Source organism: Cajanus cajan, chromosome 1, assembly GCF_000230855.2.
Source record: "Cajanus cajan strain Asha chromosome 1, NIPB_CcT2T_4, whole genome shotgun sequence".
Classification (NCBI taxonomy): domain Eukaryota; kingdom Viridiplantae; phylum Streptophyta; class Magnoliopsida; order Fabales; family Fabaceae; genus Cajanus; species Cajanus cajan.
The window spans coordinates 23,725,344-23,797,432 of record NC_138517.1 but is presented as its reverse complement, the minus strand read 5'-3'; the positions used below and the strand labels follow the sequence as shown (position 1 = coordinate 23,797,432).

Below are 72,089 nucleotides of genomic sequence, written 5' to 3'. Positions count from 1 at the left end.
GGGTTACTATGGATATGTCTTTACATTTTATGCACTAGGAATTTAGTTTATTTCCTTTAAACACGTTTCAACAATTCTTTTAATAATTTGGTTTAGTCTTTTGAATTTCAAGTTTAGAATGTGAGACCTTTTACCTCTATTTGGAATTATTTAATACAATATTCCTTTTAGAAATTTTATTTTCATAATATTGTGTATAAGAGGTAGAGGGTGTCATAGTATACGTTTCCTTTATGCATTCTACACAAGTACTAAAATCAGTAAAATTAATATTTTTAAGAATTTATTCCTTTACTAATTTCTTAATCCTTTCAAGAGAAATATGCCCCAAACTCTAATGTCAAAGTATAGACAAATTTTTATCCACAATACTTCGCGTAACATTAATGATGGTATGTAAGGTTATGCAGGGACAAATGTATGTGTTACACTAAGGGGGCCATGGCCCCCTTGAATTTTTTTTAATTTCTAAAATTTTTAAGTTTAATTATTTATTTAGGGTTTTTAATAAGTAAAATATTACTTTGCTTAATTTTCTTCCACTCAAATTTCTCTCTATCTTGTACTGCTTGTAAGTAACTTATTCTTAATTATGGATCACATACCTTTTAATAAAATAAAAGATGGAACATAAAAAGTGTTTTCTAATAAAGTAAAACCAGAATTCAAACACAAGTTTATAGGTCCCTAACCTCCACATGTGAACTCGTTTGATTTTCTGCATAGATGCTTTGTTCACTTCCCACCAGACTCCATAGGTTTAATTAGAAAGCCCTACACAATATTAGCAATGTGAATTGTGGAACTTGAATTAATTCGTCAAGTATTGTTAAGAGTTTTAATAAAATTTGATTCAAAACAAGTAAAGGTAAAATTTATGTTTCTTTTTAAGTCACTTTTTGTATTTGAGACAATTTTTCTTCACATGTCCCAACTTTTTTAAAAAAAAATAATAATTCAACTTTTTTTCATTTTGATTCATTTGAACAATTTTGCATATTCCAAGAACACCTTTGACTTTTTTTTTTTTTTTTTTTTTACATTCCCTTAATAATGAGTTATCATTATTAATAGTTTGTATCTAGTTAGGCAAGAAGAAATCATTTCAAATGGAAGAAAATTTCGAGATTTAAATTAATTTTACCCTTAGTTTTATAAATTATATTAATATTAATTTATTCTCGTAGCTAGGCCACCAATGGTCATTGATAGCTTCTGTCCCTGTTAGACTAAGGTTTACAATCTAATGGTAGTATATATGTTTGAATGTCTGTTGATAGAGACGAAATTGGCGTTAAACTCAATCAATCTAGTGCAAAACAGAATTTACTTATTAATTGTATTGGAAAATGCGACATCTTCTATCCACATGTTATATTCTCATAAATGAAAAAATTTGAAAATAAATTTTAATAAAATTTAAATCATTCACAAAATTTTACGAATAAAGATAAACATAGCTAAAACCAAGAAAATATCAAACAACGGCAAAACAAATCATACAACTAGGAAACTAATTAACATTTGACCTTATTCTTTTAACAAAAGAATTTATAAAGATTCTTTCAACTTCTTTTCTAATTTCTTTTATTTTAATTATTTTGAATTAAATTTAATTTTTAAAATAAAACTATTCATAAATAAAATAATCTTATACTATAATATAAATTATTTATCATATTTTATATTTTAAAAATATTTATTTATACAAAACTTAAATATAATCTATATATTCAAAAAAAAATATTTTTGTTTTTATATATTATTTATTATAAATTTTAGTTATATATAATAAATATCTAAATTTAAAATTTTAGTTATATACACATACTAAAATATTATTATTTAACTAATCATTTAATTTCTTTGAGATTAACTCCTGCTGTTTTAATTAGTTGTTATTATTGAGAGATAACATTTGACTATGTAAAAGATAAAAAAAAAATAAGAACAAAGTCAAAATATATTTTTAATTTCTATCTATAAATTGGTTGTAAATTTATATATATTTCATATTTATTGATGAATTTTACGATTTTAAAAATGATATTCATAAATTAAATAGACTGTTTGATATATTTAATAATTATAGTTTAATGTTTATTTAAATTTATTATTAAAAGAAAATTTCAGACCCCCTCTCATGGGCTTTTGCATCTATCCCTGTTTATATAAAAACTAATTTCAGTTTATAAAAATTTTTTTTTTTTTTCTCTTGAAATTTAAAAGTATTTCTAAAAAAATCTACTTAAGTGAACTTATTTGGTTTAAGTTAAATGTGGTATGTGTTTTTTCTCTATTTTTTTTTTGGAAAATATATAAAATAGTATAGCCAATAGTTAAATAAGAAAAAAGATATATTGTTTAGATAAATTTCGTATTATATTTTTTGGAACACATTTCTTTGTCTATATATATCTCACTATCTATTCATTTTATTATATACTTTTCTTTCTATTCTCTGCCTCTATGTTATCATTTTTGTATAAAATATTTTACAAAATTTATGTTCAAACGAACATTTCTCAACAAGAAATAAAATGGTAGATTTTCAACGCTCATGCTAAATTGATAACCTAAATCCTCGATAGAATTAATAAATTTCCCATCTGTTTCACGAGGATGCATAAAAAATTATCATTGTTTGTTGAATGTGGACTAAAAGGTGTATTTACACGTGCAGGAAAGCATAATATTGAAAAAAAGTTAAGTACATATTATATTTTACATTGTTGGTGCGTGTGCCATTGTTGATAAAACCATTTCAAAAAGCCTTTTCCCTGCCTAAATATATAGAGAGTTAACTTTTTAATATTTAAAAAATATTTGTTATGTTTTAACTTTATTAAAATTCAGTTATTTGTATTTATTTTTGCGTTATCTTATTAATATTATTAATAAAAACTAAAACAAACGTCGTTTTACGAGTTAAGATTAGGGAGAAAAAAAAAAAAAAGACTAAAACTCAAAGTGTACTTACTATATAATATCTTACTGACACCATCTCATATTATTGCAAATCTGAGGGAGGTGTGTCCGCCACATGCCATTTCCCATTTTATTTATCGCAAAAAATCGTAACAGACAAATACGCGATGTCCAAAGGAGAGAACCAAACCACTTCTGAATATATATATATATAAAAGTTAGGATAACATCAATATAATTTTTATTAAGTATTATATTATTTAATCATTTTATATTAAATATAAATTTTATAAATTTAATTGTTAAATTAAAAATTTATATCACTTAATGTTTATAGTAAATTTTGTTAAAATTAAACAATAACTTAAAATTAAGTAATTAAAATGTTTATATTTTAATATATATATATATTATGTCAATTTTATTTTATAATAATAAAATATCAAATTATCTTGAATTATATATATATATATATATAATTTAAGAATAAAAAACTAACGGGTTTGAGTATTCTTTGTACTCCTTTTTAATTTAAATCTCTTTTACTTATAAAAAAAAAATTTAGAATAAAAAACTTTCAATTTAATAGTTAAATTTATAAAATTCACATTTAATATAAAATTATTGAGTGGTGTAATACTTAGTAAAAGTTACATGAATGTTATTTTAACCCTCGTCTCTCTTCTCTCTCCCAATTAGGCATGGCAATCTAACTCGCCCTCGTGGGTACCCGCCCGAACCCGCCCCGATTTGGATGGAGAAAACCCGTGTTTATCGGGTTCGGGTTTTCCCCGATTGATAAAATCGGGGACAGGGGCGGGATGGGGATGTTAATACCCACCCCGCCCCCGCCCCCATACCTACCCCGCCCCCATCCCGCTTAATAATATAATTAAAAAGTTATTTATATATATATATATATAAACCACAATTAAAAATATTTATATGTAAAAATTTATATTATTTTACTTTTCTTTTATCTTTTCTAAATTGTTCATATTTATTTTAAAAAAAAAAAGAAAGAAAAAATAGGAGCGGGGAAGGACGTGCAAACCTGAACTCTACCGGAGACAGAGATGGGGATCCAAATTTTACCTCCGACAGATATCAAGGACGGGAGCGAGGAACGTAAAACCTCCGCCCGCCCCGTTACCATGCCTACTCCCAATATATAACTAAAGATGTATTTTAGTTCTTGAAAAGAAAGAAAAAAGAAGTGTATTTTAGAGCAAATCAGTTTTGAAAGCATATGACTTAATATATTATTTTTCATGGACTAAGATTATAAGCCGAAATCTTTATAAATCAAGATGATCTGTTCATATTTTTCACACACACATATATATATATATATATATATATATATATATATATATATATATATATATATATATATATATTTCATGGACTGAGATTGTAGACCGAAATCTTTATAGATCAAGATGACCTATATATATTTTTAAGCCATAGGCATTATAATTGCTTTCAAACCGATCTGATCTAAAATACATAAATTAAAGATTCAATTATCATAGGAGCAATTTCAATGAAAATAATTTTAAGAATTACTATTTTTATAGCATATAAATGTTTAGATAGTCAACCCTTATTAGATATGAAAAAATATATTTTTTATAATTAAAAGTACAATTATTAAAAAATTAAAATATACATAAATTTCATATAAGATTTTTTTTGTCACGTTTAATAGATATTTTCAATGGATAATATTACGACATACTTATAATCGAAAATGTTAGTTTAATAATTTTCAGCTTTTAACTATCAATTATATATTTGGTAAAAAAAAACAACTATCAATTATATATCGTTTTTAACTTTCAACCAGTTTTTCAGTCGCCTTTACTAAATATAGCCTCGACGTACTGAACCACATATTTAATTTTTTAAATGCTTACCTTTTAATAAAAATTTAGAATTTACTAACTAATATTCACCTCTAAAATATCTGTTAAGAAACTCATATTTGTTTTTCAAATTAAAATGAAAATTACAAAAATGCACATTGATATAATTGTTGTTTATGGTTTTTATCTTAATTAGAGGTACTTATTAGCATTATTCTTCTAAAAAGTTATTATACACGAGACAACTAATATTAGGTATAACCAAAACTGTCTCTTTATTGGTGTCTTACATTTCGTATGCCTTCTGTTTGGTCTCTTAAAAAGTCTATTTTATTTTGCTTTCCACATGCATGCATGTACCTGTGAAACAAATTTTTATTATTATTATTTTCTTCTCTTATAGTTTTTTTAAGCCTTATCCCATTTCCCAATCTGAAAACACTATTGCGCCACACTTAAATTATTCCATAAATGACGTGGGAAAGAACTAGAAGTCCCCCAATCAATCTATAAATAACCCTAAGTTTTGCTTATCTCAAGTCACTCATAGCTAGAAAGCCAAACATGGCTAGGGTTAGTGCACCTTTGTTTTACTCTTTGCTCTTGATTTCTTCTCTTATATTGGCTTCTCAAACCCTTGTCTCCTCTAGGGAATTATCTAAGCCTTCCATTGTTAAGGGACTATCATGGGATTACTATTTTCTCAAATGTCCCAAGCTTGAAAGGATTGTAAGGAAGCATTTGGAGGATGTCTTTGAGAAGGACAATGGACAAGCTCCTGGTCTACTTCGACTCTTCTTCCATGACTGCTTTGCTGATGTAAGTAGATCTTGAGAGAAATCTGAAGCCCTAATTTCCATCTTTATTTTTTTTAAATGTTTCAGAAAAAAATTGATAAAATAATGAAAATAATTAGCTAATTAAGCTATTATCTTTATGTTGTTAGTGTCATGTGGATTTTAAAGAAGTGTTTGGTAGAAGAAAGATTTTTTATTTTATTTTCAGGAATCACAGTTCATTGGAACATGGATAGTAAAAATAATTAGCTAATTAAGTTATTATCTTTATGTTGTTTGTGTCACGTGGATATTAAAGAAGTGTTTGGTAGAAGAAGATTTTTTTTATATTTTTTTTATTTTCAGGAATCACAGTTCATTGGAACATGGATAGTAAAAATAATTAGCTAATTAAGCTATTATCTTTATGTTGTTAGTGTCACGTGGACATTAAAGAAGTGTTTGGTAGAAGAATTTTTTTTTTTTAGGAATCACGGTTCATTGGAACATGGATAGTATAATAAGAATTATGATTCCTTTAGTTGGTTATAAATATATTTTGAAAATATTTATAAATGTTTCTCCTTCAAATCCTTATTATGACACTCTTAACTAAGTCACATAATCAATATAAGTGATTATGTTAGTTGATTTTATTGGATTTATAAAACAAAATTATGATATACCAATTTTATTCTTCTTACTTATTAAATTTTCAAGAAAGAGGTGAATATATTACTTCATATCAAAGCTTATACACCAATACTATAATAAAATTGATAAATGACAACCAAAATGTTTAAGTGGTAAGAGAGAATATTTATTAATCATTTTTTTTCATTATCTAACATGAAGCACATATTTTCATAGTCTTTAATAATGATTAAAGATGAAAAACAAAATTAATAATTTATAAAAACTGTAAAGTGCTTTATAAAAAAAAAAATTAGCCTTTCCTTCTAAATTATGGTTATAATAAAAATCAGAGTGACATGATATTTTTACATTAGTAAAACTTTTCTCTTTAAGTTATGAATGTTAATTTCTCATCTCTCTTCACGAGAACAATTTTTTGAAAAACCAATATGAAAAATATTCCCAAAAAATTATATTATCTATGAATGTTTTCTTTTAAATAATAAATTAAATATGAAAAACTCACATTTTTAACTTTAAATTCATTGAAAAAAAAGTTAAATAAAACTTGTATCATATATTTCTTTAAGTTCTTTTAGAAATTATTATATATATAATTAAGAATTATCAAACTTCAATCAAAACAATCAAAATTTTTGATTTATGACTCATCGAACTTACTGACATGTGATGAATATATATATATATATATATATATATATATATATATATATATATATATATATTCTTCTTCTTTTTATATATTTGAATTTATGAAATAAAGTACTAAATAATTTTTAATTTTTTTTAAAAATTTGTAGATTTGATCTATACATTAAGAATTTTAAATTCAATAATTGGATAATTGAAATTTAATGTACAACATGAGTTATTGAACGGAATAAGTTTAGATAAACTTATTAATCCTAGATTAAATGGATCTCTCCTCACACACACATATATAATAAATCATTTGATACTTCATTTCATTAATTCAAATTGACGGATAATCATAAAATCATTTTATCCATTGATTTGATTTAATGAAAGGAAGTATCAAATGGTTTTAAAATTTTTAAAAATTTGCAAATTTAATTTATGCATTAAAAACTTTAAATTCAACGATTGTATCGTTAAAATTTGATCTATAACATGAGTTATTGAACGGAGTAAGTTTAGGTAGACTTACTACTGAAGTAAACGGATATCTCCTTATATATATATATATATATATATATATATATAACAAAATCTCGAAGCTTTTTAAACTCTAAAAGTGTCATTTCTTTTAGTGAAAATATAGATAAAATTGCACAAGTGATATTGGAATCAAGAATGAAAGAATTTATTTTTATGATATATAGAACGAAGCAATCTCCTAAAAGATCTATAGTTGGTGCCATGTAATGAAATTGTTTTGGACTGAAACAGGGATGTGATGCATCTATATTGCTGGGGGATGGAGACAACGATGAAAAGAAACACGATGCTAACATTGGTTTAAGGGAAGAGGCCATTCAGACCATTGAAAACCTTCGGATTCTTATTTACAAACAGTGCCTACCAGTTGTCTCCTGCTCAGACATCATCATTCTCGCAGCACGCGAAGCTGTTCGCCAAGTAATTTTCATTCACTATATATTCTTAATTCTTATTTATTTGATAACCATTTATTTTCGAATATGACATTTGCACGTATCACATAGTGAGACATATTATTTTTCACGTAGTTTTCGCATCATCTTTCCATTTTTTTCTTTCTATTTTTCATCATATTAACTTTTTTTTTTTATTTCATCTTTTTAAGCATAACTATAAGAAATATTACATTAAGAAATATTACATTCAGTATATATAAAATGTATTATTATATATAAGATATAAATATAATTACATATAATTTTAGTATTGATTTTGAATAAAATTCAACAATATATATTATATATTATTTTAAAAGTATCTATAATATAGGTAAAAATAATTTTTTGTAAAAAACAAGTTATGTCATATAGAATACATTTTATTATATGATAATTTATTTTTTTTATATGAGAGAGAGAGGTAGAGAGAGAGAGGCGGAGAAAATAAGACATAGAGAACTTTCTAAGAAGATAGCCTAGCATAATATGTACAGAACGGAAGGGAAAGAAAAATTTGAAATGTAAACGTGTTATATATAATTAAAACATCTATATTAGCATGACATATATGTTAAAGATCAGATCTTAGATATCGATCTTTGTGTCTCTTTATTATATTGTTTCCTAATAGAAATAAAATTTCATTTCAATAATTTATGTGAATCTCTTTAAATATAACTTTTATCATGTGAACTACAAGATGAAACTCTAGATCTAATAAAACAATAGTACTAAAATCTCGTACATCTAAGTTTTATCCTATGCTAAGTTGAGTATTTAAATACTTATAATAGAGCGTGCATATTTAAGAAGTTATTAATCACAGAAGTTCAGCATATGGACACAGGTCATGGAAGAAGGTTCAGCTTGGACAAACCAATAAAAAAAAAAGTTGTTTTTAATGTACCAAGTTGTTAAAGAGCACACTAAAATAATTATCAGTCTTGAAATTGTCAGACCTAGCTAGCTCACATAAATATTAATTTCATCTGATCAAAGAGTTAACTGACCAAAAAAGTTGATCAATTTATTTTTCTTTTTTAGTGATGATTCCATATCCTAATTTCTGAAACATGAGAAGAGTCTTTGATTTTTTTCTCTTTTGTTTCACTTGACTATACATGAGCAGCTAGGAGGTCCCGATTTCGACGTACCACTGGGAAGAAAAGACAGCTTAACCTGGGACGCCGACGCACCCGATAATCTCCCAGCCCCATTCTTTCTCACCGACGACCTCCTGGAAGTGTTCGGAGAGAAAAACTTCGACGCCTCCGAGGTTGTGGCTCTTTCGGGCGCACACACGTACGGTCGCGCCCACTGTCCCTCCCTGGTGAACAGAACCAAGGACCCCCCACCCATCGACCCAGACTTCAAGAACAAGATCTTCGGCACGTGTCCCAACGAGGCGTCCCCGAACACCGTCGATTTGGATGTTCGAACCCCCATGAAGTTCGACAACATGTACTACATCAACCTCTTGAACCGCCAGGGCGTGATGGTCTCCGACCAGGACCTCGCCACCCACCCCCAGACCAAGGAGATCGTCAACCAGTTCGCTTCCGACCAGAAAGCGTTCTTCAACAAGTTTGCTGATGCGTTTGTGAAGGTCAGCCAGATCAATGTCATCACCGACCGTCAGGGCAAGGGGGAGATTCGCGACAAGTGCTTTTTCCCCAACAAGAGGAGAAAGTCTTCTGTGGTGGAAGAAGTCGTCGAGTTGGCTGCGGAGATGTGAGTTTAGTGTTTTCTCCATGTCGTTGGGGTTCATTTTGTGTTTGTAGTTGTCTATCTTAATGTCCGGTGCTTGTAAGGTTTGTCCGGTGTACTTGGTACTTTAAGGTTTAATTTTCATCTGTCTTGAAATAATGATAAGTCGATAGAAATCACATTTCATGTGTGTAAACATAAATTAATCATTAGTTATCGACTTTGAAGTGGTTCAGCAGTAGGAGTTGATCTACGCTTAAGCAAGGTCAAGAGTTCGAATCTTGACTTGTGTATGTAGCCGCGTTAAGTCTTGGGACTAGCTATCCCACCTTTTGAAATGTCTCCAACGTAGCGAGGAGATTAGTCACCACTATCGACAGTGGATACTCCAGGAACAAAAAAAAAAGTTAACAACTTTGAAATATTAGATGGACTCATTTATTGATAAAAAAAAATCTTTTATCCATGCACAACCAATAAATCATGTAATAAATTTGATGTTTTGTTTTCTTGTTATTTTTTTCCTTGTTGAATTTTTAGTTGTGGGTTATATCCAAGACAATAAAAATTATAACTATTTGATTCTTTTAGGAAAGAAAATTATTAACATCATGTTTGATTGAACTTTGATGCGAAAACCTAATAATACGATTGCTACAAGGAGAATCCCAATATGAAATATGAACCATAAAAGAAAATATTAATTAAACAATCACATAAATATCGGTTAAAATACCCATTAACTAAAGAGGATTCATTTCTATAATATCAGTCATTTATCCCACTTTTCTCCATATTTGATTAAGTAGTTATGTTAAATCGTTGATAGTTATGAAATAATATCCTTTTGAATAAAATAAAAGAGTTTATCTATAAATAGATAAATATTATTTATTTATTATTCCCATTTCTCCTATTAATTGAAAATATAATTTGAAAATAAAATAGCAAGAACAAAAATGAGTAATATACCCTCAATAGAAACTGGAATGACTCAATTCAACATTTTTTTCATTTGGGTTTGAAAAGTATTAACACTTTGTTTTTCTTGAATAGAGTTGAGATCACACGCTATTGTGATCCCAAATGTTGAGACATCCTCGCGAATTCAAGAGTTTTTTGCTTGGCATCCTCCTAGTTGTAAGACACTCATTTAGTGTCCTTGGACACCAATACACTTTAAAAGAAGTTCAAATGAGTTTGCTCGACATCCTCCCAAATGTGGGGCACTCATTCAACGTCTTTGGATGTCAATACACCTTTCAAAGAAGTCCAAATGAGTTTGTTCAACATCCTTGGATGCCGAGACATCCTTGCGATTCCAAGTGGTCTCATGCATTGTCCCACAAGGCACGCCTCTTCAAACACCAAAACACTTTTGAAGGTGTTCTTGGATACCAACCATTTTGTGTTTCCGAATGGATTGAATGAATCTCCATTTTATACAAAGATAATTAAGATTATTAAAGTCTGATTACAATACGGAACAGATTGCAAATGTATTACACAATTGATAATCCTAGATTGAGGCACATGAAAATTTTGACCTATCATGATTAATATAAATAGTATCGTATATCGAGGTAAAGTTATTGTTAACAAGATATTCACATTTAATACACGAGTTATTTATTTGAGTGTTAGAGCACTTTAGCTTATACAACCCTCTCAACTTAGAAAGAGAATATAAGATATCTTGATATAAATACATGTAGAAATGAAAAACATAACATATTAAAACATATATAACATATACACTTAGTTATATCTCTAAGATTAACACATAGCACATTCTCATACCACATGTAAATGAAATTTTTACCTTAATTATTAAGTTTAAGTTTTTCTTATTTGTTACTTGTTGCATGTGGTTGGAATGTTTTAATAGCTTATTTTGTTCTCTTATAAATAAATTAATAAGTGCCTCAATTATTGTGATAAAAAATAATGGCTGAGGTAAGGAAACTATTTGCTACATTAGAAGATGATGAATTTTACAAAAATTATGTACTCAATGTTAGATTCAGTGCCCGCTGCTCGTCTGAAAATAAAAATAAAAAGGGAGCAAAGTGATGGAACTAATTTGTTTGCTAAAAGAAGTTACACACCAATTTAAGAAAAAAGTGAAGAACAAAGTCAAACAATGGTTAAGGCTAGAAAATGTCTCACAAGATAAAGATTTAATGAATTAAATAGAAAATAGTCTACGAAAACTAAATTTTTGAGTTCGGGAGTCGATTACGTGTGAGGAAGGTATTAGCACCTCACAACGTTCGTCGTAAGACGATTACCTTTAATTAATTAAACTAATTATTTATAATTTATAAAAATATTTATCTCACTAAATAATCAAATATATTTTATTTAACTAAACTATTATTGTATATATATAAAAAAGGTTAAAATTATTATTGTTATATAAAAAGGAAAATAATATTTTTTTTATTTCTTTGGCTCGACAAGATTTATTTCTTGCTCCTACGTATCTTCATGTGTAATGAAGAATCAGAGTCACGTAGTTTTTTGATAGAAAATATTTGTGTGTTGATATTTTTAAATTAAATTTTATTTTTGTTAAATATAGGATTCTTGAACTGTCTCAGCTCATTCACCCTAAAAATGTAAAATTGACTAAGGTGTACACCAAAGTCAATTCAATAAAATTTTAATTATAATTATTACTAGAGATGTTATGATGTTAAAAAATTTATTGATTGAACATTTTTGTTTTTTTGAAGAAAAAATTTAAAGATAAGCTGTTACAACTTGTACTTTAAATTCAAAGGTTAAAAAGATATCACATCTAATTAACCATTCTTCCAAATAAAATTTTTAATACAATAATTTCAAACATTTACATTAAATATTATAACACTATATTTGATCACATTTTGAATTTAAATAAGGACTAATGACAGATATAAAAATAAAAAAAAATAAAAAGAAGTGAGTTTAATATACTCATAATTCTTCGCTATAGTAGCGGTAACTTGCTGGTCTCTTCCTCTAGGTTCCCCCAGGTCCAAGGTAGAGATGTGTGTGTGGGTCCTTTGGGGTACCATAGTGGAAAAATGAGACAATTGTGATTTACCAACTTCTAAGGGGACTATTGTGCAGGATAGCTTACATATGAATCCAATAAAGAGGGGATACATGTATCTGGAAGGAAATCACAAAGTGGGACCCATCATGAAGTCTCAACTCGAGAAAAGAGATTACAAGGGTTTAAAAGTGGAAAAAAAACACATATTCGAGCAAAAAGAATCACACGTTAGAGGTGCCTCATGGCCTGAGCAAGACGTGGAAAATGAGAGTGTCATTATTGGAAGTCTTAGATTTATACAAAAAGGGTTGAACGATAATGAGGATGAGCTTTCGACAATAAGCCCAATCCCAATCCTAAGGGTCATGGAGGGAGCAAAACCCAATCTTTCTTCGAAGTTGATCGAAACACAAGGGGTAAAATTGCAGGGTGAAGGGTCCCAAATTGAACCAATATCATTGCGTGAAAGTGGAATGCAAGAGATTCGGGGAAAAGATGACAGGCGCCATAAAAAAATAGCTCTTTGGGAAATCTCTGTTCACAGATGCACATAGTCTTGAACCCGACATAGTGATAAGGCTCCAAGACAACCACTACACTCCTTTTGCAATTCTTTATCTGATAGTAATATTAGGAATTGCAACAGAATCTTCTAGTTGACAAAAAATGTGGCAGAGGCAATCAAAATCTGGCTATTCCTGTCTCGGTCGTCACGGGACGATAAAATAATTTTTTTTTTTTATTTATAAATACGGAGTTCTTATCAATATTTATTTTTTCAAAGAACATTGAAAAAATTACAAAATAAAAAATCATCTACAAAAATCAGATATCAAGTTTGAGAGTTAGTTACGTATAAAAAACTATTAGCATTTTACAACATTCGTCTTAAGGTAATTATGTTTAATTAACTAAAAAATTTATTTAAAATTTATAAAATATTTATCTTATCTTAAATTAATTAAAATTAATTATAATAATTAAATATATTTTATTTAACTAGTGTGTTTATTTTATAAAAATTAAAATTAAAATTATTATTATTATTGTAAAAAAGAAAAGATAATATTACGTATACATGTGTGTGTATATATCTATATATATTTCTTTTTTTTTAGCTCGACAGGAGAGATGTCCTGCTCCTACATATCTCTATGTAAAATAGAGAATCAGAGTCACGTAATTCTTTAAAAAAATTATTTCTTAATTGAATTTAAGATTTCTGAGTTGTCTCAACTCATGCATCTTGAAATATAAAATTGGCAAAGGTGTACATCAAAGTCAACATTTAATTTTGATTGTAATTATTGTTATCATATTTACTCGTGGCGTCAATCAATTCTTAATAATTTTGTTACAATACCTTTTAGTATTTAGCATAATGTTTTGACAATATTTTTAACACTTATAAATTATATTTTTGGTTAATTTGGGGAAGATAATAAGTTGTCACAACTTATATCTTTAAACTCTAGGATTACAAGAATGTCACATTCAAGTAATTTTTATTCGATGTTATAATTTTGAATTATTTTCTTAATAGATTATAAAATTTGACTTAAAATAGGAAACATAATTTATATCATATATTATTTTCAAGAATCTTAAGACTATCACAGTCACAATGTATGTCTCAATAATTTTAGAGTTCAAAAGACATCATGTCTAATTAATCTCCTCTTTTTTATCGAAAATAATTAACCTAATAAAGGTGAAAACTAGATATTTTTAATATGCTGATAAATTCAATCTTGTTAAGACAACTAAATACTAATTATTTGTATATTGGATTAATAAATACATAAAATAAATATATTTTATTCATTACCATTTACTTAATTATCTTAATATGCACATGAAGAATGACAAAATGAAAAGCTGGCTGATTGACCAATTTGAGGTACTTTTTAAAATTATTTACATAAATGGGGTTGTTTTGAAACTATTTAAACCTTTGAAACATTTTACTATGGTGTCGCTATGTGACATATGAACTTTTTTTAATTTTACGAAGCCATGAACGTCATATTATTAATGTCGCTACAGCTCATAACGACACAAAACACCTTCAATGAAGTAGCTATAGCCTATAGCGCTACTACTTAAATAATTTTTTATAATATATTTTTTAACAAAAATAACATAAAAAAATAAAACTAAAATTATTTATAATATACATGTAATAAAAATGAAATTTTATTAAAATTAAAATTTCATAGAAGTATATAACAAATTAAGAAAATAAGTAAATAATTAAAAAAAAAGAAAAAATGGAAGTCGCTATAGCCTATAGCGACATTGTGTCGCTATAGGCCATAGTGCCTCCTTTGTTAAATATTTAATATATATAAAATAAAAATTAAAAAATAAACTAAAGGAAAAATTGTTTAAAAAAATATTTAAAAGATATAAATTAAAATTAACAAATTAAATGAAGGAATAAAATTAAAACAAAATGGATAAAATAGAATTATAAATTTAAATTTATATTAAATTGATAATATAAAATAAAATAACAAATTAAGAAAATAAGTAAATAATTTTTTAAAAAAAGAAAAAGAAAAATAGAAGTCGCTATAGCTTATAGTGACATTGTGTCACTATAGGCCATAACGCCTCCTTTGTTAAATATTTAAAATATATAAAATAAAAATTAAAAAATAAACAGAAGGAAAATACTTCTTTTTTTGTCACTTTTTTTAATTAACATATAAATAAAATCTAAATAAACTTAAAAAAATTTAATTAAAAGTGCACAAATAAAAATTTTTAAATACAATTTTCCATATTTAATTTATCAATTTTTTTTCCATTTTTTTAATTGTATACTTTTTTTTATTATTAAATTTTGTCTATATTTTTTTCCTTGACTTAATTTAAATAAAAAACAACTACACAAATAATTATTTTCAATTAAATTTATAAACAAAAAACTTAAAATATAAATTTAATTAAATTAAACAAAAAAACTAAAAATATAAATTTAATTAAATTAAAAAATTTTGAAAATATAAATTTAATTAAATTTATTTATTTGTGTAGTTTTAATTAAAAATATAAAAAAGAAGTATTTAAAATAAAATAAAAATATTAAAAAAAAAGTGGTGTCGCTAAATATCACAGCCCATAGTGCCTTTAGATAAAATATTATTTTAATAATAAAAAAAAATATATTAATTATATTTTTTAAATAGAGATGTAGCCTATAACGACTTTTCAAAAATCGTTACAGCCTATAGCAAATTTTACTGGCTAAATTTTAACCGTTCGTAATTAGAAAAAAAAAAAAATACACGTGTCACTGGTATCGTTATGGGCCATAACGACACTATAATAAAATATCCCAAAAGTGTAAATAATTTCAAAATAGCCTCATTTCCATAAATAATTTTGAAAAGTACCTCAAATTGGTCAATCTACCTGAAAAGCTATAATGTAATAGAGACTCACCCTCTCTCATAGTTAATATTTAAATGTATGGCAAAAGGTGATTTTCACTTACTATATCTAATAAAAATGAAAAGGAAAGATGAAGAACTAGTGCAGGTATAATAATACTTTGAAGCAAGATTGGGTGTAGAAACATATAATAAGAAACAGTTTTAAAATAACTTACTGCAACCACATATGATTCAAGCGTTAAATTATTATGTTAAAGAAAAATAAGGAAAATCGTTTATGAAAGGAAGGTTACATTCAGGAACAATGTTTTATCAAACATAAACTTATAAAAGAAGAAGATAAATATTGAATAGTTTTACTAATTAGCATGAAAGAAGTAAAAAAAAAAAAAATAGGGAAAAATCATATATACCTGCATTGCGTGAACTTAGTATCTGTGAGAAGATATTGAGTGAGTGTGAGGAATCCTAATCCGTGAAGTGAATAAATAAGAAGGTGAGCCTAGGCGTGCCTGTCCTCCTCTACAAAATGAATTCAGCTCCCTTATATAGTGCTTATATGTAATAATGATATTTTGTCTTTTTACTCTTTCTGCAGTTGTTGTTGTTGTTCCAACAATTGAAAACTTAATTGGAAGGAATGTGAGGTTGCCACTAGATGATATTTTTCTTCCCTTTTGTCATTCCCATGTAGAACCTACATTCCATATTCGCCTCACATGTAAAGAGGTTGATAGCATGTGGAAGCAGTGGTTCAATTAGGTATGAACTTCAACAACTCTAAGTATTAGATTTTCTCTTTGTTGTCATACTGTAGGATGTAATTAAATGAGTTGATTATCATTTATTTATAAATAGCTGGTTCATAAATAAAATATAACCATATACATTAGTTAATGCTTCTTGTAGTTTGGGTGATTTGGTGATATGTATATGGGTTTTTGGTATCCTTGTATCACTCTTATATATAAATTTCTTTCTTTGTTGATATAAAATAATTATATTAAAGATTTGATTTTTTTAAATAATGACAAATAAAAAATAAAAGATATTCACACTTCACTATATAAAAAAAATAACATTCTTTTTTAAACACATACATTACTTCTAAAATAATATTTATAATATTTGTACCTTTTGTTATTTTTGAAAGTATTTTAAATTAAATTTACTCAAATATTATTGAATGTTAACTATATTAACGAATAAATTGAATGCATACGTAGTTTTATGTATTGAAAGTGAATTATTATAAATTTTTTATTAAATAAGGAATAAAATGGTGATTTATAAATTATATTTAATTAAATTTTATTTAAAAATTTCACATTATGTCTCATAATTTTTAGATATGGTTCTATGTATATAATAGAGTAAATAATAGACATCAAAAAATAGCAATTAATAAAAGAACAAGGTAAAGGATCATGTTGGTACACATAAAAGGATATCTAAATTAAGGATATCTAAAATTGTTGGAGGTTGGAGGTTATCAAAATGTTGCGTACACACAAAAGGGTCTTTAAGATTGTTTGAGAGGTTTGAAGATTTTAATTATGTTGTTTATTTTGTGATATTTTAAAAGATTAATTTATTTATGATTTATTTTGAATATAATTTTCAATTTAAAGTTTATCTTAAAAACGTTATTTTATTAGTTATTGATTTTAAAGTCTAATTAATTTTTATTTTAATGAGATGTTATGATTTAATTAGCTTAAATATCTTAATCCTTGTAAAAATGAATATGTTTTGGTCAATTTGAATTAATGAGATGTAGTATTCAATAATTTTTTTTTTATTAATTTTTTAAACATGATTTATGCATTTAGAATTTTTAATTTAATGGTTGAATTATTAAAATTGAACATATACTATGATTTATTGAGTGGAAAACTTTACTCATAATTACTCTTAGAATAATTTGATCATTCCTTGCACCTCCCCCTTTCTCTATATATGTATGTACACACACATATATATGACAACTCAAGTGAGAAAATTTGTTTATATGAGAACACAAGAATAACTATCATAATCTTTAAATTAAAATAAATAATTTAGACTTAAAAATTACAAATAAGGTTTCCTCTTTTCCTATTACATATACATAATAATAATAATAATAATAGAATTCACACAAAACTCATTAGTTATAACGATACATGTATGTAAGTAAATAATTTAACTAGTGAGTTGAAATGAAATTTAAAATAAATAGAAATTGGATGAACCTTATGATGCAGTACTACATAGATATAAATATATAATATCACATAAATTTAATAAGAAGAAATACATCAATTTCATGAAATTTGTAGTATTATGTAATCAAAATTTGAAGAATGATAAATGTTAGAAATAAATACGAGAGTTCAAAATAAGGATTTTAAAATCAATAACATGAGTATATAAATATAAGATTTGTGGTAAACATATAAGTAAAGAATATATATTTAATAATAAAAATATAAAAAAGAGAGAAAGGGGTGTACTTGATAAATAAGAGAGTATAGATAGCAAAAACCTTGTGTTTTTTTTTAATGGGGGCAAAGGGCAATTTTGGTAAAAGGCTCGGAATGTCACCTATTAGGACGGATGAATAACATCGTGTAATTATTGTCTTTGTTTTAACATATCTTATGCTTCAAGATAAATTTCTTCTCGTTATTGATGAAACTATTTTGCTTATAAAAAAATAAATTAACAGGCCTTAAATCATTCGAATTTCCTTTTCATTTTTCTTTACTAGATACTTTCTTTTGTTATTAACCAAATAATACTTTTATTTTCTTCCGCATGCTTCCAATTTGCTTACGACAACTTATTGGCCATTTATGTTATGAAGGCTCACTTTGGCTTTTCGTGTTCTCGAGGAAGCCTGCTTGGTGAATTACGAAATCATTTTTGGGTTTAATTGTCGTATATGGGTAATGTAAAATTGTTATACCATCAATTAATTAAAAGTCGTCGCTAGTATGCCTTTTTAAAATAATTATTATAAATATCTATTAGAGATTTTATATTAATTAAGAATAAGGTAGTGGACATAAATAAAGAGTAATCCTTATTTTATAAGTTAATTTTATAAGATTGAATTAAATTTTAAATTTATTTTCATTAGAACGTATCTGTTTGTGGAGGATTTCGTTTGTAGGTTCTTTTTATTCGAACTAGTACGAGTTCACGTTTCAATTTATGCGTGTTCGTGACATGACAGAATCGAAGACTTTCAGTGAAAAAATAAAACCGTACAAGCAACAAATAGAGTTAAATTAGGGTGTTGTTTCAACACGTCAGAAGATCTATGCTCGTTATTTGAGCACTTCAAAAGATCTATGCTGGTTTTAGCACATCAGAAGATCTATGCTCATGTTTCGAGCACGTCAGAAGATCTATGCTAGTTTTAGCACATCAGAAGATCTATGCTTGTTTCAGCACATCAGAAGATCTATGTTAATTCACTAGTACAGAATATAGATTTTACGTCGGTGATTTTAGGGGGTTTTACGTCGGAAAACGTTGCGACATAGAAGCGGGAGACGTAAATTTTACGTCGGGGGCATGAAAACCGACGTAAATTTACGTCGGACATTAGAAGGTCCAACGTAAAAAGTTGTAAAAAATTTAAAAAAAAAAGAAAAATGACTGCAAGCAGAACGAGCCGTTCTGGTTGGAGAATGACCCGTTCTCCAAGCAGAACGGCCCGTTCTGAATGGAGAACGACCCATTCTCCTTCCAGAACGGCCCGTTCTGCAACCTGGACTTGGCCACTTCCTTCTCCAGCTTCAAAAACTCATAATGCAGAAAGAAAGTAGTAAGTAGAAGAAGATGGGTTACCTTAAAGACCCTCACGAGGACAAATGCAACCTTAAACATGAAAAATCCATTTTTATTCAGTGAGAAAACATTGTGTCAAGTGAAGAAAACGAAGAAAATAGGAAATGGGTACCTTGTTGTGAAGAAAAGTGAAGAAAACGAAGAAGAGAGCAAGATGTAGATCAACGAAGAGCTACGATTTGAGAAGGAAGCGGGAGATGAGTTTGGGTTTAAAATTTTGAATTCTCCATATGCGTGAACGATCCTTTTAGAGTGTAGAAGCTGCGCAGGAATATAAGGCTAATTTACGTCGGCCTAGTGGGGATCCGACGTAAATTAGCAATTCTACGTCGGCTTGTATACTGCTCCGACGTAGAATTGCTAATTTACGTTGGACCCCCACCAGGCCGACGTAAATTAGTTCTCTTTATTTACCATTCTGCCACCGCGTTTTTATAACGTCGGTGTTGACCTATTTCGACGTAATTTAGGTGACGTAAAAGACTCTTTTTGCACTAGTGATTGTACAATCAAATTCATGCATGTAATAATTAACGTGAATCGAACAGATGACATGTATATTGACTGCAGAAATCATATCCTTCATTAAATGGAAACAAAATTACAATTCGTAAGGATAACGAAACATATTCAGAGTGACTACACTACACTAGGCTGGATTATCCTATGCTACGCTATGCTACGCTACTCCTAAAAAAGGAAAAGAAAGGTGGTCGAGAAATCGTACCCAAAGCTGTCTCGTATGCACAATATGCCTTATGTGCAGGCTGCGGAGTGCGTGTGAGGTATTGTGGGAATTAGATTTCTGACCCTTTGCTACTAGCATGACTCGTTTAATTTATAGACAAAGATTCGGGAAATGTAACTGTTTCTGACGTGCCCCGGAAGTGCATAACCGTTCTAAACTTCCACATCGTGGCCTACTCCCGGGCCCGTCTTTGGATAATTCTTGGAACTGCTCATTAACTTCCCCAAACCGTTCTGCAGCTTTTGACACTTATCCCATGTTACTTCAATCGCTCCTAAATCATGTCTCTTTTAAGTTCTCCATTCTGAGAGGTTATGAAGTGTATTCGTGTATGTCCGGATTCTTGGGATTTCGAGTAACCAACGAAAACTATACTTGAATGTTTCCTGATTCTGCTTGTACTTTGAGAGGTTGCGAGGCTGTGAGCCCTTTTCCTGAGCAGCATCCTTCCTGGTTCGAGGATTTTGAGAGTTTCACGAAAAATGTCTTTGCGTATCTCTTGATTCTCTTCAAGCTTCTTATGCCTTCTTTAGAAACTTCTCTGCCATTTTTCAATCATCTAGGATTTCAAGCACCCCTGTATTTCGAGTGTCTCCGAATTCATTTTCTGGTACTAACAAATGCCCCCTGGAAAACATTTGTTTCGAGGTAACTGAGAAAGAATGTTTTTCCAATACCTCAATCATCTTTTTCTGATAAGAGCCACGTGCTCTTCGCGAGAATTAAATGCCCCTCACATTATTAATTCCAAATTTCTCCTTTCCGTACCTGCTACAGTAAATTTGGAGGCACTGATTTCGCTTCTCTGGGATACGCTGACGCAATCCCAAATTTTGTCCGTTAGCGAATATTTTCGGTTACCCAAAAATTTGAATTCCCCATTTTTTGAATTTCACAGCGGGATTTTACTGCGCTTTGGCCCATTTTTCTCTTTCATATAACCTTTCACTTCGGCCATTTGAGTACGTTTTACTGCTCTTTAGCACTTACTCATTCTTTACCTTCAAATTTTTCATCTTCGTCTTGTTTCCATTGCAACTTCCGCTGTGTCCGCGTCTACGGCTACCCCCGCGACTTCGACGGTTTCCCCTACTCCCTCCGTTCCTTTGCTGATGGAGAATGCAACTATTTCTACCTTGAGCGAAGGGGCGAACCCATTCGTTCCTATTCCTGGCATGGAGGAAGCCAGTCTTAAAATCTTCCAATCACAGGTACTTCTTCCTTTTTCGCTTTTTGACGGATCAATGCATGCTTTTCTAGGCCCCTTTTCGAATCTGAGCAAGAAGAAGACTCATAATGATTTGCTTCCGGAAGATGATTCCACTCTTCCTTTCATCTATTCTCCAACCATCGACCTTTCTCTTTTTTCGGATACCGCAAAGATGTTTAGGCCTTTTCCTCCTCCTAAGGACAAACACATTCAATGGTTGGAACGTGTTGAGGCCTCGAAACAATCTATTTGGAAAGAAGCTGAAATATTCAATTTCGTTCAATTATCGAAATACGATCTGAACATTTTCGATCCCCAAATGTTGTTATCTGCTGTTTTCTTTTGGAACAGGGAAACTCGTGCTTTCAAATTTCCTTGTGGTTTTGTCTGCCCAACTCTCTTGGATATCGCTGCCATTACGGGGTTGAAACCCTTAGGGGATCGTTATCTTCCTGACATTCTCGAAGAAGAAATTCCAATGACCGAAACTTCGATTGTTTGGGACAAAAAGACTTATTCTGCCTTCGTCAGCGCACATCATGGCGAAGAAGGTACTCTTGTTACTGACTCTGAGCACATTGCCTTCTTGCTCTATTGGCTATCTTCTTGTGTCTTTTATACCCCTTCTCTGCAAGTTCCCAAGTACTACTACACACTCGCCTAGGCTTTGCATCTGAAGAAAAAGATTTGCATGAGCAAGTTGTTACTTGCCTCTTTTTATAACTGTCTCGATGAAGCCTCAAAAAGTTTGTTTCGAGAAACTGGCCCTCGAAACCTCACAGGGCCACTCTGGCTTTTGCAATTATGGCTTAATGCCATTTTCAAGAAGAAACTGAAGCTTCTTCCTCTTCAAGCCTCCATTCGATATTCTCTCGAAGGCGCTCGCTTGACTGCTTTGACTCCCAAGAAAAGATCTGTTGATGGTTTTGCCCGTTATGTCCAGGCAATTCTTGAATTCGAGGAGTTCTCAAATGATTTGGCTCCTTTCATCTGTTCTGATTTGGCAGGGCCTTCTTGGTTAATTGGTAACAATCAGGTAGGACAGATTTCCCAGGAGATGGTCAAAATATGGATGGGATTCCTGTCTTGGGATCTCATCTTTACTGGTATGAAACAAAGGGATGTGAGAGTTTATCCCTATCAACCTCAAATCTTTGCCTGTCAATTCGGGCTTTGTCAAATCAGACCGACACCTCTTTTTCCAAAGGATAGAATTAATTCTGATGTTTGTGTAGAAGATGTCGATTATGAGGGTTTTTTGAAGTTCATCTTGACGCCATCTACTCAATTGAACCTTACCTCTTGTTCTTTCCTTCTTGCATTTCTGGTGTCCAAGTGCTACCTTCGATGGTGGTGTGGATATTACACCGATAAGATGTTTTCCTTTGATGACTTTTCTCGGAAACTTACGAATTCTCCCTTTTCTCTGTAGGGCCCAAAGATTTCAGGTATTTATGATAATCGCAACATTATTTCCCAGTTCGAACAATATTACAGAGTTTGTTATCGCCCCAAAAATATGTTTCAAACTATTTTCGATGCTACTTTATCCTTGACTAGAATGGTACAACGGAACATCCGTCGAAATAAAGTCATTGATCGTCAGGGTCAAACTATTTTTGCAAAGTTTTGTCCTAAGGACATACCTCCTCTTCCCAATGCCCTTTTCAGCCTTGCGAAACGTCTTGATTATCTTCCTTGGGTCAGAACCCTTGATCCCTCGTATGAGGATAATAAGAACATTCCTGTTAAGGATCGAGTGACGAGTACGAGATGCTTTGTGTATGATTTTCCCAGGGATAAACAATGGCCTTTGTGCTAGGTTGACAATACTGTTGTCTATCCTGGTAATTAAGCTTTGCCTTTTCTTTTTATGCTGGTTTCGAATTTCCCATCTCTACTCATTTTTCACTTTCCTCATGTTTAGCTGCTGTTGCCCAAAAAGTTCCTCAACATCACGAGGACACTCAACACCGGGAGATAGCTTCAGAGTATGACGAAGATGATACTTCGTTGAAGCCTCGAAAATGAAAGACCCTTTCTGACTGACTCCGGTCTCGCTCGAAGGTAATATGTTCCTTCTTCCGAAATCGTACTAAATTTATGGCCGCTCATGAATTTGCATTTTGTTTTTTGTAGGAGGTTGAAGTTCCTAAGAAAAAACTTCGTTCGGACTCTCAAAGTGGACAATCTGTAAGTTATCTTTCTGAGCGCACTCGAAATTGTTACTCGAATGCCATGCTAATCTCTTTGCCTTTTCACATTTTTCAGGTTTCCACTACTCGGAGATCCTCCCGAGACAAAGGAAAATAAAAAGCAATTTCGACTAGGTCTGTCCCTAGATCGAAAATTCCCACTGAGAAGCTTATGAAGGATGCAATGAAATCGCCTGTCCAGGTAATGTACTAATTTTCTGGACCTTCATTACTCTTCTCTTGATTTGATTTTGTCCTCTGTAATATTTTCCCCTTTTTCCAGAAAAAGGTGGATTTAGAGATATCCGAATCTTCCTCTGAGAGACCTCAAAGTGCTCCCACTTCTCCTATTGCTGCTTCATCTTCTCGAGATGTTATCGAAATTCGTGAATCAGCCTCTCCTCCTGGACATCCAGAGGTATGTTCTGTTTACTTTCGATTTTATGTTTCTGGCCGTTCTCAAACTTGTGCCTTGTTACAATGCTTTTTCGTAATAGGTGGTTTCTTCCAATGTTCTTACGGCCACTATTCCTGTCACCGTGCCAACTATTGAACCTTCCCCTCCCGGTCCTGTGCAAGGTGATGCACCTTCCTTCAATTTCGACACAGGGGTGTCCTCTAGACAAGGTAGGTAATTACTTCTTGGACATCACAGTATTCCACCAAAGAATATTTTGTCCCACTAAAATATCCTTTTCATACAGGTCTAGAGGTAACTTCTGAAGGCAAACAAACTCCTTCCGGTCAACCTGCGAGTTCGACTGATGTTGTCCCTTCCGACACTCTGCTAGCTTCGATTCCTCCTGATGACATAGACCTCACAAGCTTCTTTGATGACGAAGCTGCTCAAGATGACATTTTCGAGGTCTTGGAGAATTGGACTAGCGGGACTTCGGTTTCGGGAAAAACCTAAGAAACCGTTGCGAGATTTCAACCGCTATTATCCTCCTTTCGTTCGAAGGCTTATGTGAATCATCTTGACCTAGCTCTCATGGACCCTCAATTCAAACTAGAGATTGAGCGGATGTTTGATGATCTAAATGCATATCCCGATCTTCCTCCGGAGGTAACCACAGAGCTGAACGAATATGTGCATATACCTTTGTTGCAGCCTCCGAATTGCACACGAAGTGGTCTACTTCGAATTAGGAGATGGTTTAGATCGAGGCTGATACGGAAGAGGATCGAAATAAATTGGAAAAGCTCAAGACTGAACTTATTTCGATCAAGGACTCCGCTTCTCAGATAGCTCCCGAACTGATGAAGCTCAAGCAATTTGAGAAAGATGTGGAGCATACCCTTGCTGCCCTACAACGAGAACTTGACTCGATCAAGTCCAAACATGCTGCTTTGAAGCTTCAAAGCCAAGAGATCATGTTGAAGCAAAAGGGTTTGCGGGATGAAGGAAAAGGCATATCTCTCAGACTCTCCAAGTCCTTGGATCAAAAGAGAAGATTGAAGGTATTGTGTGCTTCGCGGAAACAAAGTCTCGACCAAGCCTACCAGGCATATGAAGCACTCAAATCCAAATTCCGCAAGTGATCGAGAACCTGAGAGATGCCTATTTATAATTTAATATTTATCCGCTTGTACCTTTATTGCTTATCTCTTTGAACACTCGTCTCAGTACATGCTACTTTCATGAAATTTCTTCAAGTATTTTCCATTGATCACTTTACTTGCATTTCTCGAATTTATCTCTTTGATCAAATATGCATTGTTCGAGTAGAGTCTTTCGATGATGAATGGTCCTTCCCAACTATAGGTCCATTTACCCTGATCTCGAGATTTTTGGTCCATTGGGAGGATGACTTTTAGGACTAAGTCTCCACTCGAAAATTGTTTGCTCTTGACCTTTTTTTTATAAACTCGAGCTATTTTTTCTTTCTGGTGAATGACATTTTGCATGGCTATCATTCTTTCGTCATCCAGTCGAATTAGTTCATCATACATTAAATTCCAGTAATCCTCGACTGGCAACTCATTTTGCCTTTGCACTTGAACAGATTGTAAATTGAGATCAATAGGCAAAATTGCTTCGTGACCATAAACCAACTTATATGGCGTAGTTTGAGTGGCATTCCTGGGTGAATTTTTGTAAGCCCACAATACTTGCAGTAATGTTTCATGCCAATTTCGAGGTTTTCCCGAAATATTTTTTTGGATCAAAGCTATGATCACTTTGGTAGCAGCCTCGACTTGGCCATTAGCTTGTGCATAGTAGGGTGTCGAAGTAATCATTTTGATTCCTCTCGACTGGGCATACTGCACCACTTTTCGACCTGTGAATACCGTTCCTTGAATTGTAGTTATTGTCTTAGGTATTCCGAATCGAAATATAATATGGTCTTCAATAAAATTTATCACTTCTTTCTGGTCAACCTCTTTTAAAGGAATTGCTTCCACCCATTTCGTAAAATAATCAATGGCCACGATTATGTACTTATGGTTTTTTACTGACGGAGGATGAATCTGGCCAATTACGTCAATTGCCCAACCTCGAAAGGGCCAAGGCTTAACAATCGTGTGCAACTCGGTTGCTGGTACTCTATGTATTGGGCCATGTTTCTAGCACTCTTCGCAACCTTTTGCGAATTCGATACAATCTTTGAACATACTTGGCCAAAAGTATCCTTTTCTGGACAAAGTCCATTTCATTTTCTCCCCCGCTTGATGGGCACCACAAATCCCATCATGCACCTCTGCCATGGCTATGTAGCTCTCATGATTTCCGAGGCACTTAAACATAATTCCATCGAAGCCTCTCTTGTATAATTCATCATTCAATATTACATAATTGAAAGCCCAATATTTCACTTTTCTTTTAGCTTGCGAATTTGGACTTTGCAGATACTCAATTAGTTTTTTCCTCCAGTCCTGAATGGTTGAAGTGTCATTGGTGAGGCATTCATGCTCTTCACTCAACTCATTCCTTATACAAACAAGAGATTCGAGACATTCAATGCTTATCTTGTACCCGGATGCAATCTGAGCTAGTTCATTCGCAATTTTGTTCTCGTTACGAGAGATATGTTCTAGTTGGACCCCATCGAATGAATTTAACAAAGCTGTAGCTTGAGACTTGCATTCAAGTAACTTTTCATTCATGCATTTATATTCTCGAGTTAACTGTTTAATCACGAGTTGCGAGTCACCTCGAATGATTATGTTCCTTGCCCCCAAGTCCTTAGGAAATTTTAGCCCAGTAATCAATGCTTCGTATTCAGTTTCATTATTCGAGCATTCGGATTTCATTCTCAATCAGAATTTGGTGGGAATCCCACCCGGTGAAATAATCAGTAATCCGATTCCTGCTCCTAACTCGTGTTTCGATCCATCAAAAAATAGTTCCCATGATTTCGTGGTTAAATAATTAACCTGTTCACTTAAATTCGAGTGATCCACGAGAAAATCATCGATTACTTGTCCTTTTGTGGCTTTGAGGGGAACAAACGTTAACGAATACTCGGTCAATGCAAGAGCCCATTTCCCAACTCGAGAGTGCAGGATAGGTTTAGATAACATATATTTAATCACATTGTTTCGACAGAATACGATTACATCATAAGGTTTAATATAATGCTTCAACTTTGTACAAGCATAATACAAACTCAGACATAACTTCTCCAAAGGAGTGTATCTGATTTCTGCCTCGACTAACATCCTACTAATGTAATAAATGGCCCTTTCGATGCCATTTTCGTCATCTTGCGACAACATGCCCGTAATAGTCGAATCATTGGCCGAAACATACAATTTTAGCTTTTCTCCTTCAGAGGGTGGCACCATGACTGGAGGGTTGATCGAATAATTCTTGATCTCCTTGAATGCCTTTTGATAATTTTCGTCCCATCAAAATTCTTCCTCCTCTTTCAATCGTAACAAAGGGGAAAACACTTTAGTCTTTCCTGATAAGTTCGAAATAAATCTTCGAAGGAAATTTATCTTACCTAACAAAGACTGTAACTCCTTCTTATTCGAAGGAGGTTTAGTTTCCATGATTGCCCGAGTCTTGTTCTTATCTATTTCAATGCCTTTCTGGTGTACAACGAACCCTAAGAAATCCCCCGCTGAAACACCGAAAGCACATTTCAATAGATTTATTTTCAGCCCATGTTTCCTCATTCTCTCGAAAGACAATTTCAGGTGTTGTATGTGTTCTACTTTTCGTTTCGATCCAATCACTATGTCATCAATATAAACCTGCATGAATTTTTCGATCAAGTCATGAAAAATTAAGTTCATTGCTCTTTGATATGTTGCACCAACATTTTTCAAGCCAAAAGACATTACTACCCATTCGTAAGTTCCCAAGGAACCTGGGCACCTAAAGGCAGTTTTCGACACATCATTTTTAGCAATATAAATCTGGTTGTACCCAGAATATCCATCTAATAAACTCAAAATTTCATTACCTGCGACGACATCAATCATTGTTTCCGTAATAGGCATGGGATATGCATCCTTAGGCGTGGCTGCATTCAAATCTCGAAAATTGATGCATACCCTCATTTTTCCATTCTTTTTTATAACAGGCACAATGTTTGATACCCAATCGGTGTACCTCGAAGTACGAATGAATTTGGCCTTCAGTAGCCTCTCGATCTCTTCTTTGATTTTTTCGATCACTTGCTGAGCAAACCTTCGTGGGTTTTGTTTCACTGGTTTCTTCCCCAAAATCATAGGCAACCTATGTTCTACTAAATTTCGATTCAAACCAGGCATTTCTTCATAGTCCCAAGCGAAGCAATCTTTATATTCGTGCAAGACCTGCACGATTTGTTCTTTAACGCTTTCCTCCACTAGTTTGCTAACATAGGTGATTCTCCTATTTTTGATTGTACCCAGATTGACTTCCTCCAGAGGATCCTGAGATTCCACTTTAAGCCCATCATTTTCTATTTTCTCGAATCCTAGAGGAGCGTCGTCAAAGACACAATCAAGTCTTTCTTTGATTCCTTCTGAATCCCCATTCTGCTCATCCTCGAGTCCTACTCTGAGAGACTCCTTCTCAGCTTTTTCGATTACCTCTTTTTGGTTTTCTACTTTTTTGCCGGCCTGCATAGCCGTTATAGTTTCGATCTTCACCGAATGTGTGCCCCCTTGGGCTATTTCAACTTCACTACTTTCCTCGGCCTCACTTGCCTTTCTCTCGACCATGTAGACCGAAATTCGAGCTAAGAAGCTCGAACAAGGATCTTGTCTCATCATTCTCGCACTTGAGCCGATTCAATTTCGGCTCTGTGGATAACAAATCCTCTTCGAACATCCCAACAGAAAGTCTTCTTAACACCTTCTTTTGCCTCCAAGACATATGGGTCTATGGCATCGAAAGACTTAGTTTTCGCGAATGCAGTAATTTGTTGATCCGCGAAATACATTCCCGTCTCATACTCTTTCTGATCTACATCCAACACTTCTAAGTGTTCGTCATCATTCCAGAAAAAGACTTTCTGGTGCACTGTCGAAGGTACTGCTCCTATTCCGTGAATCCATTCTCTTCCTAACAACACATTAAAGTTAGCTTTTGAGGGAGTGACAATAAACATGGTGGTTCTTCTCACACTACCAATTTGCACATTTAGCAATATCATTCCTTTTGGTTGAGAAGATTTTCCAGCATAATCAGAAATAAGGATATTGTGAGGTGTCAGATCTGCCAAAGTCTTCCCAAAACGTTTCAGCATCGTCTGTGGGAGTATATTTATAGCAGCACCTCCATCCACTAAGACTTTGTTGATTTCAACTCCTTCGATCATAAGAGTCAACAGTAAAGGTTTCAGATGGTCCTTCATTTCTTGGGTAGGTGAATCGAACACTGTTGAATTAAACTTTGGAATGACTCGAGATATTTTATTCACCCATACTATTTTTGACTCATAGTTGGGGTCACCGAAAAAATCTTCACGGTGTATGTCTTCCTGCTCATTCACAGATTCCATTGCTTTAGCGTATTCAGAAGGCAAGATTGATACCACTCCACAAATATCTTCGAGAGAGTCCTCGAAACCACTTTCAAAACAATCCGCAATCAAATCTTCCTCATCTTCTGCGAATTTCTTAGATGCCTCACTTTCGTAAGGTACAGGAATCGAAAATTGATTACCTTTGCGTCCCTCAAAAGTTGCCTTTCTCATTCTCTGTTGCCTTCTCCACTGAGTCTTGGTGAGGCCATTAAAAGGATATTTAATTCCTCTTCTAGAACCTCCTTGCATGTTTGACCCAAATCTGGGTCCTCTAGAAAATGGGTTTTTCGAGTAGTTCACAATTTGCTTTCCTCGACCCACTCCAAAATTGGGCCTTTGTGGAGAAGTCCACTTCCTAATGGAAACATGCGCATTTGGCAGGTATGTATTACCAACTCGGGAAGAGTTATACATCTCCATCTTTCCGATGGGAGCCATAGGAGCATTGCCTTGTGGCATATGAACTTGGCGCATCACTATGCCAATGTTCACTTTCGACTTTCCTCGAGCCTTCTCAACTTTATAATTCTTCATAATTTCAGACTCCTCGAAAGCCTTAGCTGCTGATCTGTCAAACATAGCACTACATCTCGGACAAAGCATAACTTCCCGATCACCATCTTTCTTCCTCGAAAGGAAATCGAGCAAACTGTCCCCCTCTTTCAGATAAATGGGTTCCTGCTCTTTCACGAACTCATCTAAGAGCTCTTCTAGTTTTTCATCCGTAATGGGTTCGAAAACTTCCTCTTCATTCACAACCAGGTCAACCATATCGATTTCAAGCACGTTGATCCCCATAGGGAGAGGTTCCACATATCCTGCTTGTGCAACGAATGGATCAGTATCAATTTTCATTTCCTTCTCCTCGAAAGCCAAGAGACCCTTAGTAATCGCTTTCTCGATCATGTCCCTGAAACGTACACAATTGTTAATCCAGTGACCATGCATACATGTTGTGATACTTACAAAATTTTTTCCCCTTTCTTTGTTCAAAAGGAGGAATTTTATGATTTTCCGGAAGTGTAATTTGCTTATCTTTTAGTAAAATATCGAATATTCTATCAGCTTTCGTTATATCGAAACTATATTTTCTATTCGATCCGACCTCTATATTTTTTCCGCAGGCTTTAATAATTGGCATTGATAGGTTGGCCCGGGTTGCAATTCATCTAAGTTCACTTCCATTTCTTCACTTAGACATTCGAAATTATCATCGTTAACGTCCATATTGTCTAAATATGCCACTTTTTCTTTTCGAACGAACTTGTCAAATTTTCTCAACCTTTCTTTCTCTGCTCGAATTTGTTCAATTCGTCTCACTTTCTCTGCTAGTTGAGCCATATCTCTCAATTGTTCATTCACAAGTTTCTTTTGAATCAAAAATTCCAAACCAGTGGCTGCAATTTTTACCAACTCATGCTCTGGAATATTCGTGTAACATCGAGACTTTAATTGCCTAAATCTGTTCAAATATTTGTCCAATGTCTCATGATGTTGCCTCTTTATATTCATCAGATCAACTATGCTCACCTTGGTTTCCTCTCGAAAAAAGTTTTCGTGGAAACTCCTTTCTAGTTGTGCCCAAGTAACAATCGAATTAGGTGGCAACGTCGTAAACCACGTAAAAGCATGTTTGCTTAGTGAACTTGGAAAATATTTCATTTTGAGATATTCTTTACCCACTAGGTCTCCACACTCGACTAGATATCTCGCTATGTGTTCTACGGTGGATTCACCTAACTATCCTGCGTATTTCGAGAATTTCGGGACTTTCATCCCCCTGGGTAGCTCAGATTGGGTAATATAGTCAGGAAAGGCAGATACAAAGTAAGGGTGCTCATTTCGCCCCGTTTCAAATCCGTGCCTATTCAGTACCCTCTCGACTATATGATCGAAATTTTCCTCGACATTTCTCAGAGATCCCCCTTGATTGAGATTGATACGATTTCTAATCTCTCGAATATTCGTCTCATTGACGGTTGGATTTTCAAGGCCATTCAAATTCGCACTCGTATCTCTCGAGAGCCGATTATCATTAATTTTATCACCTATTTTGCTCATCAGCTCGTATAAGGGTGTGAGTATGTTGTGCATTTGTGTAGACAACAAATTTACCATATCGTGGTTACTATGATCCATTTGTTGTCGAAGGGCTATCATGGCTTCACTGCTTATACCCGTGGGTATGTAATTACTTTGTCGAACTAACGACCCTTCTTGGCTTGTGCCAACATGCTGGTGAGGATCGTGCATGATAAAGCCCATCCCATTTGGGGCTGCATTATACCCATATGATGATATTTGCATTTGAGGATTGTGCCCAGAATATGGTATTGGCATTTTTACGCTCATAGGCTGGGTACTTCTCCAATTCGGAGGCATCCCCCATGGGTATTCGCGGGTAGCGTTCACCATTTCTTGTGAAGCATTCGAAAATCCCGCGGAGTTCAGAATATTTACAGGAGGTGGAGACATTGCCCCCCTGGTCTCATTTGGCACATTTTCTTGATTTGTATTCCGATTTTCTCCATTACCCTGTTCTTCATTAAGCGCATCTCTTCTGCTGGATGTAGACATAGTTCTCCCACTTCTAAGTCTCATAAAAATTAAACACACACAAAACTAGTTCAATTAGTTCAATGAAGTGCACCAAACGAGTCCCACCGGGCGTGCCAATTTGTTTGTGGAGGATTTCGTTTGTTTTTTATTCGAACTAGCACGAGTTCACGTTTCAATTTATGCGTGTTTGTGACATGACAAAGTCGAAGACTTTCAGTGAAAAAAATAAAATCGTACAAGCAACAAATAGAGTTAAATTAGGGTGTTGTTTCAGCACGTCAGAAGATCTATGCTCGTTATTTGAGCACTTCAGAAGATCTATGCTGGTTTTAGCACATCATAAGCTCTATGCTCATGTTTCGAGCACGTCAGAAGATCTATGCTAGTTTTAGCACATCAGAAGATCTATGCTTGTTTCAGCACATCATAAGATCTATGCTAATTGTACAATCAAATTCATGCATGTAATAATTAACGTGAATCGAACAGATGACATGTATATTGACTGCAGAAATCATATCTTTCATTAAATGGTAAAAGAATTACAATTCGTAAGGATAACGAAACATGTTCAGAGTGACTACACTACACTAGGCTGGATTATGCTATGCTACGCTACTCCTAAAAAAAGAAAAGAAAGATGGTCGAGAAATCGTACCCAAAGCTGTCTCGTATGCACAATATGCCTTATGCGCAGGCTGCGGAGTGCGTGTGAGGTATTGTGGGAATTAGATTTCTGACCCTTTGCTACGAGCATGGCTCGTTTAATTTATAGACAAAGATTCGGGAAAGGTAACTATTTCTGACGTGCCCCGAAAATGCATAATCGTTCTAAACTTCCACATCGTGGCCTACTCCCGGGCCTGTCTTTGGATAATTCTTGGAACTGCTCATTAACTTCCCCAAACCGTTCTACAGCCTTTGACACTTATCCCATGTTACTTCAACCGCTCCTAAATCGTGTCTCCTTTAAGTTCTCCATTCTGAGAGGTTATGAAGTGTATTCGTGTATGTCCGCATTCTTGGGATTTCGAGTTACCAACGAAAATTATACTTGAATGTTTCCTGATTCTGCTTGTACTTTGAGAGGTTGCGAGGCTGTGAGCCCTTTTCCTGAGCAGCATCCTTCCTGGTTCGAGGATTTCGAGAGTTTCACGAAAAATGTCTTCGCGTATCTCTTGATTCTCTTTAAGCTTCATATGCCTTCTTTAGAAACTTCTTTGTCATTTTTCGATCATCTAGGATTTCGAGCACCCCTGTATTTCGAGTGTCTCCGAATTCATTTTCTAGTACTAGCAGTATCAAAATCTATCATAGTAAATATTAGTGGGTATTAAGCTACCCGCTATCAGGTTGTTATTGTATCATTCACAAATGTTCAGTCCTACAAATTTTATGTTTGAAATGTCCGGTCGGGTTGTGTGTTGGAGATCCAACATCAACTAAGAATAAGATCTTAATAGAGTATATAAATGAGACTCACCTTACAAACTAATTTTGTAAGGTTAAAATATCGACAAATTCACTACGTATGGAAGTTTGTAATTGAGTGATAGTATAAAGCTGGTTTACACTAATAATACACAGTCTTTTTTTCTCATTATTTTAATCTTAATATGTTTTAAATTTTTAATTAATTTGAATAATTTATTATTTCATAAATAAGATATTTTAGAGAATTTTGCATAATTAAAGTGTTTAGTTTAAGTGGTCCGACAATTATAATTCTTAATTAAGGATAAAATTTGATCCTTAGTTTGACATAAAGTCACTGCCGAAAGTATTATTCATTTCGTATAAAAGCTGATTTGGTGAGAATGAATACACTTCTCAATTGAAAAAAAATAAAAAATTCATAACATTTAAATTGTTTTTCAATTTTAATAACAGAACCATATTTATTGAAAAAAAAAAGTTTTCTTTTTCTAAAATTTGATGTTTGGAACTCGATCTTTTTACGATTATTAATAAATTATGTAAAAGTCATTGCCGTGGATCTCATAAGTCATAACTCCCTACTTCTATAAATAATTACTCTAGATGTAAACTCAAATGACACTCAAGGCAAAGAAAAATGACTACGCCTAGTTCTCGTCGTTCTTTATATTCTTTGCTCTTTATTTCTTCCATTCTATTTACTTCATTTTCCCTTATCTCTCAGGCACAAGCCAAGCCCCTATTAGTGAATGGACTATCATATTCTTTCTATTCCAAAACCTGTCCCAATCTTGAAACCATTGTGAGAAACCATCTCAAGAAGGTGTTCACGCGAGCTAATTGGCAAGCTCCAGCCTTACTCGTCATTTTCTTCCATGATTGTTTTGTTCAGGTAACTTAGTACAATCCACCTTTAATGATATTCTGGTTAAAATAAATAAGATAAGTTAGAGTTTTGACATATATATTTAACTAACATGAAATCACGATTGAAGATACTATTCAATTCATATAAAAGAATCCACCATCTCGTTAAAACCCACTAATAAAACTTTACAATTTCAATTCATCTCGTTAAAATTTCTAGGAGAAAAGGGGAAAAAAATCTTTTTTTTTTTTTTTAGCAAATTACTTAAACAGTACGCCTTCAAAGGCTTCATGATATTAATTGCACCTACAACACCTACAAACTAATTTTCTTAATTAATAATACCGATCGACACCCTTCCATACTACATTAATCTCCTTAATTTGTTTAAAAAATATTACACTCTTACCTCTTGTAAGAAAAGTTTCGGTAAACATTACAAAAAGGTTGTGTACAATCCTATTAGAAGTATTTGTGTAATTTATTCTAATTTTTTTTTATCGGGGTAATTAATTAAACCCTAATTACCTTGCATGGGGGATTAATTTGTTGATAAATGTAAATAGGGATGTGATGGGTCGTTGCTGCTGGATGGGAATCCAGGTGAAAGGGATAATCCACTGAACCGTGGAATAAGCCATAAAGCAGTGCAAACCATTGATGATATAAGGGAAGTTGTCCAAAAGGAGTGTGGAAGGGTCGTTTCTTGCGCAGATATCACTGTCTTGGCTGCTCGTGATGCTGTTTTCCTAGTAATTAATCTCTCATCATCACTATTACTTTTCTCTCTCTCTTTCTATATATATATATATTCCTGTTTTTATTTTCCTATAATAATCCTGCTCTTCTATATTTTTTATTTAGTGAAAGGTGATGCTCTTACTAACTAGTAACTACTGATTAAAATTTTTCACTTTATCACTAGTAGAAAAAATATTTTTAAAATCGGTCATTTTTTACTTTTAAAATCGGTTTTCTGACCGATTTTGAAAGAGCCGATTTTAAAAAGTGGGACTTTTAGCATCGGTCGTTGACCAATGTTAAAAGTGAGATTTTTAAAATCGGTCATTAGTGACCGATGTTAAAAGTCCCACTTTTAAAATTGGTCAACAGTGACCGATGTTAAAAGTGTTTTTTCTACTTTAGAACAGGCCGTTCCTAAACTGGAATAGCCTGTTCCGGAATTGGAAAAATGTCTAAAACTTTAGTCTGGAACGGCACTAGAACGACCCGTTCTACAAGCAGGACGACCTGTACTGCTTGCAGAATGGGCCGTATTGCAAGCAGTACACGCCGTTCTGCTTGTAGAACGGGCCATTCTAGGGCTGTTCCAGACTCAAATTCGCCCAACAACAACGAAATAAGAGACATGAGAAGAGAATGTTACCTTGATGTTGTATTCTTCGGAGAAAATGACAAGGTGCACACTTCAGATGAGAGTCCGAGAGAGTAAAGAGAAGAATATATGAACTATTGAAGCAAAGAGTAGAGAATGGAGCTAGGGGGAGAATGTGAGCGGAGATAGTATAGATTAAGTCTCTGATGCTACTTTTAAAATCGGCTGTTCAATAACCAATTTTAAAAGTGATACTTTTAAAATCAGCTATTTGATAGCCAATTTTAAAAATAGACTTTTAAAATCGGCTCTTAAGAGCCGATTATAAAACTAGACTTTTAAAATCGGCTCTTGAAAAGCCGATTTTAAAAGTCCCACTTTTAAAATCGGTTGTTCAAGAGCCGATTTTAAAAGTAGCGTCAGAGACTTTTAAAATCGGTCATAACGTAGTCGATTTTAAAAGTAATGCCATTATTTACAAAATTGCCACTGCGTCACTTTTAAAATCGGCTACCTTATGACCGATTTTAAAACCCTGATTTTAAAAGTCATTTTTGTACTAGTGTATGGTATAGAATTATCCAAAATTTTCAATTGCTTAAAATAACAAGTTCTTGATTGGTTTCTGACATACTAAGGAGCTATATGTGTCAATCATTAAAAGTGTCAAAATTATGGGAAAAATGTTATCGCTATGTTTTTTGTTTTGAACAGCAAAGAAATATTTTATATATAATGAAATGGTACAAGAGATACTAATCTCGAATACATGTTTGCATGCGGAGGACATAACAAAGTTGAGTCTAATTTAAATTACAAATTAGCCTCCAACTAAGAGGTCCAAAATATACTATAAAGACTCCTCAAAACCCCATCAAAGATCTTAGGAAATGATACAAAGTCTAGGATTAGCTTCCGATTGACTGAATGAATAGTTGAACGACTTATTAAAAGTGGTAAGCCAAGACCATGAGTATAACACAGTTTGCTGCAGTAAACGGTTCCCGTCGAAGTGCTCTCCTTCGAACACACATTTGTTCCTAGCTCTCCAGATGCACCATAATATTGCAGTCCATATAACATGCCATTTTGGTCAACCCTCTTTTTAGACAATAGTATACTTGGATGAGCAAAGAAGTTGCCTTCAAATAAACTAGATAAAGGAGTCAGGGTATCCAACCACAACAACCATTTTTTCCAGATCGGGTCAATGTCGCTGCAATATAAAAATATGTGTTATGCCGACTCGATATCCACATTGCAGAAGGGGAAAATTGCTTGATCCCTCGAGACTATCACATTTCTCCTCAACAAGTTTTCCTTTGTAGGCAAAGCACCCATGAACAACCTCCAAATGAAGCATTTAACTTTGGGTGGAACTTTTATATCCCAAGCTACCGCAGCAACATTTGGCAAATGTGATGAGGAGCCACGGTCCATCAAAGCCTGATACCCAGATCTTACTGAGAAGCATCCTGAGCTATCCAGTGTCCAAAGCCTTGAGTCTTGTACACCCTCTCTTAGTACCCCTGCCTCCACTATATTCATGAACTGTTGCACATTGTTTAATTCCCAAGTGAACCAAGCTCTTCTCCACTGAAATCTCCATTGCCACCTTCCTCTACTCCAATGTCCGCCACCATGTTTGACTTTTGCAATGAATTCGAGAAAATCCTTGGGAATCTATTCGCTAGAGGCTCTGTCTCTGCCCATGTATAAGACTAGAATCGGATTCGGTCACCCATCCCCAACCTCCATGACAATGAATTCATAAACCAAGAGTCACTGGTGTCCTCACCCGAAGCCTTCTACATCCCCCCACCACATAGAATCTGAGCTTCCTCTCATTCGAGTATTGTGCATGATGCTATCATCGTACTTAGATAATAGAATTCTGTCCCACATTGACTCTGGTTGCTGAAAGAGTCCCCAACGCCACTTAGCTTATAGCGCCTCATTAAAAGCACCCAACTTTTTAATTCCTAGACCCCCTTCCTTCTTAGGCCGACAAATTTTCTCCCAAGATACCCATGCCATTCTCTTCTCATCCAGCTTACCACCCCATAGGAAGTTGCGCTGAATAGATGTGAGTTGCTTGGTCAGCATCTTGGGAATTTTATAGAATGACATAATGTATAACGACAAGGAGGTCAGCATCGAATTTATCAAGCAAATCCTTCCCGCCATGGACAATGTCGATGCTCTCCAAGATGACAACTTTTTTTAAAGCTCGAGACCACAGACTACCAAGTTTTACTTCTTCTTGGGTTGGCCCCAATAGGTATGCCCAGATATACTAACAGAATGTTGGACAACTTGCAATGTAATATCTCTGCAAAGGAAATTAAGGTCTCTCTCCCCACGCCAATAGCTCCTAAACAACTCTTGTAAAAGTTAACTTTAAGACCACTTACTAATTCAAAACCCTGCAAGATTATCTTCAAGGTCCTCACATTTTCCACTGAAGCTTCTCCCACAAAGATTGTATCATCTACATATTGGAGGATGTTAACTAATTCGCCTTTCAATCCCACTTTAATACCTCTGAACAAATATGAATTTGAAGCTTCTTTAACCAGACTAGTAAGTCCCTCTACAACCAAAACAAACAGGAAAGGGGTTAGCAGGTCCCCATGCCTAATCCCTTTTTGCATGGAAAATTCAATTGTAGGGCTTCCATTAACCAGAATTGACATGGAAGAGGTTCTTAAGCACTCACCAATCTAACTTATCCACTTATCTTGAAACCCAAAGCGCCTTTGCATATATAACACAAAGCTCCATGAAACTGAATCATACACCTTCTCAAAATCAACCTTGAAGTACATGCATGATTTCTTTCTCCGCTTAACCTCATCAAGCATCTCATTAAGAACCATAGCGCCTTGTAATAATCCCCCTTCGACAAAGCCCATCTGCCTTTGATCGACTAAATAAGGAAGCACTACCTTGAATCTAAGTGCTAGAATAATCTTTGCGAGTATCTTATACAAACAACCTATCAAAGAAATAGGCATATACTCATTCAGACTTTGTGGTGTATCAACCTTAGGAATCAGAGAAATAAACGAGGAGTTGGTCCCTCAAGGTAATTTGCTATTATCATGGAACTATTGGACAAAAAGCACCAAGCCCCTTTTCATAATGTCCCAAAATTCCTTGATAAACTTGAAGTTTATGCCGTCTAGGCCTGGGCACCTATCACTCCCACACGCCCAAACTTCCCTCTTTATTTCATCTTCCTCGAATGGCATGGACAACAGCTCTAATTGCTGAGCGTTTAACTGTTGGAATCTGACCCCATCCAAGCTTGGCCTATGAGTCACTAAACCTTTCTTGATAGAAAGATTTAATGTGTTCTTTGACTATGGTAGGTTCTTCCTCCCACTGATTATCAATAAGAAGACCAGGCAGGTAATTCCTCTTCCTATTCAAATTTATGACATGGTGAAAATACTTTGAGTTTATATCACCCAAGTGCATCCACCTGACCCGCGCCTTTTGAGCCAATTGAGACTCCTCTTTAAGTGCCACTTCCCAATATGCTTGTTGTAAGTGAATCCTCCTCTGTAGTTCCTCCTCTGATAGGATTCTACTTTCCTCTATGAGGTCAATTGCATTCATCTCCTCCATAACATTAGTAGTAGTTTGTATGGAGGTATTTTTACCTCCCCACCAACTCTTCACTTGGCATTTTATGGCTTTCAACTTCTCATTAACAATAAACGCTACCCAGCCAACCACTTCTGTATTAGCCCAGGTCCTTGACACTAATTCTCTACACTCTGAGCCATTTAACCAAAAATTAAAGAATCTCCATGTAGGCCCCCAATCTATCTCCAGGTTCCTCATTAAAATAGGACAATGATCTGATATTCCCCGGTTAAGGACTAACTAAGCAACTCCCAGCCACACCTTTCCAACCACCATAGTAAAATCAATACTCGGTCAATTCTGCTTTTAACCCTCCCATTTGGTTTATACCATGTATATTTACGACTCGCCAAAGGAACATCCTCCAGTTCCATCTGAGCAATAAAATGATTAAACATTTCTATATCTGTAGTAGCGTAGAGAAAGCAAATTAATTACTAAATAAGGTCTGTTTTACTTTATATTTAATAGGTGATTCTTCTCATCTGATAGAAATTGAGTATTAAATGTTATTATTGTTTTATTTTATTTTATTTTATTTTATTTATGTTTATAAACCTATATAACAAGATAAAAAGTATTTAAAATAAAATAATAATATTATATACATTGTCAAATATTTAATGTAACAAAATTTTGCATAAAATAAAATAATGGAAACTATATGTACAGGTGGTCTCTTGTATTTTATTTTTAAAACTATATGAAAGCTTCAAAACAGTTCGTCTTGTTTTTTGGTCTAATCTGACGGTGATTTTCCATTTCTTTCTTTGTCATCTGATATAATTTGTTTTAGTTTTGAGTTATATATATATTTTTTTAAGATTTTGAGATTTATTTCAATCGAAAAATAAGATTTAATATGTAGTTAGTTCATTAAGACATAAGATTCGTACAACTAAATATCACGTCGTCATGTTATGATTATTTCAACGCCTAAAAGTGACGTACGTTTTGTGCTTATACTGACATGCATATTCATCTCACGTGCCATTGCATTAGAAAATTAATAGAGACAATTATATACATTATTACATATGATAGAAGAAAACAAATTTGTGAGTCAGAATGAAAATGTTGATACAACATATATTAACAAATACAAATTAATTCAATTAAACAAATGAAACGATGATACTCCTTTTATTTGAATTTATGATTTATCCTCGTGGCTAGTGTTAATATATAGCACCATGTACTTAATAAAAGTTTAAAACACGAAGAACACAACATCTTCATCATTAGAGCACATTTATATAACATATTTCAACCGGATATCCTTGTGCTCAATATTTAATAATTCTTTTTAGCTTATAAAACAACCTAAATGACTTTGGTAACCATAGTGTAAGATAAAATTATATAATTAAACTGGAAAAATTTAACTCAAATGTTTTACTATGAACATAATTATTTTGTAATTATATATATTTTCCTTTTTCGTTTTATGATTTTTATGTTTCAATTTTGAACAGTCCGGAGGGCCCGATTATGGTGTGCCACTAGGAAGACGAGATAGTCTAAACTTTAGCTTTGAAGAAGCAAGCAATCTTCCATTACCCTACAACATCTCTAATGTGATACTTGAGACATTTGCTTCCAAAAACTTTGATGTCATAGATGTGGTTGCTTTATCAGGTGCACACACTATTGGTCGTGCACATTGTCACACATTCTACAATAGACTTTCTCCTCTAGACCCAAACATGGACAAAACCTTAGCCAAAATCCTCAACTCAACTTGCCCAAGTACATACTCACGTAACACTTTTCATTTGGACATTAGAACCCCTAAAGTGTTTGATAACAAATACTACATTAACTTAATGAACCACCAAGGTTTGTCCACCTCTGACCAAGACTTGTTCTTAGATAAGAGGACAAAGGGACTCGTAGAGGCTTTTGCACTCAATCAAACCTTATTCTTTGAGAAATTTGGGGATGGGTTTATAAGGATGAGCCAATTGGATGTGTTGACGGGAAATCAAGGTGAAATTCGTGCAAAATGCAATGTGATAAATGATAAGAAATCTATAGAGATGTCTATTTTGGATGAGACTGTACAGATACCCATCAATTAGTTTTATGTTTTGCCACGGTTTGTACTTGTGTAGTTCTTTTGTGTGTTGTTTGTTGCTAGTTCATAAATGTTTCTTATAATTTGATTTTGGGCATTTTTAGTGTTTCTTATTTAATTGTGTATGGGTCGTGCATGTAATAAGAACTTGTACTTTGAGTTTGCAAGGCAAGTAAATGTTGTTTGATTTTTCTCCATTCTATTTTACTCAATTATATTTTTATCTATAATTATCTTTCCGATTTTTCATTTATCTTGTAGCTAATAGTTTGGATGACATTTTAACAAACACTCGTAAGAGAACAAAACAAATAAAATAAATAAAGTGAATCGAAATTTTCCAATTAGTTTAATTCAACTTCTTTTCAGAAATAAATTTTATAAATAGAGGATGATGAAAACTCTAATAACCCCATTTATGTTTCCAATTCCAAAAAAAATACCATCAAAAGATCAAAAATTACATACTTTCTCTCATAGATTATGTATAAGATTATGGCTAAGCTTTTGGATTTAACGTTAAAAAGAGTGGTGAATTCAATAATTTTATATTCCCAGGATTTGTTGAGAACAGGCTAATTTCTTATGACATCAATTATGATTGCTAACTAGATTATGAAAGAGGGAAAAGTTGAGAAAAAAAAGTATATGTTTAAAGTGGATTTTGAAGAAAAAAATAAAAAAATGATACACTGTTAATAAGAAAGCTACATGATGGAGATGATAGAGTCTCTCCTAAAATGGAAAGATGATGAGTTGTAAAATTCCTTTAGAAAACACACATTTTTTTTGTGTGAACAGGAATAAAGGTATATTAAGAAAGAGAATAAGGGTATTACAAGAGAAAAATAATTACAAAAGAGTAATAATCATAAATCCTCTCTGACTCCAAAAAGCGTAACCCACCAACACTATATAAAATAAACCAGCAATCATAAACAGTGAATCAAGTAGTTCTTATCCATAATACCACATTTGCAAGGGCCCCTAGAAATAATAGGCAAAGACTTAGGTTAGAGCACGATTGAGAGAATGAATAGTTAAAATGTCCATGCAAGTTATGTAACCATGACTATGATGAGAACAACATTTCTTTCAACAAATTTTCTTTAACAGTTTGTATTTGCATTTATGAATGGCAGGCAAAGAGTTCAAATCCAAATAAGGTGATAGGCAGTATGATGAACAAAAATAATTATAGCAAATATATTTAGGAGTATAAGATTATGGCACAAACGTTAAAAAGATTACGCAGATACAGTATATGTTTATGACAATTGCTAATTGTAGGTGTAACAAATAACAAAAACATTTGGGGTTATAAAGTTATACTAGAATTAATTATTTGAGGTTGTGTTAAATTTTTGTGATAATCTATCACTTGTTGGGAGTTAATTTTAAGGAAGGGAAGTCACTTTTGTCACCAAATATTTAAAATTTAACGTTGATGCTATTCTCATGGAAAACTAAAAAATTATCCTTCGTAGTCACCTTGTTCTTCTTATTAATATTCTCATTAAAAGAAATTAATGTATCAATAATAAAATTTAGTAACAAAAAATACTTTTTTGTGACTAATACTAGCGTTAATAAAATTTAATTGATTTTTTTAAAATAATATGTAAATTAATTTGTCACTAAAGGGTTTATTTTTGTGGTGTCTATCTATATGTTGCTTATTTATTTTCTTTCTTTTTTCAAAGACTCCAAAAGAAAGTTTTCTTCTTGAATCTTAAAAAAAAAAAATTAAGGAAAGGGAGAGGATATAAGTTAAAATATATTGGGTTGTTTGGGAAAATATACATTGGTAAGTTAAAGGATGACTAGGTTCTTTTCAACTGATTTAATTGTAACAAATTAACAAAGCTTAATATTTGATAAAAAATTTTATCAACAGACAAAATAATTCGACTTACCACCAGGCGATGTTGATATGCAAAGAATATATTTCTCTTTCATGTGGCCTATCTCCATGAAATAGGAAATGTTGATAAAGATTCGAAAGTGATTCTTTAACTTTGTAAAAATCTCTATACAAGAAATGTATTCCTAGCAAGAAACACGTGAACTTCATTCCATATCCTTTTGATAAGACGTTGATCTTAAGTTAGTTTTATTCTTACCTTTATCTAACTGATTTTTATAGAAGCTTGAAGATATATACTTTGATTCAAAGAATGCTTTAGTTATTTGTCTAGAGAGAAAAGTGAAATACTATTTGATTTGAGTTCTTTTTTTATTTATCGGAATTACAATGATAATATTATAATTCAAATCTAAAATTCTATATATTTTACTCTAACCTTTTACTACTAGATCAACCCTAGTTGAGTTGGGTCTAAAAAGACTTGACATAATTGTGCATCAAGGGATTTCACACACACATACACACTTCCATAATGATAAGATATATTGTTTATTTTGGGTCTAAACTCTCATAGTTTTACGTTTTGGACATCTCCCAAAAAACATCTATCTAATGATAAATCTTGAGCTATTGTTGGAATGAGACAGGTTAAAATTTCTATATGGATGATGGTGGCATGAGAACGTTGTGTGATGTAAGGTACATGCATGACTTGAGGAAGAATTTGATCTTGCTTGGTGTACCTTGCAAGCAAATGATTTTAGCTATAGGATAGATAGAAATTGGGATATCCTCAGAGTGTGCAAGGGAGCCTTAACCGTGATGAAAGGACAACAAACTTTGGGCAATATTTATAAACTATTGGGAAGTACAAATGAAGGTGGAGTTGCTTTTGTCGAGTTAGATGATGATGGCATAAAATTATGGCATATGCGTTTGGGTTAATGTTGTGAGCGTGGGATGATAAAACTTCATAAGATGGGCCTCTTAAAAAGGAGTTAAGACCTACAAGTTAGATCTATGCAAGTATTATGTACTTAGGAGACGATCTAGAATTCATTTCAAAGCTCCAAAACACACAACCAAGGGAATTCTAGATTATGTGCTTACTAATATATGGGGGCTTGCTAAAGATCCATCATTGGTTGGTTTTAAACTTTGTCACTTTTATTAACAATTTTTCTTGCAAGATCTTGGTGTATTTCCTCAAGCAAAAATTTGAGGTATTTGACAAGTACAAGTTGTGAAAAACTGAGGTGGAGAACCAAACGGAAGAAAAATTAAGTATTTGAGATCTGAAAATAGCACAAAGCACATAGATTCATATTTTAAAAAATTATGTTAGGAACAAGGCATTTAGAGATATTTTTAGTGCATAAGACACCACAACAAAATGGTGTTGTAGAGAGGACAAATAGGTCTCTCATTGAAAGGGTTAGATGTTTAAGGCCAAATGTTGGACTCTCAAAGGATTTTTGGGCAGAGGCAGTTAACATGACATGTTATCTACTCAATCGATCACCATGAGCTTAATTAGATTGCAAAGTTACAGAAGATGTATGAATAGGTAACCTAGTTGATTTTGACAATTTGAGAATTTTTGGGTGTCCTACTTTTGTGCATGTATCTAGTAGTGAGAGATGTAAACTTGATCCAAAGTTGAAAAGTGCATTTTTGTATGTTATGCTTTGAAGGGGTTCAAGTTTTGAGATCCAACTTTAAACAAGATGGTGATCAGTAGAGATGCATTATTTGATGAAAAATTCATATAAAATAGATAGTTTAGACTAATGCGCCAATTCTTATGATAGCCAAAGCTACCCCCAACTTTGAGGTGGTTTAGGTGGAAGTTAAGCAATTGCTAGTTATTTTTGGGAGGGAAGAAAATTGTTATCCAACACCTAAACATACACTAGCACTTGACCCTAATAGTTCTAGAGAATAACAATAATACACATTTGTTAAAGATAGGGGACATCGTACAATTAAGCCACCCACCAGGTATGGGTTTGAAGCTATGATTTCTTTTGCACTTCTCACCAATTTAGGAGATACATCTAACTTTCAAGAGCCTATAAAAATTCAAGAAAAGGATAGATGGATGAGTGTCATGATGGAGGAGATAAAGTCTTTGCATAAGAACCAACCATAGGAGTTAGTTGAACTTCTAAGGGCAAACGAATCATTGGATGCAAATGGATGTACAAAAGGAAGCCTTTAGTATCAGAAAAGGAAGGGGAAAAGTTCAAGACTCGTCTTTTAACAAAAGGTTATGCACAATCGAAGGGGATTGACTATGATGTTATTTTCTCTTCAGTCGCGAGACATACTTCTATCGAGGTAGTATTAGCCTTGGTAGCCAACGTGATATGCATTTGGAACATATGGATGTGAAGATAGCTTTTCTACACAATAATTCAGAGGAGTAGATTTACATGGGTCAACTACAGGGGTTCAATGAAACTAGATGATGAGTCAATATTTTCCCTTATTTTCTTACCTTTCTGTACTTATTTTAATCTCCGATTTGTGCTTAATTGTTGATATTCTGCACTATTTTCTATTTGGGCTTTAATTGGACCGGTAATTCATATTTTAACTAATTTGAATTTTCTGAATCTAATTATTCCAAATTTTTATTTTCAGGGCAGTTTAATAATTATCTGGGCTTGAAATTAATTTCTAGACTTCAAGTGGAGCTGCCACGTCATCTGCCATGTCATCTGCCACGTCATCTGCCATGTCACTGCTGCACCATTTTCCACCTCAACATTTATTTTATTGTAGTTTATTGGGTCAGACTTGTATTTTATTGGGCCCAATTCATTTTTGCTCATTTAGGTCTAGGTTAGGGCTGACTTGGCAGCCACTAACATGAGCAATCAGATGTGACTACGTGAACAGTAGCGTCCTCTCTCATTCATTCATGTTTTATTTCTCTGTAGCTACAGTTCACATTTTGGGGGCTCTCCATTTCTGTTTATTTTACGTTTTGCTTCCTTTTGAACTTCTGAACTCCATTGTTATTAACGTTTTTGTTGCTTTCTGTTGGGTTATTTTTCATTTTCTCTTCTCTGCCTTGCATTTTCATTTTCTCTTCTCTGCCTTGCATTTTACGTTTTAATGGAAGGCTAAAAACCCCTGGGTTGGCTTCTTGTTGTGGATTGTAATCTTTGTTTGAGGTTGGGTATGTTCGTATGTCTCTGTTCTGCTTTGTTCTTCTCCATTTAACCTCTGTGTCCATGCTAAATGGGTTGTGCTCCAAAGCCACAATTGCTTAATCTGTGAAGAGGTTGATGTTGTATACGTTTGCTTAATTCGTGTAGGGAAATCTTGAGTTAATCTTCGCTTAGTTGGTTAACTCAGATGGAACAAGGATTAAGTGGTTAATAGGGTAATCTTTGAGAACCAGGGATAAATGAGTTACAATCCGAACAAGGAGCCAATCTATTTTACTTGCTGTGTTATTTCGTTTTATTTTGTTATAAACTAAAAATCTGAACCAAACACCCCCACTTCGTGTGTTTAAGCCTTTAACAGTAAAAGACGGTCCTTGGGAGACGACCTAGGAGTCACTTCCTAGTACTACATTTAATTGTATTTATTTGACCGGATACGGCTTCGATCACTAGACAAGGTCTGTTGGTTTGTAAATTGAAGTAATATATTTATATGGTTTAAAACAGTCTCCAAGGCAATGGTATAAGCGTTTTGATTCCTATATGCTTTAGATTGACTATAGGCATTGTGAGTATGATTGTTGTGTTTATGTGAAGAGCCTTGATGATGGCTTTTTTTTTTACTACTTTATGTTGATGATATGTTGATTGTTGCTAATCATCTGTGTCATGTTAATGAGTTAAAAACTATGTTGGGCAAGGAGTTTGACATGCAGGTCTTCAGTCTTACCAAGAATATTCTTCGGATGGATATTCACAAGGAAAGGAGTTCCAAGAGACTATGGTTCTCAAAACAAAGCTATGTTGAGAAAGATCTGGATAAATTTGGCATGAGCAATGTTAAGCCAATGAACACTCCTTTAGCAAATCATTTCAAACTTTATGTGGAACTAGGGATGGCAAAAATACTCGCACCAGTGGGTATCTGCGGGTAAAATCCGTTACGGATAATAAATGGATAGACTAATTGGGTACCTATGAATAATGGGGACGGATAATTTTTTACCCATTTATAAATGGGGCGGGGGCGGGTATGATGATATCCATACCCGCGGGTACCCATTTAATAATATTTCTCAAATATCCTAATCATCCTTGTACCACATAACCCTAAAAATACACTCTCCCATATGATTTTCTTACAAAAGTGAGGTTGATGAAGTTACCAACATGTGTTAATAAGCATGTTATAGAATTATGTTGGATGTAATTTGATTAATTTTCTAGCTTTGATTGGACCAATAAAATTTATGTATTTTAAGTTGTTTACTTTCGTTTAGAATTATGAAATTGAATTATTGTAACTTTGTGATGAGACTTTAACTTACTTGTGAGATTGATGTATTTTAAGTTATTGATTATCTTACATTTTATTATTATTTTAACAAAATTAACGTTAAATACAAGTTCAAAATTAATATTTACTTTTTATTTTTAATATTTCAATGACATTAAATATAAACTTAAATTATTTGTAATATAATTTTTTTAATTTCGTAAAAAATTTATAAATATCCATGGATATCCGTGGGCATTCAAGAATTCATGGATACCCGGTTAATGGATACTCGCACAGATATGGGGTAGGTATGGGGTCAATTTTCATCCAGCGGGGGTGGGGGCGAGTTTACTATTACCCGCTCCCATAGGCCCTATTGCCATCCCTACGTGGAACAGTGCTCAAAGACACATGTAGAATGGAGTACATGTCAAAGGTTTCTTACACTAGTGTAGTTGGTTGTTTGATGTATGTTATGGTTTGCATTATACCAGATTCGGCAGATGTTGTAAGTCGACTCTATAAGTTCATGTCCTAACCAGGTAAGTGATATTGGGAAGTAGTGAAGTGGATCTTCAGGTATCTAAAAGGCATAATAAGTCATGGTATTATATTTGGTAGTCAGCAAGGTGATTCTTTAGTTGTGGCATGGGTTTTGTTGATTTAGATTATGCTAGTGGCTTGGATGACAAAAGGTATATGATAAGGTATGTTTTTACTCTTATAGGAGGACCTATTTGTTTGAAATCCATAGTTCATCTAGTTGTGAATATGTCAACAACTGAAGAAAAATACATGGCAATATCAGAGGCTTGTGAAGAAGCCTTGTGGCTTATAGGGTTAGTAAAAGAGCTGAGCATTGAAAAAGATGGAGTTCAATTCCACTGTGATAGCCAAAGTTTCATTTACTTGGAAAAGAACTAGGTGTATCATGCTAGAACTAAGCATATTGACATGAGGTTCCACAAGATCAAGGAGTTGATGACATTTTGTCAGATATTGCTTAAGAAGGTTCATACTTCTAAGAATTCAACTGATATGATAAGTTGGTTTAACCAAGCTAGTAACCATTAACAAGTTCAAACATTGTTTGGAGTTGTTAAACATTTCTCATTGTTAAAGACAAAAGTAAACCCCAACCCAAGAGGGTTATGAAAGAGTCTTGTGAAATCATAGTGAAACTAATTGGTGGTGTGCTAAAAAATGGACATAGTCTCAAAATTGAGAAGAACTAGTATAAATCTTTTGCAACTTCTCTTAGTTTTTTTTATCTAACTAAGATTGTCTTTAAAATCTAAGTGTTAGCAAAAATGTCTTAAGATATATTTTTTTTAATTGCATGCATATTAAAACATCTTTATTTGAACCCTTGTTATCTTATTCTACAAATGAAGTTTTGAAAACAAATCCAAATATTTGAAGAAAAAAAAATGTGAACTAGTGAAACTTTAAAAAATATTTGTAGACAGGTGAAACTTTAAAAAAAATATTTGTAGACTGGTGAAACTTTAAACCCCTACTACATAAGCTTCAATACCCACCCACCCCACCATCAGAAGCTTTAAACGACCCGCCCCCACCAACATAAGTTTTAACCCCACTCTTCCACCAATAGAATCTCATGGAGAACAAGAGTGACTGACAACACTTTCCCAATTTATGAGACATTTAAAATTGACTTAAAAGAAATTAATTTTTTTAAACAACATACAAAATTGATTATTTTGTAAACATCGTCCAAAATTGGTTATTGGTGTAATCAATTTTGTATGTGATTTACTAATGTTAGATTTATGAGATTTTTCTTTATTTAAATTTTAAATTTCAAATAAATTTTAGATAAGACTTTTGTTATTGTTATATTTTTATCTTTTGTATTTTATTTTCAGTTTGTCAATCTAATCTTAACAAATAGAGTTGTTAGTATATGAGATTTGTTACGAATTTCAAATTGATTTAAGCTTATACATAGACATCCTCTTCTATGAATTTCATGAAAATTTTCTATTTTTAATTTTAATTTCAATTTCTCTTCAATATCCAATTTTTCTATATTTTTTACAAAATGTTTCCAACAGTGGTATCAAGAGTTTTCTTTTGAGGAAATTTTTATTGAGGGCTAAACATAGTAAAATTAAGTGCAAATACTAAAATGAGTATTTTTTGTTCGAGCAATTGTGGTGCAAGTATTTCTACTTCTATCAATTCACTTGCAATTTCAATGCTTAATGGTGAAAATCATTATATTTGGATTGTTAAGATGAAGTTTGTTTCAAGGTCTCAAGGGTTATGGAACATTGTAATCTCTGAAGCTAATCCACCACCATTGAGAGAAAATCTAACAATTGCACAAATCAAAGTTTATGAGGAAGAGAAATTGAAGAAAGATAAAGCCATCACTTGTTTGTATGCAGGCCTTGTAGATCATATTTTTAATAAAATAATGGATTTGAAAACAACTAAAAAAACTTGAGACATGATGCAAGATGAATTTGAAGGTAGTAGCACACTCAAATTAGTTAAGCTTCTCACATTAAAGAGAGAATTTGAATTGATGAAAATGAAGGATAATGAAATTTTCAAAGATTATTCTACAAGTTAATGGATGTGGTGAACCAAATGCGATATCTCGGTGAAATATCATTTATAGATCAAAAGATTGTCAAAAAAATTATGGTTTCAGTGCCTAAAAGATTTAAAGCCCAAGACTTTTGCAATTGAAAAGTCTTATGATTTACAAACTCTCACAATTACTGAATTGACTAGCAAGCTTCATGCATAAGAGAGAAAATTCTCGATGAGAAGTAATGAAGTTGTTGAAGGTGCATTTCGAGCAAAACATAATAGAAGGAATTTTAGAAAGTCACAATCTTTTAAAAACAACAAAGGAAAAGTTAAAGGTTCTTCCAGAAAAGAATTTTTTTGCCAACTATCAATTATTTGTAAATGATTTAACAAGTCTCACTTACAAAATTGGTTGTTCTAGTAACCTATTTTGTGTGTATCTTTAAAATTTTTTCCCATACAACCGATTTTAAAAGTAGTGAAATTATTCATAAAATATCATTACTTCACTTTTTAAATTAGTTTCCTTATAATTGATCTCATATCCTTGATATCATATCACTTTTTTGCACTAGTATATTTAAAGATAATTAATGTACCGGAAGGTCCCTATCGGTCACGTTGACCAACACGTGCCATTTCGTCAGACACCCATGCATAGCCACGTACAAGCATCATCATCAACATCGGCTCGGCATGAGGCCGAGAACCGACATCAGTCTGGTTAATGCAAATATGGACCATCATCATTCATCGAGTCGGCTCGGTCAGGTGCCGTGCCGACATAGAACATACCGGAAGTATACAGGCTGCCGTGTACGGACTGGACGGTTCGGTCATTTGCCGCTCCGACTAGTATTGATTAGACGGCTCGGCCTCTTGCCGAAGGGTTAGGCGAGTCATAACAAGTAATCACAGTCAAGAAAGGTAAGTACATGATTAAAGCCTAAACGACCAATTAGTACCGTATTACCTAATTTGGTAAACATCTGATAGGGCCCATCACGCTCAGGCCCATGTCAGATGCTATAAATAGGTCACACGTAACAAGGTATGTCACTGTTCATTTTTAACCTAGATACTCGCGCATATACTAACTTGAGCGTCGGAGTACCTTTTGCAGGTACCTCCCCCCCCTTTGAAGACATCGTTGGAGCTCTTATTCGGTCCCCTTTCACCAGGAAGAACAGGAGTGTGCCCTCAGACAGGTACATTTTGGCGCCCACCGTGGGGCCGAACCGAGAGCAAATTCGAGATTTATTGTTAGAAGAAAGCATGGTGAAAACGAGGAAGAATAACGTGGAAGAACACCAGTCCGAAGACGAGCATCAGTCAGGGGCCGAGACGACAGAAGAAACAAACTTGAATAGTATGGTGCGACAGATGAAGGAGGAGATGGCCGCCATGAAGCAACAACGGGAGAGAGACGCGGCCGAAATGGCTGCACTACGGGCGGAAAACATCGCCCTCAAGAACCAGTACCGTGATCCTACGTGGAAGCCCTCCGAGACAACCCATACTCAAGGATCGTTCTATTCGCATGGCCAGCACACCTCGGTCCCTTACACCTCTGTTGCCCCTGCCGCCCATGCCTCGGCTAGCCGACCGTTACAGCCCATGCCGACAGCATCCCACCGGCACCCCTTTACACCCAATATCATGCAATCCGCCCTCCTTGACAACTGGAAGTCCTTGTCTCTCGACAAGTACGATGGAACCACCGATCCAGATGAACACGTTGACGTGTTCCTGACTCAGGTCACCTTAAACACCACCGACGACGCCGCCCTGTGCCGAATCTTCCCGACGTCGCTGAAAGGACGAGCGTTGAGCTGGTTCACCCGGCTCCCGGCCAACTCGATCGACTCGTTTGGCACCCTAGCTTCCCAGTTTACCATCCAGTTCGCTACAAGTCGACCACACCAGTTGACTTCTCTATCACTGGTTAGTATCCGTCAGGAGAGGAAGGAATCACTTCGGGCGTTCATGACCCGTTTCAACAAAGCAGCACTGGAAATTCGCGATCTGAACCCTGCGGTTGCTCTTCATCATCTAACTACTGCCCTAAAACCAGGCCCCTTTGCCAATAGCATCTGTAAAAAACCGCCGACAGACATGGATGACTTGCGCCGACGCGCTGACAAATATATGCAAATGGAAGAATTGGCGGAATTCCGAAGCCAAGCCCGAGCGGAAACGTCAGCAAAACCTGAGAAAACGACCGAGACGAACTTTCGAAGCCGTCCTAAAGAACCTCTTCCTCGTGAGAAACATCCCCGAGGGCCGAGGTACTCCCAGTATACACCGCTCAATACGAGCAGGACAGCTGTGTTGGAACAAGCACTCGCTTCGGAAATACTCACAGTTCCGAAACGGGCGTCCACCCCCCCGAGGGCCGATACGACCAAATCCTGCAGATACCATCGCAACAGAGGACATTCGACAGAGGAGTGTGCAGCCTTGAGAGATAAGATCGAGGATTTAATCAAACAGGGGCAACTCCAAGGGTTCGTAGGCCAACCCAACTCGACCAGGCATGTTGATCGTCCTAGGCAGTATGAACAATCCAGCCAAAGGAGGGCCGAAACACGTTCGTACCGCGAACGTAGCCGGTCTAGGGAACGGAGAGAGCGAAGAGAGGAAGAACCCTCGACACAGCCTAGACGGGTAATCAATACCATAGCTGGTGGTTTCGCAGGCGGAGGCTCCACCTCATCGGCGCGACGCAGACATCTACGAGCCGTTCGGCATGTACACTCGGTTGAGACATCCCGACCCCACCTACCAACTATCACTTTCACAAAAGATGATTTTAAAGGTATTGATCCAGACCAGGATGATCCAATGGTCATTAGCGTTGAAATTCACAACTGTATTGTACGTAAAACGCTAGTGGACCAGGGCAGTTCAGCCGACATTCTTTATTGGAATACATTCAAGCAGTTGGGGATTCCGGAATCCGAGCTGTTCCCCTATGACGAACCTCTGGTTGGGTTCTCTGGCGAACGAGTACACACGAAGGGATACATCAAGCTGACAACACGGTTCGGGTTTGATGGGGATGAGTACAGTGATATCCCGGTTAAATATGTGGTGGTGCATGCCAATACATCATATAACATCCTGCTTGGTAGGCCGTCACTGAACCGACTCGGCGCAATTGTATCCACACCACATCTGGCAATGAAATTCCCAGGCCGGTCCGGACAAATAGTCACCATCCATGCCGATCAAAAAACCGCCCGAGAATGTTACTTTACCAGCTTACGTTTGCCAAAAATACAGGAAGAAGAGTCAAAGGAGCCGAGAAGAGTGCATTCGGTCTCGCAGCAATCGGTTATGGACCTCGACCCCCGAATCAACCAGGATGAAAGGGTAGAGCCCACGGAAGAAAAGCAACCATTTCGAGTCGGCACATCTGATCTTCAAGTCACTTACCTAGGCGCCAACCTGTCTCACAAGGTGCAGCTTGCCATTAAACAAGTGGTCTTGGAAAACAATGACTTATTCGCATGGCAGCCATCCGACATGCCTGGCATCGACCCCAATTTCCTGTGCCACAAACTATCCGTCAGTAAGGAAGCTAGACCGATTGCTCAGCGGCGTCGAAAAACTGGTGAAGAGCGTAAAGCAGCTATCGAAGAGGAGGTGTCAAAATTACTTGATGCTCGGTTCATCCGAGAAGTGCACTATACAACATGGTTAGCCAATGTTGTTATGGTCCGCAAGCCGAATGGGAAGTGGCGCATGTGTACCGACTACACTAACCTGAATAAAGCCTGCCCAAAAGATGCCTACCCACTGCCAAACATTGACCGACTTGTTGATGGAGCGTCGGGACACCAGTTCTTGTCTTTCTTAGACGCATACTCCGGATATAATCAAATCCGGATGCACCCCCAAGATGAAGACAAGACGGCCTTCATCACTGAATCGGCCAATTATTGCTACCGGGTCATGCCGTTCGGGTTGAAAAATGCCGGAGCCACTTATCAACGTTTGATGAATAAAGTTTTTCATGACCAGATTGGTCGAAGCATGGAGGTGTATGTCGATGACATGGTGGTAAAATCAAGTACCGTGTCGGCACATACCCAAGATCTGACCGACGTTTTTAGAGCCCTTCGGCATCATCAAATGCGATTGAACCCCGAAAAATGTGTATTTGGGGTCTCAGGCGGCAAATTTTTAGGGTTCATGCTGTCCAGTCGAGGCATTGAAGCAAACCCCGACAAGTGCCAAGCCATTTTGAATATGAAGAGCCCAAGCACTTTAAAGGATGTACAAAAATTAGCCGGCCGCCTCACCTCCCTGTCCCGGTTCCTTCCATGTATGGCCGAAATAGCCAAGCCTATTCTCGTTTTGCTCAAAAAGACTGAAAAATTTAAATGGACTCAGGAGTGTGAGGAGTCATTCCAGCAGTTCAAGACACGCCTTGGGGCTCCTCCAATCTTGTCTAAACCAATCAGTCAACTAGATATGATTGTGTATTTGGCTATCTCGAGCAGTTCCATCAGTGCCGTTCTGGTACAAGAAAATCAGGAGCAGCAACAGCTGGTATATTTTATCAGTCGGACTCTTCAGGATGCCGAACGACGCTACCAGCTGATAGAAAAGGTAGCCCTAGGCCTCATCTACACGGCTCGTCGACTTCGGCAATATTTTCAGAGCCACAAGATCATTATCCGAACCGACTGCCCAGTAGCCAGAATCTTACGCAAACCAGAGATCGCCGGCCGAATGGTAGCATGGTCGGTCGAACTCTCAGAGTTTGATTTGTCCTTCGAACCGAGAGGTCCCGTCAAATCACAGCATCTGGCAGATTTTGTTAACGAGCTTACCCCCCCAGGACATTTTGAAGATGAGCCGTGGACTATGCACGTCGACGGCTCCTCTAATGCTCAAGGTAGTGGAGCAGGGATAATTCTGGCTAGTCTGTCGGGCATCACAGTCGAACAGTCTCTTCGGTTCGGTTTTCGGGCCTCTAATAACCAAGCAGAGTACGAAGCGTTGCTGGCCGGAATGCGGTTGGCAACCGAAATGGGCATAAAAAGAATTATATGCTGCACTGATTCAAAGATTGTGGCCGAGCAAGTTAATGACAATTTTCAAGTCAAGGACTCAAACCTACTGCAATATTACTATCTATTTCAAAAGCTAAAAGACAACTTCAGCGAAGTACAGGTTCGACATATCTTGCGCAATAATAATGAACGAGCTGATCAGTTGGCTCGACTCGCCAGTAGCCGAAAACCGGGACAATTGCGAACCACCATTCACCTTGAGGTTCCTTCCCCAAGTGTAACCACCGAATGCATGACAGTAGATGAAGCACCCTCATGGATCACACCCATTCGGAAATACATCACTCACGGCGAATTACCAACCGACCCGGTGGAAGCAAAGAAGTTGCGCATTCGCGCGGCTAGATACTCCATGATTGCCGAGGATCTCTACAGGCGAGGTTTCTCATCCCCGATGCTCAAATGTATAGATAGCCACCAAGCTGACTATGTAATGTGAGAAATCCACGAGGGCATTTGTGGATCTCATTCCGGAGGACGAACGCTAGCAGTCAAGGTTCTGCGTGCAGGTTACTTCTGGCCGACCCTGAAGGGGGATTGTGCAGATTTTGCAAAAAAATGCATTCAATGTCAGAAGTATGGGAACCTCATTCATGCATCGGCCACCGAGCTGCACACCATCAGCTCTCCTTGGCCGTTTGCCATATGGGGAATTGACGTATTGGGACCATTTCCGGTTGCAAAGGGGCAAGTTAAGTTCCTCCTCGTAGCAGTAGACTATTTCACAAAGTGGATAGAGGCTGAGCCGCTTGCTTGCATCTCTGCTGCCAACGTCCAGAAGTTCGTCTGGAAAAACATGGTTACTCGGTTCGGCATTCCATATGCCATAATCTCCGACAACGGTTTACAGTTCACGGATAAAAAATTCAACTCTTTCCTGCAAAACCTTGGCATTCGGCACAGATTCACATCAGTTGAACATCCTCAGTCGAATGGACAGGCCGAAGCTGCTAACAAAGTCATACTCACAGAATTGAAGAAACGACTCGGATCAGCAAAGGGAGCGTGGGCTGAAGAGTTGCCGGAAGTTTTGTGGGCATATCGGTGCACACCTCAGTCTACTACTAAAGAAACCCCTTTTCGCCTAACATACGGTGCCGACGCAATGATACCGGTTGAAATAGGGGAACCATCATTCAGACGGCAACATTTTCAGGAGGACTCCAATGACACATCTCTTCGGGCTGAACTAGATGTTCTTGATGAGGTGCGGGACAAGTCGCAGGTAGTAGCCGAAGCATGCAAGCAACGCATGAGTCGGCGCTTCAATTCTAACCTCAAACCAAGAATATTTCATGAAGGAGACCTTGTATGGAGAGCAACCGGATCGGCAAGGCGCAAACCGTCTGAAGGCAAACTGGCAGCTAATTGGGACGGCCCGTTTCGAGTACGACACGCTCTAGACAACGGAGCATATAAGTTGGAAGAGCTATCCGGCAAAGTTCTCCCGCGAACATGGAACTCTACACACTTGAAGACTTACTATAGCTAGTTGTCTATTTCACAAATTTGTAAACGTTTTAAGGGTGCACTCTTTTCCTTGAACTGGTCTTTTTCCCTCTTAAAAAATAGTGAAAAGAGGTTTTGGCCGGCAAGGTTTTTAACGAGGCATCCATTTATCAATGACAACACGATTCAATCATACTTTATTTTTACAATCATGCTTTAAATTATTCAAGTCTTCCCTCCCGAGATGTCTCTCGGCTAAGGATGTGACTTCCAATTATTTAACAAGTCTTCCCTCCCGAGATGTCTCTCGGCTAAGGATGTGACTTCCAATTATTTAACAAGTCTTCCCTCCCGAGATGTCTCTCGGCTAAGGATGTGACTTCCAATTATTTAACAAGTCTTCCCTCCCGAGATGTCTCTCGGCTAAGGATGTGACTTCCAATTATTTAACAAGTCTCCCTTCCCGAGACACCTCTCGGTCTGGGACAACAAATTTTATCAATTCAATAGTACACAAGATAAATTGGAAAATTAAAAGATGATTTCATTCAGGCGCTATCGGCCTCAGAAAGTACATTCATTGGAGGGCACTACTGGCCCATTCATACAACAAAAACATTCAAAGAAAATCCTACTAGCCCATCATTCAAGATTGCACCTCAACCTCCCCCTGCACTGGACCATCTTCCGGGGCACCTTCCTCGCACACCGTCTCCTCGTTCGGTCCGGCAACCCGTGCTGGGGCCTCCTCATCCGGTTGCTGGTCCGGGGGGATGGCAGTCATGTCCACTAACTTCCCCTCAAAGAAATCCTTGGACATATCTAGGTGGAAGTCAGGAGGAAAATCGCCGAAGTAGCAGGCTTGACGAGCACATTGGGCGAAACCGGCTTGATGCTGACTGAGAACCTTGGCACGTGCCTTTTCCTGATAAGCTCCAAAGGCAATCTTCTCAGCTTCCAGCACCTTGCGCAGAACTGTCACCTTCTCAGTCTCGCCCTTTAGAGCAAGTTCGAGACGCTGTACCTTTAAAGCCAAGTCATCGGCGGTCCTTCCGCGGCGGTCCATCTCGGCCTGGTACTTACTGTTAGCCGTTTGGGCGTCAGTCAAAGCAGCCAATGTCTCTTGAAGAGACTTTTCCTGATCAGCTAGCTGTTTGCGCAGCTCATCAGCCTCACCGTTTGGCTGCATGACAATGCTTTGTGCCATGGCCACAGCACGCACTTGGAACTCACAAAAGAAGCTCCATTTTTGCGCCGAACTCATCCGGCTCAGCAGCCCCTGGCCTGCCTCAGAGGTCAGGTCTTGACTCAGGAAATCCTGAGCGTTCACATTGCCAGCCAAGAAACTTGGTGCCGACAAGCTTTCGGGAACAGGGAGGCTGGCCACTCGGCGCTGTTTCGCCCGGCGACTCTCCTCCTCGGCCCTAGAATCAGGCCTTCTTTTTTCTGGTTGGGGCCGGGTGGTCTTCTTTGGCCGAGGCGCAGGCCCGACCCCGCTACCTTGACCAGCTGGATTCACGGGCGCGGCGGGCGTAGGCCTATTCGCGGTATTCGACGCCAAGTGGTTTCGAAGCAAATTGCGAATATCCAAATCATCATGACCCGCCATTATACCTGCACATCATTAGTCAAAATCAATGATAACACTTGAATTCAAACAAGTAGGAAAAATACCATACCAATTAATTCTTCGACTACGTCAGCCGAATCAAACAATCGGACAAGAGGACGGCATGGGAGAGGCCGAGGCAACTTGTCTAAAAATTCAAGACTTCGTCTCTCCTCCGGAGACAGGCGTGATTTGGAAACCGTGTCATATTTGCGCGGCTTCCGGGTCCAGTAGAAGGGAAACAGTGGATTCCCCTCAGTGTCAAAAAAATATTTCTTTCCTGGTTCCGGCCGAATCATCACCTTCATAAATCCCACTTTAAATTTTTTGTAGGAAGTGGTAAAAGGTTGTAGCAGACAGTCACTGTGGCGAATCAAAGACAGCCACTTGGCCTTCCTTGTCGGCCGAGAAGTGTAGAAACGCAAAAATAGATGTGGAGTGGGAGAAAGGCCGAGACCCAGACACAAATGCCTGAACCCTTGCATAGCGGCCCAGGTGTTCGGATGAAGTTGACTTGGCGCCACATTCAGAAGCCGAAGTATACCCATGAAGTAATCGTCAAACGGGAGAGATATCTTCAAATCCCGGAACATATAATCATAAACATAGAAAAAGGGGTACTTAGAAGTCCCCTGACCCAAATAAACAAAGTCTGGATTTGACACCCCGTCGCCTCGGTACGGTTGAAAGAAGATGGCAGAAGGTTCCTCATCTTCAGGAAAATCTAAAAACTTCACAGCTGATACAAAATCCACAAGAGATTTCTTACTCGTATACCGAGAGTATACACTGCCAACCTCACCATGCACCCATGAGTACCCCGGAGTTGATATGGACGGGAACGTTCTTGACGATTCTCCACCCCGGCTCGGCTGCTCATCAGAACCTACAGCCGATGCAGAACCACTCCCACTTTGAGAATGACCGGACCCAGAAGCCGACCCCACGGAGTTGTCCCCATTAGATGCCGAAGCCGAAGGCATATCCTGGTTCGGCGTCGCCCTTAACCTAGATTCCCCTTCGTCCCCAGAAGAGTCAATGTTAACAACGTCTAAATTAGCCATTACGTACCTGATGGTTGAGCTTGACCTATCGTTGAGAACACTCGCAAACAGCTTCGGCTCAGAGCAACTAATAAACTTGCACGAAAAAACCCTCCTCTTTGCACCTATTTATAGGCGCCTTTAATAAGCACCTGAAACGACACCCCCTTGTGCATACCGTTGGATCATTTAAATCCAACGGTCCAAAGATATGAAACTCTTCGCATGCGTCAATAAAGCCCAACGGATACAACTTTTCGTGTTCCACACCTCCTAGCATGCGCCATTAAACGCATAATGATGGCAACCCTTCACATCCCATCAGCAGTTGTAATCCCTCACGCGTAATTAATGTGTCAGTTATGCACCAGAGCAATCAATGCTTACCAGCTACGCCTCAGAGAGGCACTTTAATCATAACCCTACACATTCCTGAGTCTTTCGTTGTACCCCATTCAGATCAATTAACCCTTTGCGTCGCTTCCCTCCTCAAGGCTGGGGGGCTTGTGTACCGGAAGGTCCCTATCGGTCACGTTGACCAACACGTGCCATTTCGTCAGACACCCATGCATAGCCACGTACAAGCATCATCATCAACATCGGCTCGGCATGAGGCCGAGAACCGACATCAGTCTGGTTAATGCAAATATGGACCATCATCATTCATCGAGTCGGCTCGGTCAGGTGCCGTGCCGACATAGAACATACCGGAAGTATACAGGCTGCCGTGTACGGACTGGACGGTTCGGTCATTTGCCGCTCCGACTAGTATTGATTAGACGGCTCGGCCTCTTGCCGAAGGGTTAGGCGAGTCATAACAAGTAATCACAGTCAAGAAAGGTAAGTACATGATTAAAGCCTAAACGACCAATTAGTACCGTATTACCTAATTTGGTAAACATCTGATAGGGCCCATCACGCTCAGGCCCATGTCAGATGCTATAAATAGGTCACACGTAACAAGGTATGTCACTGTTCATTTTTAACCTAGATACTCGCGCATATACTAACTTGAGCGTCGGAGTACCTTTTGCAGGTACCTCCCCCCCCTTTGAAGACATCGTTGGAGCTCTTATTCGGTCCCCTTTCACCAGGAAGAACAGGAGTGTGCCCTCAGACAGGTACAATTAATATTGTAATAATATATACAACAAAGCTAAATGATCCCAATTATTTATAAAGTGTCACTTATATTTTCTTACAAAATTCAAACTAATTTAATAAGAGAAGTTCGCTAGTGCATACCTCATTTTTCTACATCGCTTAATAACAATGTAGGACATGATTTATTGGCACATTTTTGTGATTTAAAACTTTTTACATGACTTCAAATTACATCTGATGTAAAAATAGGTTTTTCACATTAGGCCTAATAATAACTTATATAGTATAACTTCAAATTTGAGTACACTTTTGGTAATAATAGCACTCGTTTAAATTCTCCACTTACTTTCCAAGGCAATCATTTGAAAGCGATAAAACCACCAAAGTTTTCCATAACACCTACTGTTTGTCGGGATGAGTCGTGAGCTGGGTTGGGTGTGGTCGCAAGGGAGCTTGGAAAAGGTGGGTTGACGTTAGGGGTGTTCATTGATCGGTTTTTTTAAAAAACCGATCCAAACCGAACCGAACCGTTTTATAAAAGTGGATCAGTTAACCGATCCATTTTTTATAAAGTGGATCGGTTTGGTTTTTTTAAAATATGGATCGGTTTTTTTTAAATTGAATCGGTTCGGTGCGGTGCAGTTATCCACTTTTTACTCATATATGGATCGGTTTTTTTAAAAAATCAAACCGAACCGAACCGATCCAATTTGTAAAAATGGATCAGATAACTGAACCGATTTTATAAAGTGGTTCGGTTCGGATTTTTTTTCAAAATGGATCGGATTTTTTAATATGGATCAAATCGGTTATGGATCGGTTCGGATCAATTTTAATTTTTTACACACCCCTAGTTGACGTCGTGGAGGAGCATGGAGGGTTTTTGTTGAGGTGGGTAGGTGGAGGTGGGTATATGGGTTCAGGTGTGTGGGTCAATTTGCGATCTCATGGTCAACGTATCTATTTTTTAAAAATTCGCATTATCATATGAGAAATTAATCCTAACTAGAAAAACTTTAGGGATTTTGTGAACTTAATTTGCAAGCCTGGCAAGCTGACCAGTTTAAGAGAATTATTATTTTTACTTACTTTATGAGGGATTTTAAAATATAAATGATTTTAGTATTTTGTTAATAAGTAAGTATAAATAATAAGTATTGAATTTAATATATTTTCTACTTAAAATATATGACACTTTTGCTTGATTTATAAATATGTTTTAAATTAAATGTCCAAATTTGATATGTTAATACTTTAATATTTTAGTTTAAATGTGTAAAATTTTTATTTGTTAAGGCTTTGGGATGGGGTTCTCAGCTTTTGGTTTTGATTTTCACACATCTACATTTATTAAAATTCAATGAATTAAGAAAGTCACTTTTATTCTATATCGGTGTGACTTATACATCTATTATATAACCAATGTATAATGTCCATTTAAACCAATATAGAATGTTGTCTTTGTAAGTGATCTTATCATTATAAAAGACTTGTAAATATTTCAAATTCCAATCCAATTTTATTTGTGTTGCCTAGGATAATCTTTAGACAAAAGTTAGAGATTATGCCTCTAGATGCAAAGATCTATTTAAAGGTTGATCTGTCCCAATATATTCTTCCATACATATGAACTCAAGAATAAGATTTTAACCATATGCTTAAAAAACAAAGTTATTAGTAAACTATACTATTATGTGTTTTCATTTTGAAATATTTATACCACAAAAAATCACTACAATACATATAATTGCTTAGAAAACTTATGTTGAAACAAAGTTATTTGTAAACTATACTATTATGTATTTGATATTTTGAAATATTTATACCACAAAAGATCACTACAATACATATAATTGGTTAGAAAACTTATGTCAAATGAGCTGCTAGTTAACAATTGAAGTTCAACTTTTATCGGGATGATATGCAGCAAACCAAATTATTGAAACCCGTAATTAAAGAAAGAGAGAAAATAACAGATAACTGTTGAAAAATTTAAAATGCTAAAAATAAAAGAAATACTTTAAGAAATTAACTTAAATATATTTACAATACATATCATTCAAATATATAAACTTCTCACCATTATGGTGACATATGGTTCTTATTCTATCAATTAGTTTACGTTTCTGTTTAGTTAGTTATGACTGTATATATACATGAGACGCTTGAATGAGTTAATGAGATAGAACTAGTAGACATAGGTGTGAAAGTGTACATGATGGTCCAATCATCATTTGGTGTAATTTTCATACTCTTAAATTAGTATAATTAATCATCTTCTTTCATTTTACATTCGTTCTTTCATATTTTTATGTTGTTTTTTCTATCTCAGTTTTGCTCAACAAACTAGTATTAGAGTTGATGGTCTCAACTAGGTGATCACCAAAATGAGTATGATGAAATTAACAAATGGATCTAGAATAATATTCCTTATATCGAAAGTAATTCTTTATCTTAGTGACGGTGCATCCATCTTCTTATTGTTAACATGGAGAGTTAGAAAGTGTGTCTACTCTAGGAAGTGTGTCAGTGAAATTACACTTAGAGCATGGTTAAGTTTTATTGGTTACCATCAAATATTTGTGGACTGAAAAGTTGGCTTCTCCTGCAATAGAAGGTTCAACTATAGTCCTTTTTTGAGGAGGGAAATGTTAGGATATATACAAGAAAAGTCCTATATCATTAGAATATGAAAATGAACATGAATTTATATATATACATTGACACATCGTCTTCATTTGTATGAAGCCTTTTGGGAGAAAATAAAAAGTAAAACTATGAAGAGTTGAATTCAAAATTTACAATATCATATCAATATGTAGATATGTGTGTTTCAGAATATCCCATGGTCCAACAAATTAGAAGAAGAAAAAAAGCATTGCACCAACCATGGGTGGAGCCATCGAGGTTTGGCGGGAAGATCAAAAGTCGTCTCATTTGAAACTAGTTGGACCGTACATTTTATTTATTTATTTAGGCTAAAAACCTATTTTAGTCCCTTATAATAATTGTTTGTTTCAATTTAGTCCCACTTTTATTTTTTGTCTCAATTCGGTCCCTAATAAATTAATTGGTTGCAATGTCGAACTTCCCTCCAAATTATTTAAACGGAGTTAACTGTTGGTCACGTGGATGCCACGTAGATGCATAGGTGGATGCCACGTGGATACCAAATTTCTTGAAAACACCTAGAACCAGAACGGCCCGTTCTGAAACCAGAACGGGCCATTCTGGGTGCACTCTTGGTATGTTAATTTTGCACCCGGAATGGCCCGTTCCAGGTGCAAAATTAACACACTAAGAGTGCAACCAGAACAGGCCGTTCTGGTTTCAGAACGGGCCGTTCTGGCCAGAATTCTAAAAACAAACGGTCAAGGATTATAGTTCACGGTTGTGAATCGTGGAAGGAAAAATACCCAAGGTTCAAAGCATTTCAAACACTGAATTTGGTAATATTTGGTAATATTGTCAATGAAAATTGATAACTTCAATTGCTAAACAGTTGGGCTATACAGTGTATCATTAAGGATAATGCAGTGTATCACTAATGACAATGATGGCAAATTTTATTTCATTGTTATTCAAACTGGAGTGAACCACTTACTACCAAATTGACACTATACAATAAAAGATGAAAAGACATGGTATTTTTTCTTGAAGTCTTTAACGATGTACCCCAACAACAACAACTTATTCTTGAGCAGGTACAACCTGAAGTAAAGGAAGAGGATACATAGGACTAGCATTTCACCACACAACCACATGCAGGGACGAATGTAAGTTAATCATAATGGGGGCACTTGCCCCCACTAAAATTTTTTTCATTCTTTTTTATATATATAAAATATTAATAATTTTATAAAAATATATATTATTAATTATATTTTAATTATCTTGTTATATCTAATATAATAAATACATTAATATTTTTTTATATTTTATTTTATTGTTTAATTATTTTTATTTTGTGGTAAAATTATCTTCATTGTTAATGAAGAAAAAATTTACTTACTTCAAGAATAAGTCTTGATAGATTTATTCTACTTAATAATTAATGTTCTATATTAAATTTTTAAAATTTTAATTGTTAAATTAAAAAGCTTTTCATGTATAGATCAAATTTATAAAATTTTTAAAAAAATTAAAAATTATATGATACTTCGTTAAATTAATTCAAAATAACATATAAAATATTTTTGTTTTAAATGAGTGTAAAAATTTAGAGGACACTAAAAGAAAACAAATTAATAATTTTATTATGTTTATCCTATTAATTTGTATCATTTTATTCCTCTAATTTTCTATTGTTCCCACTTAACAAGTTGGCATTCTGGAACGGGTCGTTTTGAATCCAGAACGGCCGTTCTGAAACCGTTCTGCTGTACTCGTGGTGTGTTAATTTTGCATCTGGACCGGCCCGTTTCAGATGCAAAATTAACACACCAAGAGTGCACTCTTCAGAACGGGCCATTCTGGTTCTAGGTGTATTCAAGAAATTTGGCATCCACGTGGCATCCACCTATGCATTTACGTGGCATCCACGTGACCAACAATTAACTCCATTTAAATAATTTGGACGGAAGTCTGACATTGTAACCAATTAATTTATTAGGGACCAAATTGAGACAAAAATAAAAATGGGACTAAATTAAAACAAACAATTATTATAAGGGACTAAAATAGGTTTTTAGCCATTTATTTATCTGAAGTACGTAGTTCCTCTCACGTGCCTACCATGAGTAACCCCACTTGCCAACTTGGTATAACGTGTTTACTTTTTAATGTCCATGTAGAAACTAAAGATAAAATGACAAACTGGACGAGTTGTTGTTTATGATATATCGAGTTAATGCTTTTTGTTTCCTACATTTAATTTGGATTAGTTTATTAATTGTTCTGTTTGAGCATTCAAATATGAATGGCAGTGAAGAATAATCTACAATGATTTCTATACCGTATGTGATGGAAGCACTTGGTGAAGAATTGATCTTCATCCAAGCTTCCATGCTTAGGACCGAAAATACTCTTGAGATATCACCTTCAAAGAAACTTTGAAGCTCCACGAAGCAACTCCAATGGAGGAGAAACACCTAAGGAGGTTCGGTCACCTCTTAGAGAAGTGAAGAAGCTTGATGAACCAAGCTTCTAGGAGAAGGAACCTTGAGGGAGAAACTAGGAGAAGGTTTCCCCATGGTTTTGACTCTTGAAAATGAGAGAGAAATCTGATTTCTAATTCTCATAAATGTCCAAAAGTGATTACAAGAGAGGGATTTACAAATATATAGGGAGAGGTAGCTTCTAGGAGAAGCTAACCTTAACCATGGTTCACTAGGAACCATGGTAAGGTGTAGCTAACCATTCATGGTTTCTAAAACTTGTAGGAGAAGCTAACCTTGACCATGGTTCACTTAAGAACCATGGTAAAGTCAGCCCAACCTACCAAGGTTTAGAAACTTGGAGGAGAAGCTTCAAAAACTAAGAAGAGAGCTTACAAATTTCAGCCAAAAAGAAAGCAAATGAGTTAGGCGGCCAAGGCTCCATTTTCTCCTTTGAATTATTTCAAAAATTGTTGATTTGGTTTAGTTAGGTTCATCAAATGATGATGAGACATAGCTAAATCAAATCTATGAAAAATTAGGAAAAAAATGAGTCTAATATGCAAAATTTTGCCTAGGACCATCTCAAGCCCAATTTCTAAGCACACTCCCTAACTTTGCTAAATGTACCCCCTTTTCCCTACTGAAAAAATACAAAATGAATGTATCAAGTAGGGAGGTTAAATGAAGTTAAACTCTCCAAGTAACCTACCTTGAAATCAATATACAAACACTAGAAAAGCAAGTAAAGTGCCTCACAAATACAAAGGCAAAAATAACCTATACAAAAGAGCTACTATATGTACAAACATAAGAAAAAGGTCTTTAAGATCATCCCATTCTTCTTGGTTCTTTTAAGGTATCACCTCTTGGATTCCTTGGCCTGGGCCATAGTCTATCAATATGGTAGCCGATCAGGCCGAATACCCGAGTCTATGGCCGACTAGGTCGAATACCCGAGTCCGCAAACGATTAGGCCGAATACCCGAGCCCATCGACCACACACAATCTAAACAGAACATGTCGGTGTGCTTGGCCAAGCCCCGTATTTACACCAGGATGATTACGGAGAGGTTAATTTACGTAATGCACCGGATTAACCCCTTAATTTCCCGGGGCCCAATCCTTAATCATGGCCCAACTAGAATCACTATAAATAGGACCCCAACGAGGTACGTAACTAACTTTCAACTACCGCATTTGTTACGCCGAGCACTTACTTGAGCGTCAGAGTGTCTTTGCAGGCACCCTCCCCCTTTTTACTTCGGACTACTCGGAGCAGGACGAGAAGACCTAGACCCAAGACTAGACCCGCTACAACAAGGATAATTGGAGTGTGTATCCTAACACAGGAACATTTGGCGCCCACCGTGGGGCCGAAGATACGTTTTTAGCCCCTTTGAACTCTACGACTGAGACCGAGACATGGTAGTAACGCGCAAAGGACAATCAACATCGACTCAACCTATCCCTAACCCCGAGCATAATCCCATCATGACCGGCCAAGAACGATACCCGTACAGAAAGCCTCAGACACAACCAGAACCTGTGATACAAGAGGTCCGGTCGAACGCCGGCGGAGCCCAGTCCGACCTCCATGATGACTTGCGCGCATTACGCGAGGAAATGGCAGCCATCCGAAGACAAAGAGAAGTCGATGCCAGGGAGTTGGCCGAAATGCATCGGCAGAACGCTGAACTCCGGAGTCTGAACCAAACCTACGTGCCGTCCACTCCCACACTCCTAGAGGAGTCAGCCTATCACGCCCCAATCGACCAGGTCACCCGAACACCGGTTACCTCTTTGATAGGCAACAAGGTCGACACCACCACTCACTCCCTAAGGCACCCGTTCTCTCGAAGGATAATGGAAGCGACCCTGTTGGACCATTGGAAGAGCCTTCCAATCGAGAAGTACGATGGGTCTACCGACCCCGAGGAGCACTTGAATGTTTTCCTAACATAAGCAACCCTATCTACTCAAGACGACTCTGCCTTATGCTGAATATTCCCCACGTCATTGAAAGGAAGAGCTTTGAGTTGGTTCACACGATTGCCGACCTCCTCTATTGACTCATTTAGCGAGCTGTCGTCTCAATTTACCCTTCAGTTCGCGACGAGCAAGCCGTACAAGACGACCTCGCTTGCACTGGCGGGAGTTCGTCAAGAGAAGAAGGAAAATTTGAGAAGCTTCATGGACCGATTCAACAAGATCGCCATGGAGATCAGCGACCTTAACCCAGCTGTGGCGATGGATCGACTGAGCACCGCCCTCAAGCCGGGGCCATTTGTCAATAGTTTGTGTAAGAAACTGCCTACTAACATGAACGACCTCCAACACCGAGCCGAGAAGTACATGCAAATGGAAGAGCTGGCGGAGCCTAGAATTCAAGCCAGGGTCGAGGAGGGGTATAGCCGAAAAGAGCCGGGCCGAGAACCAGCGAGAAAAGTGAATGCCGAACCCCCAAATGTTCGTCCCCCAAGAGGACCACGTTACGCTGCGTACACTCCGCTCAACGCAAGTAGGGCCAAGGTGATGGAGCAAGCCCTAGCTTCCAAAATCCTCGTAATGCCGAAAAGGGCGAACACCCCCTAGAGCCGACAAAGCCAAGACGTGCCGATTCCACCGAAATAGGGGGCACTCAACTGAAGAATGCTCGGCACTGAAAGACAAACTTGGGGACCTCATCAAGCAAGGTCACCTTAGAAGCTTTGTCACCCTCCAAGACTAACCAAGAGGTAGGGACCACTCTCGCGAAGCTCATCAGCCGAGAGACCGACGCCACCGATCCCGTTCAACTGAGAGGCAGGATCATTCGCGGCATTCCAGGGAAGGCAACGATCGACCAAGGAAAGTGATCAACACAATAGGTGGAGGCTTCGCTGGGGGAGGTTCCACCTCTTCGGCACGAAAGAGGCACCTCCGAGCTGTACGATCAGTAAATAATGTGAACCAGCCAAGGACACCGAAGATGCCACCAATAAATTTCTCTGATCGAGATTTCCGTGGCGTCGATCCCGTCTAAGACGACCCCATGGTGATTTCGGTCGAAATGCACAACTGCATTGTGAAGAAAACATTGGTTGACTAGGGCAGCTCTGCCGACACCTTGTATTGGAACACGTTTGTACAACTTGGGATCCCGGAGGAAAGCCTAGAACCGTATCACGAGAGGGTGCATTGACTTGTACACTCGTTTCAGTTTCGACCAAAAGTCTTCTCGAGAGATCAAAATCTGCTACATCGTGGTGCATGCGAATACGTCCTACAATATCCTACTAGGCCGACCTTCCATCAATGCGCTGAGAGCATTGTCTCGACCCCTCACCTGTGCATGAAGTTCCTATCGAGAGATGGACAGGTAATAACCGTTCACGCCTATCAAAAGACGGCAAGAGAGTGTTACCTCTCTAGCTTAAAGGTCCGACCTATAGCCGACCCCCCGACGACAACAAAAAGTGTGAACATGGTCAGATAGGAGATGAAGGAGGGCATGGACCTCGACCCTCGCTTAGGTGAAGAAGAGCGAATCGAGCCAGCCGAGGACCTCGTTCCTTTTCAACTCGGCCGGATACCCGAACAGGTCACCGACTAGCTTTGTGCCGAGACGCCCGACCGGTGGAAAAAGAGAAAAGAAAGATGGGCGATGAGAAGAGGAAGGCTGCCAATGCTGAGTCGAAAAAATTGTTACAAGTTAAATTCATAAGGGAGGTCACGTACACGACCTGGCTAGCCAACGTGGTTCTAGTCAAAAAGTCGAACGGAAAGTGGAGGATGTGCACCGATTACACCGACCTCAACAAAGCCTGCCCGAAGGACGCCTATCCACTCCCCTGCATTGACCGGCTTGTCGACGGTGCTTCCGGGCACTCCCTCTTCAACTTCCTCGATGCCTACTCTAGCTACAACTAGATAAAGATGCACCCGGCCGACGAGGAAAAGACGGCGTTCATCACCGAGAGCGCCAACTTCTGTTACAAAGTCATGCCGTTCGAACTGAAAAATGCCAGAGCGACCTACCAAAGGTTGATGGATAAGGTATTTCAGAGGCAAATAGGGCGTAACATTGAAATCTATGTAGATGATATGGTGGTGGTGAAGTCCAACTCAGTGGCCGACCAGTGTCAGGCCGTGTTAGATATGCAAAGCCTGAGCAACCTCAAGGAATTGCAATGGCTATCTGGAAGACTGGTCACCTTGTCCCGATTCCTCCCTCGCCTGGCCGACAAAATCAACCCTATGACGAAGCTTTTATGAAAAAGTTCAGCTTTCTTGTGGATCGAGGCCTGTGAAGAAGCTTTCGTAGGCTTGAAGACGACTTTGGCAACGCCGCCGACCCTCATGAGACCTGACCCTTCAAAACCGCTCTTAGTGTACTTGGCCGTATCCGAAGAGGCGATCATTTCGGTTTTGGTGCAAGAAAAAGAAGGCACCCAAGCTCCCATATATTTTGTCAGCCGACTCCTACAAGATTCCGAGACTCGGTATCAGCTGATAGAAAAAGCGATGCTCTGTTTAGTGCATACTTCCCGACGCCTTCGACATTATTTTTAAAGCCACCGAGTAATTGTCCACACCGATTGCCCGATCTCTAAGGTCTTAGGCAAGCCTGAACTCACCGGGAGAATGATGGCTTGGTCAGTTGAGCTCTCACAATTTGACATTTCTTTCAAGCCGAGGGGGCCAATCAAATCTCAATGCCTAGCTGACTTCGTGAATGAGCTCCACCCGCACGGCCAATTTGAAGAGCATTGGTGGACCCTCCACGTGGACAGTTCCTCAAACTGCCAGGGGAGTGGAGCAGGAGTAATTCTGGAGGGACCCAAAGGGATAGTTATGGAACAATCCCTCCGCTTTCGGTTCAAGGCTTCGAACAACCAAGCCGAGTATGAAGCCCTATTAGCCAGACTAAGGCTAGCCGAAGACATGGGTGCTTCAAAAATCAAATGCTTGACTGATTCCAAGGTTGTGGCCGAACAAGTGGGCGGTAACTTCCAAGTAAAAGATCACAACATGATGAAGTACTACCACGCCTATCAAAAGCTGAAGGCAAACTTCCAAGAGGTGTTGGTCGAGCACATCCCTCGCGAGGACAACACCCGAGCCGATCAGTTGGCTAGGTTGTCCGCAACCAAGAAGCTGGGCCAATTAAGAACCATCGTCCAGCAAGAGATCGACCACCTTAGTGTCGAAGTGAAAATGGTAGGAAGTGTCGATGCTGACCACACCGATCCTAACAACTCCCCAGATTGGCGAGCCGAAATTAAAGCATTCATCACCAACGGGATCACGCCGGACGACCCGACCGAGACCAAACGGCTGAGAACCCAGGCTAGTAGATATGTCATCATCGCCGGTCAGTTGTACAGGCGTGGCTTCTCTACTCCACTACTCAAATGCCTAGACCAAACCGAGGCCGATTACGTGATGTGAGAAGTTCACGAGGGTATTTGCAGAATGCACTCGAGCGAGAACGATCGTTTCCAAACTCTTGCGTGCCGGGTACTATTGGCCAACCATGAATACCGATTGCGGAGCCTTTGTGAAGAAGTGCCAACAATGTCAGAAGCACGGCAACTTAATTCACCAAGCTGTTGAGCAGCTGCATTACATTCCCTCAGCGTGGCCGTTCGATGATCGGGTCCTCCTCCCTGGTCGGCGGCACCAAGGCCCGAGTCGAAATACCTCACCGAGGGGCCTCTTCGTCAGGCTGGGCCCCTTGAGGGAACTCAGCATAACTTATAAACTTACCACCATAGAAGTCCCGACTAACATCAAAATTAAAATCAGTCGGGACCTCACAGAAGTGGTAGGCTTGTCTAACTGCATGCTGGAAGCCGGCATCATGTTGATCCAGAATCTTCTCGGTGGCTTTAGCCTCAAACTTGGCAGCAGTCTCCTTCAGCCGGGAAATCTCGTTGGCGG

General features: G+C 36.2%; 4 protein-coding genes across 4 annotated transcripts; 3 read left to right on the top strand and 1 right to left on the bottom strand.

The window, feature by feature from the left end:
- Nucleotides 1–5,328: 5,328 nt before the first annotated feature.
- Nucleotides 5,329–9,790, top strand: LOC109793443 (peroxidase 12). The gene is made up of 3 exons (XM_020352915.3): nt 5,329–5,615; nt 7,640–7,828; nt 8,978–9,790. The coding sequence occupies exons 1-3, from the start codon at nt 5,361–5,363 to the stop codon at nt 9,581–9,583; spliced, it is 1,050 nt and encodes a 349-aa protein (XP_020208504.1). The 5' UTR covers nt 5,329–5,360; the 3' UTR covers nt 9,584–9,790.
- Nucleotides 9,791–25,615: 15,825 nt separating this feature from the next.
- Nucleotides 25,616–27,247, bottom strand: LOC145953234 (uncharacterized). The gene is made up of 2 exons (XM_083067116.1): nt 26,611–27,247; nt 25,616–26,274 (listed from the first exon to the last, which is right to left on the bottom strand). The coding sequence occupies exons 1-2, from the start codon at nt 27,245–27,247 to the stop codon at nt 25,616–25,618; spliced, it is 1,296 nt and encodes a 431-aa protein (XP_082923242.1).
- Nucleotides 27,248–34,466: 7,219 nt separating this feature from the next.
- On the top strand, nt 34,467–42,084 carry LOC109796284 (peroxidase 12). Its single transcript, XM_020355970.3, has 3 exons — nt 34,467–34,846; nt 35,389–35,574; nt 41,288–42,084. Exons 1-3 carry the CDS (start codon nt 34,592–34,594, stop codon nt 41,891–41,893), a joined length of 1,047 nt encoding a protein of 348 aa, XP_020211559.1. The 5' UTR covers nt 34,467–34,591; the 3' UTR covers nt 41,894–42,084.
- A 28,709-nt stretch (nt 42,085–70,793) lies between these two features.
- Nucleotides 70,794–71,597, top strand: LOC145953175 (uncharacterized). The gene has a single exon (XM_083066965.1). The coding sequence runs from the start codon at nt 70,794–70,796 to the stop codon at nt 71,595–71,597; it is 804 nt and encodes a 267-aa protein (XP_082923091.1).
- The last annotated feature ends 492 nt before the right edge of the window (nt 71,598–72,089 follow it).

Coding starts and splice junctions, on each gene's coding strand:
- LOC145953175 (XM_083066965.1), top strand. CDS start 70,794: ATGGCTTGGTCAGTTGAGCTCTCACAATTTGACATTTCTTTCAAGCCG.
- LOC145953234 (XM_083067116.1), bottom strand. CDS start 27,247: ATGAAATCCGAATGCTCGAATAATGAAACTGAATACGAAGCATTGATT. Junction 26,275..26,610: donor AAAAGGATACTTTTGGCCAA/GTATGTTCAAAG, acceptor CGGTATTCACAG/GTCGAAAAGTGGTGCAGTAT.
- LOC109793443 (XM_020352915.3), top strand. CDS start 5,361: ATGGCTAGGGTTAGTGCACCTTTGTTTTACTCTTTGCTCTTGATTTCT. Junction 5,616..7,639: donor TCCATGACTGCTTTGCTGAT/GTAAGTAGATCT, acceptor GGACTGAAACAG/GGATGTGATGCATCTATATT. Junction 7,829..8,977: donor CACGCGAAGCTGTTCGCCAA/GTAATTTTCATT, acceptor ATACATGAGCAG/CTAGGAGGTCCCGATTTCGA.
- LOC109796284 (XM_020355970.3), top strand. CDS start 34,592: ATGACTACGCCTAGTTCTCGTCGTTCTTTATATTCTTTGCTCTTTATT. Junction 34,847..35,388: donor TCCATGATTGTTTTGTTCAG/GTAACTTAGTAC, acceptor AAATGTAAATAG/GGATGTGATGGGTCGTTGCT. Junction 35,575..41,287: donor CTCGTGATGCTGTTTTCCTA/GTAATTAATCTC, acceptor AATTTTGAACAG/TCCGGAGGGCCCGATTATGG.